The sequence below is a fragment of the Staurois parvus genome, unplaced genomic scaffold, assembly GCF_062004578.1.
Source record: "Staurois parvus isolate SC_StPar_1 unplaced genomic scaffold, SC_StPar_1.0 ptg000086l, whole genome shotgun sequence".
NCBI classification, from domain to species: Eukaryota; Metazoa; Chordata; class Amphibia; order Anura; family Ranidae; genus Staurois; species Staurois parvus.
Window position 1 is genome coordinate 13,974,958 of NW_028317882.1, and position 72,089 is coordinate 14,047,046.

A 72,089-nucleotide genomic window follows, 5' to 3' on the forward strand; every position below is an offset into this window, starting at 1 on the left:
TTTTAAAATTATTTTTACTACTTGTTAGGAGTATTTACATGTTCTTCTTTAATACAATAACAAAAATTTGAAAGTTAAAGTGTATGTGTGGGCATGGCTTAGGTGTCCTAGAGGGGGACACTTGAACTACACTTGCTAATTGCCTAAGTTCTAGGCAGGAGTTTGATTTCATGTGACAATCAGCATTAAGACATAACTCTAGACTTAGAAGGGAGACACTCTAAACACAGTTAACCCACAGTTAACTCTCAGGGGCCCCTCTGTATCTCTCCCATGACTCCCAGGCTAGGTCCCAAGGTACTCTGTGCCATAGGTCTGGTCCCAGAATGCAGAGAGCCAGCTGCTAGTAAAAGGGACAAGCACAAAACCTTTTCACTACCAGAGTAACCATCATCCTTTGCAAGTCACCCATGCTGTGGCTGGTTGGCTCTCTTAAGCAACGATACATACATTGGTTATCCCTAGCAATGGCACCTACACTAGCCAGCAAATGACATGCTGGAATAAAATATACTGTATCTCCTCTAACCTACACTCCCCATGTAACAAGTTCTGTTCTTTGGATACACCATGCAATACATTACTTAAGATAGGAACTTCTGACCAGAAATTAAATGGTTAACGGTAACGTTACTGAAGAAAGGCAACCTACAGGAAAAGATCTTGTAAAGCAACTTCTCAAATTAATTACTGTACAAAGGTGCTTTAGAACCCATACTCCATGAGAGGAAAGTGTCCATGATTGGCAAATAATGCACAAGAGGTAGCACAGAGTTCATATAGTCCATAATTGGTAAACATCCTTAAAGGCAGGAAGTACAGGATTGGTAGTTGGATTTCCCTGGGGGACTGAGAACCTGAGGACTCCTATCTGCCTCCCCACCCCTTCCCAGCTGAGGGGTGAAGTTCAGCTGCATAATGGCCTTCATATTGACAATGTTTCCAGGAGCTTTCTCTTGGGGCACTAAAGAACCCCTTTTTTATGTGAATCTGTAGAAACCTGGTGGGAAAAACTAGCCAATCAATTCCTTCAATCCATCACACATTAACATTGCAACAATGTCAGTGGGAAGACAGGAGACCTGACCCAGAAAACTGAAGAACATGAGTCAGCACAGAAAAAAAACATCAACCCTTTTGTAGTCACCTGCCTACACATGTATAGCTAAAACATTTTTGGATAATGTAAGTGTGGATTAAAACCTCCATTTGGTTCCCTACTAGGAAAATATTTCTTCACTTCTTGTACTGAAGACACAACAGGAAATGAGAGAAAATTTCTCTAAAGTGAGGGGAATTCCCATCAAAGACAATTATCACCATAACATTTGACCTCATTGGTTGGTTACCCTGACCACTTGTTCTTATGACATCTCAAAAATTTTGGATATACCTTTCTGTTTGGGTGACAATGGCCATCTGGAAAACAGACAAAATGGATAATCTTCCATTTAGGGCCACAGACAGAAATACAAATGTCACAGAGGGTCTAACCCATCCCCACTCTTTCCAAAACTAGAAAAAAAATGTTGCCTTTACAAAACTTCAAAGTCATATAAAAATAATAACTCAACTATGTGAACACTGAAAATACACTATATTTTCTTTAAAAAAATATCTTTCCTGTAGAATATGATGGGGAAATTATAACTAGCTTACAAAATTCTTTTTAACCAGCATAAGGAAGCCTTGATAGCACGTAGTACATTTACAGAAGAAATGAATGGTCTGCTAAGAAAGAAGAGATTTTACAGGTAAGCAAAGGTCATTTTACTGCTATAAAACGGAATTTTCTGCCTTCTGTACCTGATCTGGATTTCCTTAGGTGGCATATGGATGAAATCAAGACATGGAAAAATAAATGTTAGCTAGCAGTTATAAATGTGAACCATTAGTAGACTGCCTACTTTTAGAACAGCTGAGTCTACATATGAGAGACTGTGAAATCCAAGTTTTCTTTATGACCTTATACTTCTTGATTGTCTGGAGAGGTTGCACAAGATTGAGAAAGTAGCATAAAGAGCAGAGCCATCCTTGCAAAATGAATAACTGACATGGAATGGTATGAAATGTCTCACTTTCCATGTGCATGTTTATCTGTGACTATGAGCAGAGAACACTGCTGATCCCATCCTGATCTGAATGCTGAGCCATGTCTGATCCTGGAGACAGGATGAAATATGCAGTGAAGGGGAGAAGACATTCTCACACATCAAGAGAGCCCATGGAGTGTGTTATATTACAGAGCTCCTAATGGGCATGTCCCTTTGTGGCCATTGATTTAGATGAAATAACCCAGCCGGGTGTGTAATTGTGTACAGATATTGTATCTTTTTTACATGCCTTTTTGCAGGTCTTGGGGCACATACAGGAAATGAAAGTTTTCAGACAGATAGCTATTTATTTTTTAGCAGTGCTAAAAGAAGATTACAGAAGAAGTTGGAAAGGGAAAAACTTTCAGTTTCATTACCATCACAAATCTAATGCTTAAATATGTTTTAATAACTTAGATGTTTTATGCTCATTCCAAACTTTAAATAATAATAATAAAAAAAAACAATAAAACTAGGATAAAGGGAAAAATGGGCTAGAGTCCACTGCTAATATATATTTCAGTTCATACATTCTGCAGTTCTTGTGAGAATGCCCTAGACTGATTTTATATAATTAGGTCCAAGTTCCCTTGATGCTCAAAAACATATTTTAAGCCCATGTTATTAATGTTTTAGTAATTGTCTGATTCGTGTTAGCTTATATATTTCCCCTCTGCTTCCTATGTGGTGTGGCAAAGCTTACAAGGTCAGACAGGTTCCTGATTGCTAACTTGGCTCCCAGCAGCGGCCACTAGCCCCATGATAGACAGTCACGCTGGGTATGTTTACACGATGATTTCTATTCATGAGCACACCAATCAAGAACAGCATGAGGCAGTTCAACTGAATAAAATATCCTCAGCTCAGAGATAAATATGCAGGGTTATGTTTTTTTATTATTTCAGGTCCGGCAGTGCTTATAAATACCTAGAAACCCAGGGAGTCTCAAGTTAAAAGCCCTATTTGCACTTTTTCGGTCACTTATGAAATACATAGCCTTTCTGGTGTTGATATTGCGTTAGTAGATCAGAATGATAATGATGTCCTGTACTGCCTCCCCTATTAATTAAAAGCAGACATGAAGGAATCAATTAACTATTTAACATGGCCTATAACCTAGGGGAAAATACTGTCTTAATGGATATGTTTATTGAGTGACAAAGTCTGTTGCATTGCACAAAAATATAGCAATGCAAATGAACTTGGATTTATTTAAAACATGGTCCAGAGCAGTTATCTCTAGACTTACCAAAAAAAATCACCTTTCCATAGTGCATATAGTAAAGGTGAAGCTGCTAAAAGTTGATTTCTAATTATTAGGTGCTATTAAACAAATAATAGATTATTTACGGTCAGAATGTATATTTAAGTCTCAATCACTGATGCTCATTTTCCATACCCCTTTTTAGCATTGACAGTCTCCTTTTAATAAAGCTTATCAAAGATTATTGATTGCATAACCCATAGTAATCACTTTTCACCTTTATCAATTTAAAGCAGTTAAAGCGTGACAGGATGAATGGTTGTTATGGCTTTCTGTACTTTGCACATTGTTCTTTGCTTTCATAAATAAGCCAACAAAATGTTAACCAAATTGTTAACCTGGTACATGGTAAATTAAATATGTATTGAATTTTTCTGATTGCATATTCTTCCAAAGATGAGTCAATGTTTTCATATCCACTCTGTTGGTGATTTGAGTGATACACCTCATTTAACTACTCTGCAGTTGCAAAAATCCTTTGTAAATTAAGAATTTTCCCAATATTGGCTTTTAAAGAGTCAAAATGATTTTGCAAAACAACAGAAACAAATGGCCCTTACTGAATTTCCACGCAAATTATTTTATTAGAAATTTTAATCCAAAAAATATACACAGCTCCTTTAAATAAAAAATGTGAAATCACAGTAAACTGAATACAAGTGTTAGTGAATTCCACTAATAAACAGTTTCTCCCTTATACAAAACATTAATCAATACTAAACTCAAAAACCAAGTAAACACTATAAAACCCTGTGCCAATTCATAAATTCACATACATAAATATTATCATAATATAAAAATCCATACACAGTGGATTGCTATAGTTAATAATTATCATAAATAATGATTGTAATGGTAGAAATGTTAGGTTCAGTATTAGACTAAGTCTAGAAGTCTATCATATCGGTTACTTGAGCGGTGTGATGACAGAGAATTTCTTGTGTGCTGTGCTGCCAAGAAGAATGCACAATTTTTAGTCTATTGGGGTAGAATAGGCAGGGTATTGAAATGAATGAATATCAACATGAGACACAACAAAGCGGACTGGGCTGGTGTGAGAATGCCCCTACATTTCCTCAGCATTACGGATAAAATAACCCAGCTCTGAGTTTGGTCAGTAGTCAGGTTAGCCTTGCTTGTGAGTCCTACAACATTTCAAAAAGCTGACCTTGGCTGGCTTTTGTGACAGGAGGAGAATACAAGTGAATAAAAACACACACACCTATCGCAAGGAACTGAGGCTGCACTATTATACCAATTTAAGGAGAGAAATTCCTAATATTACACATGCCCTTTCCTGATTGTTTCTCCAGAAAATAAACTACTAGGATATTGGTGGGAAATAAGTTCTGTTTTGATTTGATTGAGAAGCACTGCAATACAATTTTTTTCTATGACATGGTCTAGTACAGCCTTTCTTAATCAGGGTGCCAAGGCACCCTGGGGTGCCTTGAGGTTTTTTCAGGGGTGCCTTGGCAAAATGTCTAAAAATTGCCCAAAAATTGTATACAAGCCAGCGGGTGGATCAAGCCTGCCTTTTATTTATGGAAAGCCACAGGTTTTCATTATGCAACTTCTACCTGCCAGCATCTTGACAACCAATGACATCATAAGTTGATAAGGAGGATGTCAGCTGCCTGCACAGCATCCTAGTTTGACCCTCCCCTGCCCCTCTCCGTCAGTGCTGGGGTCACTTTAGCTCAGTGATGGAGAAAAACTGAGGGAGAAGAGAAACCATGGAATACTACTCAGTACCAGTGTGCAAAAGTGTATTTTCTTTGGAAGAATAAATCACCTTTAATGTTGGGTGTCCTACATGTGTGGATGTTGGTGCGTTATATAAAACTATTAGAATAATTTTTCACATTTTAGAATGGGGTGCCCTTTTACAATTATGGACAGTCTTGAGGTATCCCATTTTAGAATGGGGTGCCTCAACGCCGCCTTTAATTTTAAAGGGTGCCTCGGGACTGTCCATAATTTTAAAGGGTGCCTTGACTGAAAAAAGGTTGACAAACAATGGTGCCCATGGACTAATAAGTTTAAGTGGCCAAAATAAAAAATTTTTATGGCCAAAATAAAAAATGATGCGATACAGTCTGTCAATAACAACACAGCAGTCTTTGTTTTTCTGAGTACCCCTGTAACATAATTTATCCCCTGGTTATCTGGTGAGTAAGTCTGTTGTTTTTCAACTTCATTTAACAGGCCAAGCTGTCCAGTGATAGTGGCAGTTAGATGGCTTAGCCAAAACATTTAAGACTGCCAGGGGTGCTTACATGGCTAACTTTTATTCATTTATGTCAAAACTGTTGCTGTAACTGATGAAAAAATGTTAGCTGGAGTAGGTTTTTACATTGTTAGTCATTAATGTAAAGTCCATCTAAATTTACTAGTCCAGGCCAACACTATCCTCTCACTTGATTGACAATGCTGCTGACTAAGAGTGGCTATGTTGCACCTCCATAGATGCCATGGAAGAGTGAACATAGACACCATAAGGCAGGAGGTATGTTACTGATCGATACCAAGCGAAAAGTAGAAAAAAGCCTTAAAATAGAGAATTTGTGCAGCCACCACATCCCGATGATTGGTAAACTACGATATATTTATTTTTTTGTTTTTGAGTTTAGTTCCAGTTGAAGATAAAACATAGTGGTCATTTGTAAACTCTGAGAAACAAGGTGAAAAAATTTGGGTTGTAGTTGGTCAGTAATCACTTTACAAAAAAAATTTAAAAATATTTTATGCTGCAACAATTGACAAATTGACAGCATGGCTACTAGGAAAGCATCTCAGCAAGCAGTCCTGATATTGTGAAGGATGTGGACGAGTAACAATTACTAAGCAATTTGTCCAAGTGCCTTATACAGCATTGACATCTGTTTAACATATTGTGTAGGTTGCCACTTGTACACATGTGCACAAGCAATTTTTTGTATGGCGAGTTGGGTCTTATAAGACATTTCCTTCTGTCTGGCTGGTGAAAAAGGTAATAGGGGAGGTTGGAAAGGCAGAAAAGCACCACAAAGTACCATGCCACTTGCCACCCTATAGTAAAATAAAATGAAAAAAGTTAGCAGCTTTTCAGTGCAAAATTGCACATTTTTGCAAAGGTCCCTTGCAGAAATTGAAGTGGTTGTAAAGGTTCGAGGTTTTTTACCTTTATGCATTCTATGCATGAATATAAAAAACCTTCTGTGTGCAGAAGTGCCCCCTGTCCCCTCAATAATTACCTGAGTAACCCAGTGATGTGCATCACAGCCTGTCCTGGGTCTCTGCCTCTTCATTGGCTGAGGCAGCAAGCTGTGCAGCACAGCCTTGGCTGTCCCAGGTCACTGCCAATCACAGCCAGTCAACCAATGAGGACAGAGAAAGGGGGTGGGATCAAGCCACAGCTCCATGTGTGAATGGACACACAGAGCAGCGGTTACCCCCATAGCAAGCTACTTGCTGTGGGGGCACCCAACTGAAAGGAGGAGCCAGGAGTGCCTTCAGGGGGACCTGAAAGGAGGAGGATCCAGGCTGCTCTGTGCAAAACCACTGCACAGAGCAGGTAAATATAGACATGTTTGTTATTTTACAAAAAGAAAAAAAATTCACGTTTAGTATCGCTTTAAGTGTGATCCAGGCTGAATCTCAGACTTGGTAGATGGATCTACCAAGGCCAGACGCATACTTCTAGGCAAGAGTGGGCTGAGACTCTGGGTCCCACAGGGAATCTTTGGGTCTGGGGGCCCACCCCTGCCAACCTGACGAATTTTTCAAAAGGACACAACCACAATTTTCATCTAGCAACTGAACCGTTATTTCTGATGCCATAAATGAACACAAAAGAATAGTAATTCACAAAGTATTTATAACACAATTATGTATATATGATCATACAAATGATCCCATCTGATTTATACATTTTTGTGCTCAGTGAACAGCACAAAGATGTAAACCAGCAAAGCAATGACACAAAAATTACAATTACAAACACAGTAATGGGTCAAGCAAGTGTCTAAGTATGATAAGTATGCCCAGTAATTGGTCAAAAAAGGGTCACAAAGTATTTTGAGATGATGACCAGTGGTACACAGTAGAAAATATTAGGGGTTATTTAATAAAACTAAAGAGTGCAAAATCCGGTGCAGTTCAGCATAGGAACCAATCAGCTTCCAGGTTTTATTGTCAAAGCTTAACTGAACAAGCTGAAGTTCGAAGCTGATTGGCTACCATGCACTGCTGCACCAGTGCTCCAGTTTTAGTAAAACCATTGTATTTCCCAGTTCTCATAAGGAAGAGATTATGTATGTAGACTTTAGGCATGTCTTTCTAGTGAGAGTGAAGGGGAATGAGAACATTATCAAGGGTGTCAGTATAAACTAATATTTAGCTGATCTCCCCTCAGTGTTCAGTAAAAAAAGGAATTCTAGAAGATCATGTGCAACCAAAGACCTTAAGCAATATTTTTTCAATTTTCCACTATAAAAAAACTCACAAAAAAGTGCATGCAAGAAAAAGCAATAGTTTATGAACTGCCAAAGGTTTGTATATGCAGCAGACTGAAACTTTTGGTCATAAAATATCCTATGCCACAGAATAGATTTTTAAAAACTATTATTAATTCAAATATGGAGATTAGTTTAGGATTCTCTGGTTCACTTACTAATGAACCAAGCCACCATGTCATAGAAATCCAAGCATTGTAATTCTAGAAAAGATTGATTGACCCCCCAGTAAATAAATACTGTGTCGCGGGATATATTGTTTTAATATTATTCAGTCTGTTCTTGAGATTAGCTTTGGGTTTCTGTTTTACTTACTAAAGATGATGGCTGACCATATCCCTCAAATCCCACAAATGCAGTCTAGAACAATGTGATTGACCCCCCAATAAATTGTAGAATTTCTACTGTATCCTACGATACATATTTTTTTTATACAGTCAACTGTTGACATGTGTTTCTAATTTACTTAAAGTGTTACTAAACCCAGGACCCTGCATTCAGTGTATCTGGTCTCCCACAGTACACAGAAAAAAAGCAATTATTTTAGTAAACATAAACTGCTAAATATCTTATCTCATCAGCACTCAAAATAAACGGGCAAAGAGGTGCCACATCCCTATTTTATATAAATTGGCAAAGCATTTGACATGGTGGGATTTTTACGGCACAACACAATTGTTCTGTTAAAACATACAATTTATTTGTACACACACATAAAAAGAATTCTTTACATTAGATTTAGTGTCTAAAACACGTGTTGAAACTTAATTTTACAATACATTACAAATTACATATTCAGACTCTAAAACAGCTTGACGCGTTTCTTGGATTTTATCCACTTCATCAGGAGCTAGAGATGAATATCACTAGATATAAAAACATATATATTGTTAACACTCATTATTGTATTCTGCCCAATGTACATATATGGCTTTTTAGTTTCCATTTACCTGAACATTTTCAAAAAAAGGGGGATACAGAAGAAAAGATAATTGTTGGAGGCTTAGGCATGGAGGCACATCTAGGTGTAGGGGTCCAACTAAGATGATTAGGACAGAAGACACTACAGCAGCATATTGTTGGGTTATCCCCCATGTAAGTTTCAGTGAAGAGGCCATATGTTGTTGGAATTATCTATAATGTATAATAAAATATGTATTTTTTACTTTTGTTATTATTTATTTAGAATTATTCCTTAGAGCATATCTCCAAATATATACATGTGCACATACATGCACACCCCCACACACAATTATCCCTTAAAGCATATAACTAGAGATGTACATGTGTGTACATATACTAACACACACACACATACAAGTCGTTTTATCTAAGCACCAATCAGTTACGTTTGCCTGATATGCTTATAACCTATTCTCAAGATTTGAAAACTTTCCCTGAAAGGGACAATCCACTTAACAACATCAGGGGCTTAAAATGAAGAGCTTATAATTATTTATGTAAAATCTTTATCCAAAAAGTTAAAAAAGGCAGTTTGCTGTAACTGATTATAAAATGTTAGCTGGAGTTTGGCTTCAGTTTATTAGAGTATTTACGTTGTAAATCTGACATCCAACACTCCCCCTCATGTGTCCATTTACACCCGCCAACATCCAATCCGATCCAACCTACAAAAAAGAGACAGATGGGGATCCAATTTCCATTCCGTCCGTCTCCATTTCCATCTGACCGCACATTAAGGACAGTGAGCTGCTCTGTGTCCACTCAGCAGTAGCGGAGCGGACACAGACCTGTCATCTGCTTGCTCAGCGGGCATCAGCGGAGAGATCCCCGCTTAGCAAGCGGATCTACTAAATGGGTCCGCGCTGTGTGAAAGGACCCTTACAAAAATCGTGGCTGTGTGGGGCTCTACCCGCCCCACCACCTCACTCATTTACAGCATTTTGTGAATGAGAGACTACAAGTCCCAGCTGTCATAGCGGCTGTCGGCTTGTAGTCCTCAGTGAACTACCACGGTGCTGTGGAGCGCCATGGTAGGTCATTGATTCTTCCTTGCAGTATATCTGCTTACTCGTACATCCCATACAAGCAAGCAGATATTCTGACAGGTCTGCAGGAGACCTGCATGGCACCAGTGATCCACTGATCACTTATTATTTTTTACTAAAAGGCGAACTTATCCTTTAAAACAAGCAAAGGTTTAGGAAAAAGGCTTCTCATGCAGGGGTTCTCACCATCAATCAAACATAACAGTATTTATCCTCGTGGCTCTTTATGCAGCTTTGCAGCTCAGCTTAGCAGTGTTGGTCCTCCTGACCATCAAATACATGCAGTGCTTGTGCACTGACCGCTATACCTCGGCTCGGTGTCCTCTCCGCAGCATCCCAGCTGCTCTGTCCCTTATGGGCTGTCTCCCATTCTCAGAGGCTCGTACCTCAAACTGTCCAAACCTGGACAAGTCGGTGCGGCATGCACTTCTCTCACTGTTCCTTTGCAGTCACTGACCTCTTTGGGAGGGTGGGGCCTGGTGGGGTCCTGAGCTCCGATCGAACCTTCAATGTGAAGGAAGCACACACCTGGCTCATTAATGTGCTTTCTCCCTCCAAAATATGTTCTACAGTGCTTAATCACACAGTGGCAAGGCCTTGCCCTGCCACAGCTTCAATATATTACATTTTTGGTATTGGCATTAATACTGCTTTAAGTTTGCAAACAAATCAGTGATTTCCAATATCCACCCTGTTTTTCGCAGTCAGATATGCATTTGCTGATTCCTGATGTTGTGCAGATTTCTCATGTTCCCTGAGACATGCTGGCTCAGATTGGTCTGCTAGAGTATTATTATACAGAGTACTGGAGGTTCCTCTATTGGCTCTAGGTGGGTCAAACAAATTAAAAGAAAATAAAATCTAGTCAGTTCTGTCATTTCTGTCAATGTCATGGGCAGACCATTCCACAACCAGGACCCACATCCATGTCACTCCCACCAATTCTCAGTGTGCACAATAACTTCAGCAAGTCACTAACAAAGCATCTTTCTGGCCTACCCACTTTACCGCTTTACTGCACCTGCATTCTTCACATAAAGTCATGTACTTTTTCAGCAGCTTGTTGGAATTGGCTTGCGGACACATTAGTAGCCTTCAGTTGCCATTGTGCTCTGCTAGGCTTCTGGTGTGTCCTCACCTTTACAGAGAAAAGGGCTGCCCCCAGGCATACCTGTCCTTAATTTATCCATTGCTATACAGTACATGGACTTTGGAATGGCATCAGAAATAGGGCAAAGCAGCTGGAGGACATCGCTATGTTACATGTTTCTTGTTGACCATTTAATTTGTTAGCTAATTATTCAGCTTAGCTTAGGCTTTTTTTTTGTTCACTATGTACCGATTCACATATATGCAGACTGGATGTGGTTTGAACCGCATCCAATCCACATGACGTGAAATAACATTGCTTCCTAGGGTGCCTGTTCACATGACACTTCTGCTGCAGCCGCTGCAGTAATCTTGTGACCTAATTTTGGCGCCCCTGTACCTTGGGGAGCTGGTACATATGTACCCCCCTGCCCCCCCCTAGCTATGTCTCTGCACCTTGCCCTCGTGTAAAATCAGATAAGGGGGCATACAGGACACAGTCGCCTCCTCTCACACCCTAAGTGCTGAAGTGATAGCGACTAGGAAGACAACTTTTTGTGAGAGTGTAAGCAAAGGAATGTCCCGAATGCTCTCAATGGTAGGCTTCTGAACAGCCGACCAAGGGCAGACACCAATCCCCCCTATTAGCCCAGTGTAATTGGCATAGGCACCAGGGTGCCACCTTGTTAAGATCTGCACAAATCACTGTATCTGTCTGTCAGGGCTTCAACCTGGGACCTCAACTCTGTCTGACAATACAGTATCTCTTGGTACTTATGGTAATTTATTTCTTTATGGTGGCCGAGGCACAGTTGCCATCAACAAAATGGCTGCACATAATTAATTTATAATATGCTGGTGTTGCACCGAAGGGAAAGAGAGTCTTTTTTTTAGGGGGGGGGTCATAGTACCCTGCCTATGGGTCTTTACTGGGTGTCCCACCCTTGGTCTGCCCCCTATTCTCCCTTACCCTGCTTCCCTTTTTTCCTTCCACCTTTTTTCCCCCCTTCCTTTTTTCCCCCTTGGGTGCTTAAGGCCAATTTTTTAGAACTGTCCAATTGGATGTTGAATATTATTGTTACAATTTAGATTATTTGTATTAATCTTTATTACTGTTATTTCTTAGAATTGTGATGCATAGATTGGCTCCTGAACAAGTGGACTTTGTCCAAGAAACGTGTCCGGCCAGCTTCTGATATTCTACTCCTTGAATTTGGTGTTTCTTATGAGTGATATACACTGACCGGCCACTTTATAAGGAGGTACACCTTGCTAGTTGCAAGAAAATCTCCCCCACACCATTACACCATTACCACCAGCCTAAACCGTTGTTACATTGCAGGATGGATCCATGCTTTGTTTACGACAAATTCTGACCCTATCAGACCCCTACTATCTGAATGTTGCAGCAACCAGTCTGCCCATTCTCCTCTGACACCTGACATCAACAAGTCTTTTTCATCCACACAATTGCCACTCGCTGGATATTTTTTGGACCATTCTCTGTAAACCCTAAAGATGGTTGTGCATGAAAATCCCAGTAGATCAGCAGTTTTTGAAATACTCAGACCAGCCCATCTGGTACCAACAACCATGCCATGCTTAAAGTCACTTAATCCCATTTTTCCCCATTCTGATGCTCGGTTTGAACTTCAGTAAGTCATTTTCACCATGTCTAGATGCCTAGATGCATTGAGTTGCTGCCATGTGATTGGCTGATTAGCAATTTGTGTTACCAAGCAATTGAACAGGTGTACCTAATAAAGTGGATGGTAAGTGTATATATTTTGTTATGCTAAACTGTTGCAACAATTTTAGAGAAATTGATGTTGTAATATGACTTGTTTTTTATATATGGATACAATAAATTTTAATTTTATTGTGTAAAGGTGTGCCTCAAAAGTCCCATTCTATTGTTTTTGCCCTTTTGATTATATGAGGCCACACAAAGATGGCCAACGGCCTTAGCCAATAGTTACAGCAGGGTGGGGGTGCCCGTTAACAGCATCTGTGTCATCAGCTCGTCTAGTATCTGCCCCCCTGCCACCAACACCAGAACACAAGGCAGATGCCTGTAGGCAAAATGGTGGGTGCCTGAGCCCACCTAGTAGGCCAAAAAGCCATGACCTAAATTTGTGGCCAGCCCTGGGCCTAGTGGGAGACCTAGGTCCAGGCTGCAGCCCCATAAAACCCCTGCACATGGCCAGAAGATCCTCCAGGGGCACTGGAGTAGCCCACACCACACGTTCCCCCCAGCAGGGATCACACTGATATCCAGGAGGGGATGCCACAGGGTCATCATTGCCTCACTCGAAGCCGCCACCAGACCTCCAGGAGTGTGCCCAAAGTGGGACCCAGGTAGGACATGCGATCCCCAGAGTCAAACCCTATAGAAACGACCACCCCTGGGAGTACCCGTGCCCCACACCAAGGGGGGTATCTACTTACCAATTCAGCAGGAGCATGCGAGTAAAGCTCCCATGACAGCTCCTCCTCTCCATCGAAGTGGAGGGGCTGTCAGGTAGGGTAACATCATGACACAGACTATAGGCGTTCAGTCATGTGTCCCCTCATTTAACTTGCTGGCTGCTCTAGGTCCAGAATGGAGCATAGTCGCGGCCGACCAAGCGTGAGCTGGCAGTCTATGCTCCTGCGCTGGCCAGACTGGGGTGACCACTGGATCTGGATTATCCAGCCCGTCACCCAGCCCAGCTTTTATTTGAAGATCTCCGCAGGGAAAAAAAAAATCCCAGGAAAAATAAAAAGCTATAGGACCATTAGTACCAGAAGGGACTGTCCATACTCCTGAAGACACTAAGCAGAAATGACTGGAGATCTGTAGCAGAGAGGGGTGTTTTATGCCCAGAGAGGACTGCCCATAGGAGATGGCAAATCTTTTTTCTGCCTAGTGTCATACTCCTGTACGTGGGGCTATAAAACCCTGTTTGGCCATGGATTAAGAAGAAAGGCTGTGTCTATCAATGAACATAAGAGAAAAACAGGTTAGGTGCAATAATCAACAACAATGTTGGGTTACAAATATTTATGTCCCCCCTGGCTAACCACTAGCCAGTTATTGGCAGTCATTCATGCTGGGGAAGGAAATCCCAGAGACTAGCCTGGTCATTGGTATTTTTTCTCCCTGGGTTTTAGCCTGGGGAAGTGTGTGCACAGGGGATGGACTGACTAGGCTGGAAGCCTGGTGCAACAAGTACACAATCCTTTAGCTGTCCATCCAAACTGAGGAGAACACAGCACCCAAGGTGGAGAGCCAGGGGAAGAGGTCCTGCTGGAGAGAGAACAAGTAAAGCCCTTAGAGGATCTGGGTACTCCCTTGGAGGAGAAGCATGGAGGTACCTGCTGCCTGGCTGTGGGGTTCTAAACACATTGCTGCCTGTGTTTGCCTTTTGGTCTATATTGCATTAAACTAAGGGGGTCTAAAGTGACTAAGGGACTGTAGTCCCTTTTTTACGCACTGTGACAGCAGGAGTAGAATCAGAGTCTGGAAAATGCTGCTGACGGTAACCGAAGCCCTAACCATTTCTACCTGTGAACTAAGAGTAATGAAAACGTTTCAAAAAGACAAGAAAGTACCTCGTGCCCAACATTATTTCAGTCCCTTATTTCAGCCATGGATTTACCCTTGTGTAAAGTCAGCCCATTCTGTGTGCTAGGTGTTCTCTTTTCTGCCAGGTTACTACATAAGCCTGCAAGGGTAAAATATTTCCAAGAAGGACAGTAGATCTCATTTACATATTTTACGCTTTCCAACTCACTTCATCCTCCAGAAAAACACAATGTTCTATTTCATTAATTATGGACATTGTATTTATATTTGCCAATTGCCAGGAAGCATAACACCTTTCCACTGATAAACTACGCATCCAGTTTATCTTCATGGCATGGAATCTCCATCATTTCACCTACTAGTGCACCAGTCCCACTGAAATTGCGCAGGAGTATGTGCTGTTAGGAAAGTGAGAGAAATTTCAAAAAACATATCCTGGACTGTTCTTTTCCTTGAAAGCCTTCAGTCTTTGCAGATCAGTAACAACAGCCCTTTATTGGCGAGAAACTAGCAGCCCCTCAAAAAGCAACTTATCTTCTTGTAACTACATGCAGAGATGTTTTCTCTCTCCCCCTGTAGAGCTGATCCCAGCTCCACAGCCTACAGATACTACCAGCCCTCCTGGCTGCTCAGAAGATTTCCTGGAACAAGGATAAAGGATTAAGCCCAGTGCTCTCCTTTGAAAGCTTGCTACATGTGGCAGTCTTTCCCCTTGTGGATCCCAGGGAGTGTTGATGTACCTCTTTGCTTCCACTGCTCCAAGTCTCAATCCCATTCACGCTGCACTGCTGAATGTGTCCTCTTGAGCTAGCCCACCCCCCCAGACCTAGGGGACCCCTTCCAGGCACCGACAGTCTCCTCAGCACTCCATCTTCCACCTGACTCCCCTGTCAGCTTGACTCTCCAATATTTTTGGGCCAGTCCACCACTCTACCAGGGCCTCCAAACCTAGGATTGGCCAGACTCCCATAAACATGCAGATTAGGTCTCCACCCCTTCCTGCTTACCGACTTCTGGAAGGTTCTATGGTCCTCCAGAGTCAGGAGGAGGTAGTAGAGCCAAAACCTGTTAAGCCATCCAGCTGACCTGCAATAACCCAACCTCACAGACTCACACAGTTACCATGAGTCATACACAATGATTTTACCTGCAATACACTACATTATTCTAGCAGAAAACTAGAGGGTGCTACACATCTATAGAAGCTGGAGAGCTTTTAAGAACTACTGTACAGCTGTAGCAGGTATAATATTTCAAACAGTCAATTGATTGCCCCAATCTCACCATACCCCTCTGCAGCTCTTATACAAATATGCATGCTAATGCACTACTGTTAATACTGTACTTTGTAAACTGCAGGACTCACAGCTATCTCTAGTATTGTGTAAGTCTCAGTACATCCTATATGCTAGCATACACCATTCATTGCATTCTTTTAGGTAGTGCGCAGCTTACATTCTACTGTCTTGAGTAATTTGCACCTCTCATAGTACTTTCTCTGGCAACATGGAAAACCCCATAGAACTTCAGAAGTAAAGGCAGCCTTCATACTACTCTCTTAAGTAGTGTGCAGTAATATCCAACTCATATAACACACTCTCTATTAACATACTGCTCTCATAGGACTCGCTTATGTACTAACCAACTCATATAATACTCTCTCTGATGACATGCAGCACTTTCTTCTATCCACCCTCAATAACGTTCTTCTTGTAGCATGCAACTCTTTTTGCTAAAATGCAGCTGTTGCAGGATTGCAAGCATACATTTCATGTACACCAATGCGTCTTCCTTAAAGGCTAAGTTCACCTTTTTTTTTTCTAAAATCCAGCTCCCCTATGCACCAATATACCATTAATGTACCTCAGTTGCAAAAATATACAAGCTCTCTTTGATCTGGAGAGCAAGGCCTTACCTTAGCCTTTGGTAAATTTCTTAGAAAGCTTTTTCAATTCCTGGAATGTAGACAGAGGACAGAGGAGCCAGTGAGACCAGGAAGCAGATTACCAACTGATCGCATTAGCCCACACATACTGCACTGACCTCATTAGTACACACCCTCACCTATCAACTATTTTTTCACAGCATCCACGGCATCTCTCCCTACGTGCATTTACCTGGATACCCCAGCATCCCTTCAGATGGGCTCAGGCCGCATGCAGCCCATGGGACATCCCTGATATAGTTAACCTCCTTGGTGGTATGATTCTTTCCGATTTTTTGTGCTGAAAGCGGTACCATTTTTTTGCATGGAAATATGTAGTTTTTTATTGTAGGCTGTAATTTTTAGGAATAACTCACTGAAATCTGTACGAACAAGAGTCTATTAAACATTCCGGATATGATAAAATTTGAAACACGAAATCATAAATTATAATTTAATAAATAATCATAAAAAGTAATAATATAATAATAATAAATTTAATTCAATAATATAATCAAACCAAAAACACTGAAATTTGAAATACAGAGGCAAATTCGCACATCGCTGAGCAAAGTCGCAAAATCGTTTTCAGTGTCTGATGACGAATTTCCCCACGAATCATTATCACTCAATTCTGCAAGTGGTTCTGATTTACCATCGCTGTTCTAAAACTGCTTTTGACGTAAAGGGACGCTTTTTGGACGCCATGGACTTTTCTAAGTTTCCAGGCAGAAAGAACATTCAAAATGCAGGCAGGGCACAGGACAAAGCAGTAGGGACAAAATATATGTGAAATACATTGAAACAGCAATGACAGCAAAAATGACATTTTTTAAAAATTTAAAATTTCCCGCCCGTACGTACTGACGTCACAGGGACCGGAACACAGAAGCCGGATGGAGATGGCCGGGGACGCTGCAGGGGACACATCGCGGGAGCGAAGGACAAGGTAAGTGCTGCAGGGACCCCCTGAGCAACGCCACATGGTAAGCCCGAGTGTAGCTCGGGGTTACCGCTCTTGGTATAGAAATTTTACCCTGAGCTAAACTCAGGATTACCACTAAGGAGGCTAAAGTACCTGCTTGATTGGCTATAGGGTGATTGGAGAGATACTGTGTCCTCCAATTATATAGTTTTGGTAAATCTAAAGGAGATTGTACAGAGATTGTACAATCAGATTGTATAGTGTATGGCCACATTTATACACCTAAAATGAACTAGTCACGCTTTCAATGTCATTAATTGTTATTGGCACACCAAACACAGAAACAAGCACACATTTTGCCACGTGGAAAAATGAGTGTTGAATGAAGCAAAACGAGCAGTAAAAAATGTGCAACATGCACCATGCCAAAAGGTCCCACGTGTAGCGCAGCTCATTGAAATCAACGGGTTGCACTATGTGTTTCACTGGAAAAACGAGCCAATAAACATGCGCTCCCTCTACTCTTAGTGCGAATGGGGCCTTAAAGTGAAATTGGCTTGTTCACACAGAACGATGAGACTCCATTCACATCTGTGTTTCTGCACACATGGCAAACTGCATTGAAAATGCGCGCTTTGCCATGCGTTTCAGAAACACGTTGCAAACATGCATTGTGTTGTGTTGTCATTACATGTTGAACGCACTCTAAGTGCAGGAAACATACCAAAAACTGCAGTTATGCACTGTGTTGCACTCCAAAAAAAGTTCTGGAGCTTTTCTGGGGCGATTGTTACGTGTATGGCAGCCCGTTCAAGTGAATGGACTGCCCTATGCGTGACGAGTGAAAACGCTCCAAAACACGGAAGAGAATGCTGAGATCATCCACAGGAAATTATGTAATCTGAAAATCAGTTTAAAATCTCACAGAAACTGACAAAAACATGTAATGTCCTGTGGATGAGGTAAGTGAGAGAAAATCACACTGGGATGGCTGAGCCAGAAATGGCATTGGAAAACGCTTCTATTTATTACGAAAAGTGAAAATCTGCCTGAAAAGGTGAACTTATCCTTTAATGTTTTCACATTTTCCAAAACACTTCTCATTTATAACTTAAAGTGTATGTTACCCCAACATTTCATACTCCTGATATGTGTCTATGTTTCCTTTACTTGTATCAAAAAGTATCCTGATCTCTTTACATTGCTTCCTTTGTGTGAAATACCTGATGATCCTGACAGTGCCTTTCTTATTTCAAGCTGACCTCGCTAGACATGGTAGCACATCTACCCTACCTGGGTGCACAGCCTGCCTGTTCTCCAGTAGCAGGGTTGCCAACTATCCATAAATTTACAGTTCATAAACTTTAACCCATTTACAGACATTAAAAAAATAGGGTTGCAGGATGACTTTGGAACTGTGTATGTGCAGTTTCAAAGCCATCTGTGCTCAAGCAAAATCGGGCATTTTAGTCTGTTTTTGTGTGGGTGGGAGCCAGCATGGCTCGGGCAAGCTTCCTGATTTATGAATGGGCTTGCCTCCCGACCCTGAGACCGGCATTTGGACACCTCTGGTGATGATCGCTGTGAGTCTGTGCAGTCTGCGCAGTCTGTTCTCTATGGAATCTCTTCTCTCCTGCACTCTGCACCTCTGCTTTGTGTTGTCCCTTCCTTCTTTCTGTTCAGCACTGCCTTGCTGTGTTTATTCTCTCCTCAATTTACCCTTTAACAAGCACAGCTCTCTATAGATCACAGGCACACACACACGAAAAGAGAACCTCAAAACTGGACCAAGAGTATTTCCTTCCTGATCCTTTCCTCTCCACCTGATACGCCAATATAGAACCACAGAACTGACTCCTGCACCATTCTGGACCCCAGTACTGGCTCCTCACCCTAAAATCCTGCACCCCTCTACTGACTTCCTACTCTGTACCCTAGTACTGGCACCTTACCCTAAAATCCTGCAGCCCTCTACTGGCTTCCTACTCTATACCCTAGTACTGGCTCCTTGCTCTAAAATCCCACACCCCTCTACTGACTTCCTAGTCCTCTCCACAGCCTCTAAACTTCTCCTGTATCCTCACTGCAGCCTCTAACCGTCTCCTGTGTCCTCTCCGCAGCCTCTTACCATCCCATAAATCATGTCCACAGCCTCTAACCATCTCCTGTATCATGTCCACAATCTCTGACCATCTCTTGTGTCATGTCCACAATCTCTGACCATCTCGTGTATCATGTCCACAATCTCTAACCATCTCTTGTATCATATCCAAAATTTCTAACTATCTGCTGTATCATGTCCACAGTCTCTGACCATCTCCTCTTTCATGTCCACTGTGGACTGTCTAACTGTCTCCTGTATTGTGTCCACAATCTCTGACCATCCCTTGTATCATGTCCACAAACTCTGACCATCTCCTGTATCATATCCACAATCTCTGACCATCTCCTGTATCATGTCCACAATCTCTGACCATATCCTGTATCATGTCTACAGTCTCTAATTGTCTCCTGTATCATGCCCACCGTCTCTAACCATCTCCTGTATCATGGTCACTATCTCTGACCATCTTTTGTTTCATGTCCACAATCTCTAACCATCTCCTCTATCATGTCCAATATTTCTAATTATCTGCTGTATCATGTCTACAGTCTCTGACCATCTCCTGTATCATGTCCACAGTCTCTGACTGCCTTCTGTATCATGTCCACAGTTTCTGACCATCTCCTGTATCATGTCCACAGTCTCTGACCATCTCCTGTATCATGTCCACAGTCTCTGACTGCCTTCTGTATCATGTCCACAGTTTCTGACCATCTCCTGCATCATGTCTGCAGTCTCTGACTGGGAGCCTGGAAAGGTGTCAAAAGCAGGAGCACAGCCGGTGCTGGGAGAGGGGTTATGGAAGGAGTCAGATGTGTGTGGACTGTGGAGAGGTGAATATGGGAGGAAACCAGAGCCACCAAGGTGGAGCCCGGAGAGGACTGTCTGACTGAGCCCTGCACAGTGCACCTGAGAGGAGGTCAGTGACAGTGCAGCAAGGTCAGTCTGAGGGGGTCACTGATGTAAGGGAAAGTGAATACAGTAAGGTAAAGGGGAACACTGATATAAAAGTTCCCCTTTATATCAGTAACTCGCCCCTTTCTATGTGTATTTGCTCTGCGGAAGGTGGTCTGTGGTCAACAGAGCACCCCCCCCAACATCAGTATTCCCTGTGTTCCCCCTTTAAATCAGTGTCCTCAGAGTTCCCCTTTATATCAGAGTCTGTGGGATTCCCCCTCACAGTGTAAGGGGGAACTCTGCGGACCCTGATGTAAAGGGCAACGCCGCAGACCCTGATGTAAAGGGGACCACTGTGGACTCTGATGTAAGGTGGGCTCTGGTGACCAGAAACCACCTTATATCAGAATATTAATTTACACCAAAGTCAACAAAGTCTTACAACATGATCTGCAGTGTTCCCCTTTACACCAGATTTCCCCTTACACTGTAAGGGGTATCCTGCAGACTTTGATGTAACGATTCAGTGCTGGCTGAGTTATATTAATTTGACCATCATGGAAATGGAGAAATATGTTTTTTTACTTTTCTTATAACGTAAACACAATGGTAATAGCAATAGTGGCATGTTTATAGTCTAAGTATTGATATTTGCATCTAAAACTGCGATTTTATGTACTTTTTTGAAGTGCCAGTATAAAATGTGGCTGTCAGTAAATAGCTTGATTTGTGTCAGTAAAAAAATGGTGATTTTTGTAAATTGTGGGTGTCCTGGCAGGAAATTCCACTTCAGGGGGTTGGCAACACTGTCCAGTAGTCATACTTGTGCTGCCCCCCACCCTGCACAGCTAATCACTTGGAAGATCAGTGTGCCACTGTTTCTCTACCTCCTGCTGACACGCCACCCCCTGCAGTCTTCACCCCCCCCCCCACCTCTCTAAGCCTTTTAAGCATTTACTTTACTTTTAAAACCTCTTAGTCATTTTAGCAGCATCACTGGGCTAATCATTTGGCTAAGCAGAAGGTTAATAATAAATTAATACTATTGTACAATTTAATCACTCAAGGTGATTGCCAGCAAGAGTTAAATTAGATTAAAATCTCTCACATGGTTTATCTCTTATACAAAGGATGTAGAAGTTAGTGTCAATGAGTTTGATCACCTAATAATAGAATGATCATTAATATTGTTTTAGGGCTTTTAATAGTCCCCTGCATGCCAGCAGTGAGTTGGTTGAGCACAAGCTGTGTTGTGGAAGGTTTTCTTATTACTCCCATATCTCAAACAGAAGGACCCATTTATCAAACTCCTTGCAACGAGTTTTTGTCACAAGAAGAGGAATAGTCAGATGATAGAATTAGTGTGTGGCTAAAAGAAATGGAAGAGCATATGTCACACCTTTTTTAATATCGTCTGTCATGCAAAGAAATGTTGGCAATCTACAGAAGACAGTATCTTCATCCCTGTCATAAACTACATATTTTTTTATTATTTCCAAAACTGGTAAAGTTTCAATAACTGCACTCAATGGGATTTGACAAATTGTTTGTCCTACCATTAAATTCTACAATGAAAGGGGAAAACCTTTAAAATGTCTGGAACAAGGTAAAAGGATTCCCAATTATTTTTCATAGTGATGTCCCATCCCACAGGGAAAAGCCTGACAAATAAAAGTGTGTTTACAGCTTTAGCTCGAGAGTAGGAGTAATAAATCACTAGGGAGCACATGCTTGGAATTAATTGGGAATGAACAAACTAGAATTAAAATGGCAGAAAATTTGGAACACAATGGTGCTTGGCAAATGATATGCCCAGAGGCAATATCGAGGCACCTGCAGAAAGTTGTTTTTTTGTACCCAAGCACAATAATGTTGGCTTACTCTACCTTAATATCTACTTATTAATACCCTAAGTTAAAGAAAGCATTACATTTGAAAAAAATCTAGGTTACAAATATATGTGCACTCATTCATTTCTAAAATACCTGTTTAAAAAGAACAAGGTTTGACACACCAGATGATACTCCTCTGTGTGAAAGAAATGAGACAGGAGATACATTGGGGGTTTATTACTAAAATTTGAGAGTTTAAAATATTGTGCAACTCTGCATAAAACCCAGTAAATTTTTATTGCCAAAGCTTAACTGATCAATTGAAATTAGGAGCTCATTGGCTATCATACAAGGCTGCTTCGGATTCTGAGTACACCGTTTTTAGTAAATCTACCCCATTGTATTTTATCACAGAGGGAAGAAGAAGGTGAAGAGGATATATGACAGAAAAAAAACCCAAAGATACCTGGAAAAAAGGTATGTAGGCACATTTTTTAAACAGTACTCCGGGATGGTGAGAGTAAGGGAGTTTAGGGGGATGAAAATAGAGGAATAATCCTGAACCTTGTTTCAGGCTTTAACCATATCAAGTACGGACACTTTCCCCTCCTTCCAACCCAAGCCAATGTTACACTTTGAATGCAAATTACTCAGGCATGCAACATTGTACCCACATTTCTACCATTTTTTTGAGACAAATAGAGTTTTCTCTTGGTGATATTTAATCATCACTGATTTTTTTATTTATTGCTATATAGATGAAAAAAGACGACAAGTTTGACTAAAAACACGTGTTCCTTTTAAATTTTGCTAATTTATTTATTTTATACAGGTACTTATATAGCGCTGTCAATTTATACAGTGCTTTACATACATATATTGTACATTCACATCAGTCAAGGGGCACATAATCTAAGTTCCCTAACAATTCACAAATGATAACTCACATCCCACAATTATGTAAATTCCGTTAATTCCCATGAAAGCAACATCCTCAAAAGATATTAAAGAAAGAAATATCTAATAAAAACTAGATAAGAGTGAGAGAAATTAAAAATCTGACATCTGAAAAATTTAGACAGGAGCCAATTAACCTATCAGCATGTCTTTGGTGTGTGGGAGGAAACCGGAGTACCCAGAGAAAACCCATGCAGTCACAGGGAAAACATGCAAACTCCAGGCAGGTGGTGTCATGGTTGGGATTTGAACCAGTGACCCAAGTACTGCCAAGCGGAAGTGCTAACCATTTAGCAACTGTGCTGCCCAATTGCAAATAAATAATGTTTCTTCATAAATCTAGGCCAAAGTGTATTCTGCTAACTTTTTCTTATAAAAACAAAACACAAATCAGTATTTAGAAAAAAAAAAAAAGATAAAATTAAACACAAAATTACAATTGTATTTATTTTTTTTTTTTACTTTATTTATGTATTTACTTATTATTTATTTATTTATTTTTTACAGACCATCACCCTAGCAGTACAGTATCACCATAGTGACACAGTAATACTTGTGGGGGGTGACCAGGATTAATTTTTTTTTACACTGTGATTGCTTTTACAGCCATGTTGGCTGTGAAAGCAATCATTTCTCACTCCCTCTGGCTGCATTCTTGCAGCCTTCAAGAAATCTGTGAGAGCTGTGATTGGTCACATCTTATCACATGGTACAAGGCTGCTGTGAATGGCATTGTACCATGTGATTGATCACAGATGTCACAGTAGTAAACAATGATGCCAGGAAATTACATCTTGTTCACTACTGTGCATGTATTTGTTGATCGGCGAGTACTGAGCAGGGGCGGACTGACTATTTGGAAACTCGGGCACTGCCCGAGGGCTGGGGTCAGCAGGATGCCCCTGGTACCTTTTTCATAGGCTTTTTTGAGTTTGGGCAAGGACACAGGGGCCCTATGATTCCCTATTGCCCGGGGGCCCCATGAGTTGTCAGTCCGCCCCTGGTACTGACTTGAGTTTTGTGCAAGGAAAAGCGTTAAAATGTGTATTTTTTTTATACAGTGTTTGTGAGATTTGAAAACGTATTTCAGGTTTTAGTGCTATATTCCAGTAAGGTTTGGAAGTAGGAAACCGGTGTTTGTTCAGTGTTTAGCAGACTTGCTGGGCCTAAACTGGAGCCTTCCTCATTTTTAGAGGATAATAGAAACCGGCACCATATCCAGTACATAGTATAAACGTAACAATTGAAAGATACATTTTTGAGCATATTAGGTAATTTGAATATTAATCTTTCGATACTCTGATTAAATATAGAGCACAGCTAACCCTATGGGCAATCAAATTTCAAACAATGTGATATGGTAAATACAACCAATTCTGGAAATTATATTCCATGAATTATTAACCTCCTTAGTTGCAACTTTTACTGTGCATAGGAAAAGAAATTACATTTAAAGTGATGTACTACATTCACTAAATGGGGCTATATAATCTCCTACTCAGTTTGTACAGACAAAAATAAATTATTGAATCTCTCATGATGCCTTTAGTGTGATTAACTTGTATAAATTCAGATTCATTTTGATTAGATAGGTTGGCTAATCCTTCACAGATTTAATCAGAGATACCTAAGAAGAAGGCATCATGTCTATTTGATATTATCGATAGAATCTCTTCTTCCATTTTTAATGTGCTCACAGATGTAACATTAGAGATTGTAGGGGAGTAAATGACCGAACTTGAGCATCTGGAATGAAAAATAAACAGAAGCGCCCTTGGCAAGCAAGGGCTGATTTTACATGTGTCTGAAGATCCCCCAGCGCTGCTTGCCAATGAGCCTGCCGATGTGGCATTTATTAAGGGATTAGCAACTTGTCTCTCCTCTCAATTGGAGATAAGTGGTGCTTCTGGTATTCTCTTTCCACACTGCATACAGAATGATGACAAAGAGAAAACATGGGTGTCGTGGCCTTTGGAATATCATTAGAGGTAATTTGCTTGAGAGGTCAAAAAATGGAAACTGAATTAAAGTGAAGAAATATATTTACAAATATTCAGTAGTGCATCACAAGTAGATTTACTTTATGTTCAATAAAGGGACCTGAAAAAAAAAAGTGGTGTGATTTATATTGTTATGGAACTGCATTTTTGGGTGCATCAGGTTTTCAATTGACATGTTCGAAAAAAATATAATAAAGTAGAGTGTGGGTAAATCTGTATTAATTTCTTAATTATTATTATCTTAAAAAAAGTGTGCTAAGACCATCATTATCTTAAAGAAAACAGATTTTAATTAGCTAACGATGTAATCATATTCCTGTGATGACATACATATATATATATATATATATATATATATATACACACATGCATACGACAAAACACATTGCTGGCTTTTTTTATGATAGTATATACATATTTGTATTTTACAGCTGCACACCAAAAAAGACTGTAAAAATTTTTTTTGTTTTACAGACACCCAACGTCTGGCTGTATGGGTCTACCAACTACTAAGTCATTTTAAATGGGACATAGTTTGGCTTGGTCAGCAGATTATTTTCCTAAGATGTTGAAATGTATGATACATTATTGTGACACTGCCAGCTGGACCAGTCAGCACTGGAATGTGTACTTAGAAATATAACAGCAAATTCAAACAGGAATCATGATCGGATTGCAGGTTGAAGATTGTTGTTTTGGCTTACTGGCTGACAGATTTAAGCTATGTTCACACAAAGATAAGCCTACCCCCATTCATTTAGCACTACAGGATCTTTTAACAATTGATCTCTAAGTAAATTTTACTATCCACTGCATCTCTTCTTTTTCTCCATCATTTCTTTTTGTGTGACAAAGACATTAAGACACAGATGGTTGTATGAGCAAGCTTTTCCATTGAAAAATGATATTCGTTTGCTTTAGTATTCATAAGTAAATCCTGGTCATATTTGCATTATTGTTCTTCAGGTGCACAAATGAGGTATTAATAAAACTGGACAGAGCTGTTTTGGACAAAGCTGGGAATGTTTATAACTATTAAACAGTTTCTTTTCTTTCTATATCTGTCTGTGTCCTACTGGGGGCATTTTTCTTTATTTCCTGTCTCAGGGAATTCTTTTTTAGACAGTTGTCACTGCAACAAATTTCCCCATTGGAAGATTACCTGTCTATTCCTTTTTTAATGACAACCCTAATTTTTTGATTTTCCCTTAATTTCAGGCCCAGAGACAAAGGCCACTAGGTCTGTCAGAAACTCAGGAACAGCAATTAAAACCTAGAAGAACTTCTAACCTTTGATTACTTTATCCACAACCCAAAAAAAAAGAAAACGAAAATATTTTTGGTGAGTTTAAATTTTTTAATGTTTACAGATTTTAAGTGTATCTTTTATGTTGATTTTTCATGACTTCTTCAATTAGGAAGCAAACTTTTAATGCATTCTTCCATAATATTGTGTTTAGAGAGCACTCTGGTTTTCTAATAAACCAGTTTATTAGTTTTTTCTCATTTGTGTAATATTTTCCTTTAAATGATGACCCTCCTCACAGGGCAGTAAGACAGAAAGTAGGGTGTGTCCTGCATTGAACTGTGTGTGTTCTGAACAGAGTCAAATAGCAGGGGATCAAGTGGAACACTTGTTGTGGTATTAAAGTAAGAAAATAACGAAAACATGCAGTTAGAAATCTCAAAGCACAAGATGCTAGCTACACACAGTCAAACTGAAATATGCATATCCAAAATATCCCCCCCCCAAAAAAAAAGAATGTATATATATATATATATATATATATATATATATATATATATATGTATATATGTATGTATATATAATTTTCAGTGTTCAGTGCTGAACATACAAAACAAAAAATATATACAAACACTATGTTTTCCCTTTAATATAAAATGACTCAAAATTGTGAACATAGTTCAAATAAATACACACAACAAAGTTGAATGGAAGATACTGGTTAAATGGTAAGTCCACCTAAAAGTCATAAGGCATTGTATACTTCTTGGAGACTCAATACAAGAACAACACTTTATTATAATTCCACGACCACTGATCACTGCTCACATTTGGGTTTTCTATTCTGTTACAATCTCCATCGTTATATAAGATGAATTGGAATCAAACATGGATAGCGAGCATCTCATATTGGCTGCATCGGGTATTCCGGTGTGAGACCATTGTGTGGTTTAATTCTCCAACATCTACCCAAGACTAAAAAAGAGGTTTTTTTATTGGGGTTCCATTTTAAAAGAAAAATGTAAGCAACACAAGTCAAAATCTCACAGAATAGTAACTCTATAATAGATAAAACTTAAAAAAAAGAAAACAAAAAAATTTACATTTAGTACAATTATATATATAAATATATATATATTTATCTATATCCCCTTCTCCACGCTCCAGATAGTGAAAAAAATTCAAAGTAAAATAAAATGTGGAAAAATCTCCCAGAAAATATTGCTACTAATGTAACCCCTTCTTTAAATAAATATCATAAAGTAATCGAACAATTTAATGCTAAAATCCCCAGTAGCACTGTGAAAAACATATAAACAAAAAAGGTATATAAAATAAAGTCCACTGCATTCAAAATGAAAAATATGTTCTTAAACAAAGCATAAGAGTCAAGTGCATTCAGTCCCAAGAAACTTTGAAGGAATTTTTTAAGTTCACGCCTATGTTTTCTTTCCAATTTAAACATTTATCACAAATGGTGTCTTCAGTGACTACAACCAATCACCCCAATCCAGTGTAACTCACCAGATCATATTGCCTCTCATATTTTAGATAGGCAAAAGCACTTTAGAACAGCATGCAGACCAGTTTGGCTTCTCCTCAATAAACACCTCTCCTTCTGAACTCTGCTTTCATTGTGATAATAAGCTCATGATATGTAAAGAAAAAATGCTTCCAATAGTGTAATAAAATCCCCAAATAATTCCTTATAAAATGAGGCTCACCAGACAAATTCTTGAAATTCAGCATATCTCATATGACATAATTCACATGGCCGCTGTATGTACATTAAATCAGTAATTTTTTTCACTTTGAGCAAAGTAGACTGAAAATAAATAAATAAATAATAATAAAAAAAAAAACTATATATGTATATATATATATATATATATATATATATGTATATTTTTTTCCACATTTTGTTTTGGTTTATATGTTTTTTCACAGCACTATTAGTGATTTGAGCACTATCTTGTTCGATTATTTTAATACAGTTGTCCTTTAATTTATTCCTCCACCTCTGGAGTACAACCCACCTGGTAAAATACTTACCTTCTAGCAAACTTCACTGTGCAGTGCTAGCTTCTACTGCACATGCATGCCATTGCCTTTTTCATTCCTGTGGGTGAGGCACACTCTACTGAACAGCTAGAGGGCATCAAGAATACAGCTCTTCCATAGGAATCAATGGAGCAACAGCATGCACGTTTAGTAAGAAGAGGACAGGCAGGGCACTTTTTTGTTGCCAAGGCTATGTACCAAGAGAAGATCACTGAAATGGGGAGGAAGGAAAGTAATGTACCAGGCAAGCTGCATTTAGTAGGTGGGGGGATTAATTAATGAACAAGTGTACTAAAGGTATAGTTTTTCTTTAAATATTCATAGACCATCAAAAAAGGAATCACAACTACAATGTACAATGATAGCTGGACGTCTTACAAACACTGCCGTAAGGGTCGTTTAATTAAGTTAGCAATTAAGAACAAAGATATAAAACACAATTACTTTCTTGATGATCTTTCTAAATGTGATCGGTGACTTGGTCATACGTTAATCTTTGGAAAAAACCCACCTCAGCATGCAGCACTTTAACTATTGTCATGTAGGTGTAGTAAAGAAGTAATGAAAACAGCCATCCATAGAGTAATTAAAAAAGCCCACCTGCTGCAAAGTATAAAAGAAAATCAGTCAAGTTTGTGCAAGATGGAATTCATCCTCTGAATCAATCTAATCCTTGTCCGAAAGGATGTACTCTTGTATATGGCATGCTTAGATGCTCATCAAGCACTTTTAAAGACATTCAAACTTATGTTGGTTTTCAACTCTGTAAGAAACAAAGGCGATTAATAAACCTCTTTACCAATAAGATTTTTACATTTTACATTCTCAGCATTATTGCAGGGATATGTTGGATCAAATTCTAACAATATAATTTTGCTGTGCCCCTCACATTTTACTCTATGTACATAAACTATCACAATGGCTGCATCTGTGCGTGTGGTCCACAGCAGCATTTGCAAATATGCACATCATGCATTCATGCGGAAAGCCTAGGGACATAGACACATGCTAGCGCTGACTTCGCCTGGCCGGAAGTGGCATCACGATGTTGCATGAGCGCCAGAAGTGACGTTCACAATGGTACGGAACGTGGACATCTTTAGTGAGGATAGGAGAATCCCTCCCTGTGTCAGGTATGTTTAAATGGAGATTCACCTCTACTAATGGGAAGATAATGAATTAGGGCATTGATATCTGCTGGCACTCTAATATATATAAAGGGAGCTGGCTCAATTGGATTTGTAATGTGGACACTCTGGTCATGGTGAACTGTTACTTTGGCACTCAACATATTATGTAGGTACAGTATATTTAAGGAAAAGGGTTTGCTATTTGCTATTTAGCTATGATTGTTGGTTTTCTATAGTGACCTTTTATATTTTTGTTCAGGATACCAACTTATATATTTCTCCTCCATGACTTTCAATCCATATATGTGATAGTTGCTCTGATTTCAGGTAGCGTTTTTATACCACATTTGATTAGTGAGTGTCAAATTGTACTTATTTTTCCTTGTGTGATAATGTTAATCATCATGTAGTTGGATTGATGATGAGATTATTATTTTCCTTATTATTTTTGGTACCCTTTCTAAAGCTAAATGGGCTGGTATTTTCAGCCTTGTGGCATTGGAGGGTGTTTATTATTGGTGTTTTTTGAAGCTTTTAGTCGTTTTTGTTTTTATTTTTTCCAGTTGATTACATATATTAATTAAAACTCTTTTGCTGAATCCCACAAGCTCAATTATCTACAGTTCACCATTTGTTTGCCACAACCTTTTCAAATGTAGGTGCCTTTTTATTTGTATATCCTCATTGATTATTTGGTTGGCCCATACATTATTAGGAAATGAGTGTTTTTTTTTATAAATTTCTTTGTTAGTTTTCACCTGTTTAGAGGGACCACTCGAGGGTCTTTTTGCTTAAGGGACACCAGAGGATTGCTATCAAGGCTTTGTTTTTAACTGACAAATGGTTATGTCCATTATGGATCTGACAAAAAATGAATTATTCATGTTACGATAAATGTCTTTATATGTCATATATTATCAATACTGTTCTGTTTTGTAGAAGTTTGAAACGCGTTGGAAATACATTTGTCTGAGAGACGTTTCTCCTTAATACAGATGAAGTGTTTTCCTTGGTCAATTCTATTTATGTATATACCATACTGTCATGTCATTCAAAAAAGAACTTTTCTAGATTTTTAAAGATAAAATTTTATAAAAATATGATTTTAAAATAGTAGTTAAACGTTGGTGCTTGTAAAGTCCCTGTTCCTGCAAATGTATCCCTATAAATATATTGATGATTGGGATTTAAGCACCGTATTTATTTAAAAAATGAATGACCAGTAGCTATAATATCTTTAATTATGTGGAAAAGTACACCCAATTGAAAAGGTTGACTTTTTGTAATGTATTTTAACAGCCAACTATTAGATCTGAATTCAGATAGTGCCTACAAAAAGTGATATACAGTGCATTCATAGTATTCAAATCCCTTCACTTTTTACAATTTTGTTATGTTGTAGCTTGATTTTACAGTTGTTTAAATTATTTTTTTTTCTCATTAATCTATGCTCAGTACCCCATAATGACAAAGTGAAAAAAGAATTTTAGAAATGTTTGCAAATGTATGAAAAAGGAAAAACTGAAATATCGCATTGGCATAAGTATGCATACCCTTTGCAACAACATTTGAAATTAAGCTCATGTGCTTTCCATTTCTCTTGATTGTTGCTGAAATGTTTCTAAACCTTGATTGGAGTCCACCTGTGATAAATTAAGTTGTTCGGACATGATTTGGAAAGGCACACACCTTTCTATAAAAGGCATAATGCATACTGTATCAGAGCAAAAGCCATGAAGTCAAAGGAACTGCATGCAGAGCTCAGAGGCAGGAGTATTGCAAGGCACAGATCTGGGGAAGGCTACAAAAAATTTCTGCTGCACTGAAGTTTCCAAAAGCACAGCGGCCTCCCTAATTCTCAAATGGACTCCATAATTCCCAAAATGACTCTTCCAAGAGCTGGTCACCAGACCAAACTGAGCATTCAGGGGAGAAAGGCCTTAGTAAGAGAGGTGATGAATAACTCGATTGTCACTATGACTGAGCTCCAGAGATCCTGTGTGGAGATGGGACAAAGTTCCAGAAAGACAACAATCACTGCAGCCCTCCACCAATCTGGGCTTTGTGGCAGAGTAGCTAAACAAAAGCCTCTCCTCAGTGTGAAACACATGAAAGCCCTCTTGGAGTTTGCAAAAAAGCACCTGAAGTACTCTCAGTCTGTGAGGAAAAAGATTTTCTGCTCTGATAAAACCAAGATTGAACTGTCTGTCCTCAATTCTAAATGCTAAGTTTGGAGTAAACCAGATATCACTCATGACCTGCCCAACACCATCCCAACATTGAAGAATAGTGGTGACAGCATGTTTTTCAGCAGTGGGGACTGGGAGGTTGGTCATGGTTGAGGGAAAGCTGAATGGAGCAAAGTACAGCGATATCCTCAATGAAAACCTGTTCCACAGCACTCAGGACCTCAAACTGGGCCAAAGGTTCACCTTCCAACATGACAACAATCCTAAGCACACAGCCAAGACATCACAGGAGTGGCTTAGAGACAACACTGTAAATGTCCTAGAGTGCCCAAGCTAGAGCCCTGACTTGAACCCCATTGAATATCTCTGGAAAATGGCTGTCCACGTACGATCTCCATCTAACCTAACTGAGCTTGAGAGGATTTGCAAAGAAGAATGGCAGAAAATCCCCCTTTCCAGAAGTGCAAAGCTTGTTTCGTCATACCCAAAAAGATTTGAGGCTGTAATTGCTGCCAAAGGTGCTAGTGATATATTGTATATGTATATCATGTGCTAGGTAACCCTAACCAGCTCAGTAGACATTTCAAATGATTAAATGTGACAGCAGCACTCACTGATATTGCACACAAATATCTAAACCAATCTTAGGCTGCATTCACACTTGAGCATTATGTAGCTTGAAGCTCGAAGCTCCAAAAACTCTCAAACTTAAAAAATCAATTGTTCTCTATGGTGCCTGTTTGCGCAATCAGATGTGAACAAGCACCATAGAGAACAATTTAATTTTTAAGTTTGAAGTTTTTTTTGGAGCTTCAATATTCAAGCTACAAAACACTCAAGTGTGAATGCAGCCTTAAGGAGATAAAATGTTGCACTGTCATAAGCATTCAGCAAATAATTAATCACAAAAATTAACACGAAAATAAATAAATCAATAAAAGTGAGTAAACTCTGAAAAATCTTGATAAATCTAAAGTACACCAGCCACCATGTGAAAAATGAGGTTGCTTACTAGAAGTTTAGACTTCACATAATAAGAGGTTTAAAACCACATGTGGATGGGACAAAACCCCACACGGATGGATGGCTCTGCACTGCTTAGTCACCTCAGTTGTCAACACTTCGGATCACTCTCACACTGATATTATGCCACAGGATGACCTCAAATTCATTCAGTGTATCCAGATTCACCACCATAGGAACATACCAATAAAAGATAAAGGTAATGAAGTACTGTTGATAAATTAATTAAAACTGAATGGAAAGATACTCACAAACATAAAGCAATAAGAGCATATAAAAACCTGCACCATCAGTGCCCTGAGCGGGCGTAATGACGTCAGCACTATGCTCTGCTGCAGGCTGCGACATAACAAAATTGAAAAAAAATTAAGGTGGTCTGAATACTTTATGAATACACTGTGCTTGAACAAATGACATATACAATTGATATGGTATAATCATTCTTAAAATCTAAATTCATGAAAATTTTTCATATGGAAAAAGTAAGTACACCTCTACATGTATCACCACTTCAAATTCATGAAATTAGAATCAGATGTTTCAGATTTGGTTCCAGTGATTAGAACCTCCTTAGGGAGCATTGCTATAAATCTGTCAAGGAATTTGAAAAGATTGCCAAATTATTTGAAATTGTATTATTCTACTGTAATGAAAATAATCTACAAGTGATGTAAATTGCAAACACCTGTTAATTTGTCCAGGACGGGCTGGCCCAGTAAATTTAGCCCAAAATATATCCATTTAAAGCAAATAGAAAAAGCAAAACAAAATTTAATGGCAGGATCTGCAGGTAACTTTCGCAACAGTTGGTGTCAAAGTACATGCACTGACAATCAGAACGTTATTGTACCAATTTAACCTGCACAGGAGGTGTGCTAGGAAAAAGCATTTGTTTTCCAAAAAGAACATTAGAGCAACACCACAGTTTGCTATTAAACATACTGTATGTATAGATCTGGCCTTCTAGAACAATGTCCTGTGGGTTGATTAAACAAAGATAGAGTTGTATGAGCACTGAAACAGTAGGCATGTTTGGTGCAAACCGAAGACAGAATTTCAAGAATAGAAGAATATTATAGTAACTGTGAAGCACTATAGTGCAAATGTTACAGTTTGGGTTTGCTTTGCTTCTTCGGGACTTGGGTAGCTGGCAACCATCATGTCAGCTATTTATTCTGTAAAATTTATAAGTGTGATTGATGAGATTGTGAGTCAGTTCATCTGAAAGTTAAAGTTAAAATGGAAATAGATCATTAAGAATGATAATGATCTGAAACAAACTAGAAAAGCCACCAAGGAATGACTTAATAAGAAGAAAGAGTGTTATAGACTGGCCTAGTCACAGCCCTGATTTGAATCTCATTAAAATGTTGTTGGAGGCATGCAGTTTATGCAAGAAAAGCCTCTTGCAACATCTTGCAACGAAAGGAACTTTTCATGGAGGACTGATCAAAAAGTTTGAGTTAATGTCCAAGTTGAACCACATGGAAGAAAAATATATTTGAAATATATTTTAAAAATATTCTTCCCAAATATATTGACATATATTTTGGGGCAGCGCAGTGGCTAAGTGGTTAGCACTTACGCCTGGCAGTACTAGTGTCATTGGTTCAAATCCCAACCACGGCGCCAACGGTGCCTGGAGTTTGCATGTTCTCCCTGTGCCTGCTTGGGTTTTCTCTGGGTACTCCAGTTTCCTCCCACACTCCAAAAACATGCTGGTAGGTTAATTGTATCCTGTCTAAATTGGACCTAGTATGTGTATGTATGAATGTGAGTTAGAGATCTTAGATAGCACACCCCTTGAGGGTTAGGGACTGATGTGAATGTACAATATATGTATGTAAAGTGCTGCGTAAATTGATGGCACTATATATGTACCTGAAATAAATAAAACAAGTATTTTAAATACTACAATTTTGGCCATATTCAATATATTATACTGTTGAAATGCATTTTTATTATAAAATATATGAAAAATACTTTTAAAATTACATTTTCAAATATACTGTGTGTCTTTAAAAATACAAATCTACAGTTTTGGAATGCATTTACAAATATATGTAAAAATATATGTTAAAATGACATTTTTATATGTTAAAAAAGTCAAAAATATTTTTAACATATAAAAAGTAAAAAATATTTTCATATATTCTGTAATATATAAAAAATGCATTTCAACATGCAGTATATACACATACACACACACACTACAATTTTGGCCATATTCAATATATTTCAATATATATATATACTGCATGTTGAAATGCGTTTCTTATATATTACAAAATATATGAAAAATATTTTTTAAAATACATATTTTTTAAATATATTCTGCAGATTTCTTTTAACATATAAAAAAGTCATTTTAACATATATTTTTACATATATTTGTAAATGCATTCCAAAAACGTAGATTTGTATCTTTAAAGACATACAGTATATTTGAAATGTATTTTTAAAAATATTTTTCATATATTTTGTAATAAAAATGCATTTCAACATACAGTATATATATATATATATATATATTTATTTAAATATATTTTGAAATATATTGAATATGGCCAAAATTGTAGTATTTCCAATATATCTCAATATATTTGGGAAGAATATTTTTTAACCACTTGAGCTCCAGAGGATTTACCCCCCTTAATGACCAGAGCTCTTTTTGCTACTCGGCGCTGCACTAATTCAACTGGTAATTGCGCAGTCATGCAATGCTGCACCCAAACGAAATTTACGTCCTTTTTTTCACACAAATAGAGCTTTCTTTTGGTGGTATTTGATCATCTGTGCGCTTTTTATTTTTCACACTATAAACAAAAAAAGGCCAAAAATTTTGAAGAAAAACAATATTTTTTACTTTCAGCTATAAAAAATATATAGTAAACTCAAAGTTGGTTATAAATTTAAGCCAAAATGTATTCTGCTACGTTTTTGGTGAAAAAAATCCCAATAAGTGTATATTGATTGCTTTTTGTGAACGTTATAGCGTCTACAAACTATGGTATAGATCAGTAATGGGCAAACTACGGCCCGCGGGCCGTATACGGCCCGGCGGACCTTTTAATCCGGCCCGCGGAGCGTGATACATTGGCTGTCAGGATGTGTGTAGGCAGGGCAGCGTGACGAACGCTAGGCTCCTCTCACAGTCCGCCCTGAAGACCGGAACGGCGTGGAGCAAAGGTAAGTAAATAGACACAGGGGAATATGGGGAATGAATTAATATAGGGGGGATGAATTACTATAGGGGGGATGAATTACTATATGGGGGATGAATTACTATGGGGGATTAATTACTATGGGGGATGAATTACTATGGGGGATGAATTACTATATGGGGGATGAATTACTATGGGGGATGAATTACTATATGGGGGATGAATTACTATGGGGATGAATTACTATATGGGGGATGAATTACTATATGGGGGATGAATTACTATGGGGGATGAATTACTATATGGGGGATGAATTACTATGGGGGATGAATTACTATATGGGGGATGAATTACTATGGGGGATGAATTACTATATGGGGGATGAATTACTATATGGGGGATTAATTACTATGCTTACTATGGGGGAATATTACTATACTTACTATGGATGACACATACACATCACTCATCTACTCTTGGTCCGGCCCCCGAGTTCAATATATGAACCCATTGCGGCCCTCAAGTCAAAAAGTTTGCCCACCCCTGGTATAGATACTGCAATTTGTCATTTTTTTGCTATACAGCGCTGTGCTAGTTTAACAGACAATTGCGCGGTCATGCAATACGGTACATAAATGAAATTTACATCCTTTTTTTCCCCACAAATTGAGCTCTCTTTTGGTGGTATTTGATCGCCTGTGCGGTTTTTATTTTTTGCACTATAAAAAAAAAGGCTGACAATTTTGAGGAAAAAAAACAATATTTTGGACTTTTTGCTATAAAACATGTCCAGTAAAAAAAAATTAAAAAATAAAATTTAGTCATAAATTTCTGCCAAAAACCCAATACATGTAAATTAATTGGTTTATGTGAAAGTTATAGCGTTTACAAATGGCAGGAAAGATACTGGGATTTTTAGGTTTTTTTTATACTAATAATGGCGGCGATCAGCGACCTATGCTGGCGATCAGGGACTTATGGAGGCGATCAGCAACTTATGGCGGGACTGCGGGACTGTGGCGGACATTCTGACATTGGGGGGTACTGACTTGGGGTCACTGACATCCCCAGTGACATCAATGCAGTGATCAGTGCAAAAAAAAACACTGACACTGTACTAATGGCACTGGAGAGGAAGGGGTTAACTTTATTTTGCAGGGAAAGGGTTATCTGAGTGAGGGGAGTGTTTTACCAGGGGGCGGGGGTGTGTACTGAAGGGAACACCGCTGATCGGGAGAGGGAAACTCTTCTGTCCCGGTCAGCGTGTTCTTGAGCTGTCAGGGAAGTGACAGATAGCACAGCTACTGCAGCTGTGCTCTCTGTCACTGATTGCCGCCGATCGCCGGGTCATAGCCGGTAAGGACCGGCTGTGACCCGGTGAATGACATCCGCGGCTGTGATCGGCGGGACAAGCAGGGCAGTGGCGCGCCTCGTGTGCGCCCCCTACCTGTTTACAAAACACACGTTTTAAAACGTGGTTTTGCCTGCCTGTGCCGCCCTGCCGCCGTATTTCTATAGTGGCAGGGCGGCAAGTGGTTAAATATATTTTTTTCCATATGGGATGAGGCAAGAGGCAGTTATGTAAAACATCCACAAAAAGTCATTCAGGCTATACCAGTTTCTAAGGCCAAGGGTGCACTTGTTTATTCCACACTACGTCATTACATCATTTGATATTTTCAGTGAATAGATAAATGAAAAGGCCACATTTTCTTGTGTTTTTCAAGTATATCACCTTTATCTGTAGACATTGTTTAACTAAAGATCTGATTTATACCCATTCAAATATGTGCAAATATCCACAGTTTCCATGCAGTGTGCTTGCTTTTTCTTTTGACTGTACTTGTACAGTATGGCAAACGTACCTTTTAGTTCATTCTCCTTTGAGGTGCAAGGTCTGCATGGTCCTTCGTTGACCTGCTAATAAAATTTTTGCCAGTAGAGACATGGTTTTCTTGTGCTATAAAGCTCTACCTGCTAGCAATTTTTTTGCAGGAGAGGGGACTTCAGTTCTATTTTCACCAAATTTACCTCTATTATACTATGGTTTACCTGATTGCATATCATTTGACTGGATTAGTAGGAACACAGAATTCAAATTTGTTGGAATATTTTGTTGTTCTGACAAATCAGAAACGAAAAAGTGACACTATCACCAACCTTGTAGCCATTATTAGAGCCAAATTATTAGAGCATCTGTATGGCACCTGAGTCTAAGGCCGGAATACATATTCGAACGATGGGTACCCATTATATAGAGATGTGGGTGAAGGTGATAATGTCAACTTTATATCAGTCTTTCTCCCACCATTGGTCCATTCCACAAAATCTCTGTGTGACTGGCTCTGCTAGTGTGTGTAATATGCGAGAGCCAAAAGCGCATGGAGCTGTAAGGGAATTCCTGTACGGCGACTGGCACATAGAAATGTGCATGCGTGCAACATCGCACATAGAAATGAGCAAGGGTGCATTGCTAATAAAAATGAGCGTAGGCTCGCGCATGCACACAAGAATGCGTGCACACAGGTGCACCCATGCAGGAGTGTGCCCACAGTTTCTGGTGTCAGACGGACTATTTAAAGGAGGCTCTTACTCTCTGTCAGTGCTGACTGGTCTTCAGCTAATTTCCCGTGCCCTGCTGTCCCCTGTGTTTATCTGTTACCGACACAGCTTGCCATTGACCTGCTCTTGGATTCTGTTCATGCTTTTGTTCATCGGTTTCTGATCCTAACCTTGTTCCTGTCTGATGTTTCGGTACCTCATCGCCTGTTCGCTGCTGACCCTGGCTATTACTCTGACTACTCTTCCAGGTCCAGTTTGGCTCTACAGTCCTGCTGAGTGCTTGTCCTGGCCACCCATTATATCAGCTCCGGTTGTCACGGTGTGTTCTGGCCTCACGCTTATCAGAAGTTCTGGCAAGCCACATACCCAGATCTTGCAGTTCCAGTGGAATGCTTCCTTAACCTCAGCTGGCCGTTCCGGCATCTCCTCTGTTCCTGACTGGATGCCCTGCTTGATTTACCGAGGTTACACCTCCAGCCGCAAGTTCTGCAATCAATATCCACAGGCACTCATGTTTCTCCTGTCCCATCTGTTCCACCTTCAGTGGGGGCTGGGTTGGAGATACAAGAGAGGTGGACCTCGTCAGTTCAGACTTGTATCAGGTACGTGACAGGAGAAGACTGGAGGCAATGGCCTGCCACACCACACACACTAGCATGATCATTCACACAAAGCCTCTGATTGAAACCTGTACAGACTCTGGGGAGGCATTGCCTTGTAATGCCGTTCTGTGATGCTGGCTTTTCTAAATGACTAGAGTCTTTCACCTGTCACCATCACTGTAGTTAACTAGATTTAAAATATACACTGATGAACTTTCACATGGAATTGTACATGTCGATATCACTCCATATAATTGCACATTATAAATAACTAATAAAAATAGGAAAGCACCAGACATATGAGGGCTATACTGAAAGTAATGCAAAAGTGGGCATAAACTTTTTTTTACCTTATATAGGTTCAAATTTCACATGAGTCACTCTTCCTTTATAGTAAATCTTATTATTCTTTTCATCTTTTCCACTGCAGTAACATAATTGATTCCAAGCAGAAGCAATGTGCCATCATTGAGTTATTGATGAAACAGGGGATTTGAAGAAGAAAAGGGATGGAAGTCTGCCCTAACCTTTGTAAGCATTTGAAGACAACGAGGGCACATTTTTTGATGATCTGATGACATAGGATAGGTGTGGACACATCTCTTATGATGTGAAAATAAGGAATCTGTCCATGGAATAGTATAACATCTCTTCCTCAAGGATTAAGAAGTTCAAGATCCAGCGATCAGCTCAGAAAGTCATGGCTGTACCGTGACCAATGAGCAGTTAATTCACACACCTAAGAAGCTTAGAGAAGCCATTAGGAAGAAGACACCAAACAAGAATCTGAAAATGATCCACATTAACCATGATAATACATGACCACATAAATCTTTGGCAACAAATTAGGTAATCAGAAAATTTGACTGGTCAGTGGCCTCCCCTTGGCATCATACAGCCCAGATTTAGCACTTTCCAACTTCCACTTGTTAAGTCTAATGAACGACAGTCTTTGGGGACAACGATTTGAGGACACAGGCAAGGCAAAAGGCTCTGTGAAGAAGTGTATAGAACAGCACACATTATTTTTTTGAGATTTGAGAGTTGGGTTCAACGATGGCGCAAATGTACCACTTGCAATAGAGACTATTATGAGTACCTTTATGATGAGTACTATGATTAAGTACCTTTATACAGAGGAAGAGTTACTCTACCAACATGTGACATTTGAGTGACCTATAAGGTAGTAAAAAATGTATGGCCACTTTTACTTTACTTTTGGTACAGCCCTAGTATTAAGTGAAAAAGCGTTGGTCAAAGCCCTTTGTTGAGGTTTAATACAAACTTTAACTTGAACATTTTTGCTAACTTGTAAAACATAACTATAAACATTGTATAACCAACAATCTTAGCCTTCAACATTCAAACACAATAAATCAAATAAATAATAATTAATCATGTGAACAACTGTCCACCAAGTGGGCAAAATTGCCCAACCATCAGGCTTTTTAAAATACTGTGAATCAAACAGAATTGATCAACATAAATCATGTCAAATAATGTCCACCCACAAAATGGGTGACATTACCCCCCAGTTAGGATAAACTGCAGCAGAGTGGGCAAGCGGGAAGCTCAAAGCTTGATATTGTAGATAAAACTGTTGATTGCTTTGTATAAAGGTAAGAGCACTTCATTATTGGCTGCCAAAATGTCAGTCACCAATATGGTGATTAGCTGGGTCTCACTCTGCACAGCACAACTGCATCCCCTTTTATCTTCTCCCAAGCAACTCCTCTTAGAATTCACCTTGAAAGGAACAAGAAAAAAGCCAGCAAAGCAGCCCAAATTCTTAATTTTCTTATATGCTATAAATTAGCTTATAACAAAGCTGTTAAAGATAGAAATGGGGCGGGATGGGGTGGGGTGGTGATAATCCCATGGGGACATATTTTTTTATTTTGTGTCCTTGACTTCTGCTTTCACTTTTAGCCAACTAATCATGCAATCTTTGCCTTTATACATACAGTCTATCTATTAAAATCATTCATTAAAAGGAAACTATAAAGGTGGTTATTCTACATTTTATTTAAATATTTTATTTTATTAACCAATATTTTATATTTGTCTTTTACTATATGTAAAAGCTCAAACTCTCATTTGAAAGATAAACATTTAATCAAGGGGTTATCGAACTAAAAGGTTTGCAGGGTATTTAAAGCTTTCTAATAACACATTCCAGTGATGTTTCCAGCAATGTGCGATCTCTGTACCTGTAAATTAAAAATCCACAGGGGTACTATCTCCAGTGGGAGTGAAAAAGTAGGTGTCTCCCTTGTAGGATTAGTAAACTGTGTGTGTAATCTGATATCTTGCTATGCAGGACTATTTACAACACAAGCTATTCACAAGTAAATTAACTTACTGGGAGCAAGTAGTAGTGAAATAAAACAAATTAAAAAAAAGAACCTTTTAGTCCTGTACATCATAAAGAAAGAAAATATAAGTAAATAATTAATTCAAAGCAATCTCTTACAGGCATCCTTACCTTAAACACAGGTGGTTTGATTTCCTAAAGGCAAATGGGCAGTTCACTTTTCAATGGCAAGTTGTATTTTTCAAGAGAATTTGCCCCAAAGCTAAGTGTTTTGGGTGAAGTGCAAAGAACATCCAATCATGTGCAAGAAAAATAAAAAATACAGCATTTTTGCTTGTATGTGATTGGATCATAGAAATTAGCAGAGCTTTATCTCATTCACTGAGCTCTGGAGATAATTCCCTTGCAAAGTGAACAGTCTATTTGGCTTTAGCAAATCTACCCCAGAGAGTTTTTAGAAGAGAACATTAGAAAATACAGCAAAGTGTGAGAAAAAACAGAATTATGTATGAGCCGTTAATTTATTGCATTCCCTTTTTCCACCCTTTAACCACCTCCCGTCCGGCCGTTGTATATAAACGGCCAGACGGTGGCACTGCAGGGTCGGGTGGCCGTCTATAAACGGCCTCCCCGCACCTTGCTTGTGCGCGCTTCCTGGGAGCGCGCAGCACCGCGATCCGGTGCCCGCTGTGTCCTCCGGACACAGTGAAACACCGATCGTCGGACGGGACCTCTGTACGAGGTCCCGATCATGTGATCACTGATTGGCCAATCAGTGATCACATGCAAAGTAGTAAGCAAGATGTCACTTCTCACATCATTGCTTACTATGTGTGAAATCTGTGAATGATCACAGAGGTCACATGGTACAAGGCTATTCACAAAAGCCTTGTACCATGTGACAAGCTGTGACCAATCACAGCTCACTCAGTACTTCTCAATGAGTGCAAGAATGCACACAGAGAGAAAGAGAAATGATTGCTTTTACATCCTATATGGGTGTAAAAGCAATCAGTGTAAAAAAAAAAAAAAAAAAACCTTCATCACCCTCCACAAGTAGTACAGTGTCACTATGGTGACACTGTACTGCTAGGGTGACAGTATGTAAAAAAAATAAAAAATAATAATATAAAAAAATAAAATAAAAATGTAAAAAAAAATGTTTAAAAATTATAATTTTTGCTTATAAACTAATTTGGATTTTTTTTTTTACTAAAAAGATAACAGAATAAATTTTGGCTAAGATTTATGATGAAATATTATTTATTTGCAAAATTTTATAAAAAAAACACTTTTCAAAATTTTTGGACATTTCATTTACATAGCAAAAAAAATACAAATCCCAGTGGTGAATAAATGCCACCAAAATAAAGCTTTATCTGTCTAACAAAATGGTAAAAAATTCATTTGGGTACAGTGTTGCATGACCGCGCAATTGTCATTCAAAGTGTGATAGCGCTAAAAACTGAAAATTGCCCTGGTCAGGAAGGGGGTAAAAGTGTCCGGTCTGGAAGTGGTTAAACAGCATTGTTACAAAAATACTCTACATTATTATATTTTTAGCAGTTATTAAATTATCTTATGCAACTACATTATTTATATGACCAATCATCTACCGCAGTAGATTACATAATTTATAATGTGCTTATTACACTGAAAGTACAGATACACTTCCCCTTAATGTTCTGTGGGATAGAGGGTAAACATATTATCATCGCTAGCTATTTTTGGAGGTTTTATCCTTTTTATCCTGCATGTGAGACATACGATGCAATTTAAAAAAGGGCCAGAGTATCTTGCAAATATATTTACATTTATAAAAAATGTTGGACCGCACGGTTCAGATTCCCTAATTAGCCCTATTCCTGAATGAATATATATATATATATATATATATATATATAAATATAAAATGTATTCATGTCCTGTTGTGTATTAAAGGCTCTTAGCAGCTTTCAGTGTATTTTATGTGGTACAGTATATGTATAAAAAGACATGCCATGTGGTATTATGCATCCCTACTTTATCATTAAAAAAAACACTGACGTTTTAACATTCTTTCCATTGAAGGGAAAATTGTACAAAAATGCATAGCCTTGACAATACAATAGCAATACAAATATACTGTATGTTTCTTGGTATTACTGTTAAAGGGTCTCATGCAAGACCTCTAACTCATGTATGGAACATGCATAATCTTGGATTCCTGTTGTTCCTCTTTCCAAACCTGCTCTGCGGACCTTAGAATGCGGACTTGTTGACTTTTTCAGTCTAGAAGCATGTCTTGGAAACTCAGTGGAGTTGATTTGCTAAACGCTTAGAGAACATTCACTCAGCTAAGTGAATGTTTCTTTAGCCTATTAAATAAAGTAAAGCTGTGTTTACTCCAGTTGTATAATATCCATTTTTTAAATGTTCCTGAGCATGATTGGACATTCAAAGTGAAAATAGCTTCATTATATATAGAAAACAAAGTCAAGATTGTTTTCTTCATTTCAATCACATTTTATGATTTATGGTGCAGTGATAGTTAAGCTATTTCTTTATTCAGCACTTATAAACTAGCCTGTTTGCATTTAAACTGTTCAAGCATTTAAAAAAAAAAATCAGAACATTTCTTCTATGCTTTTATCATGCAATTCTTAAGTAATGAAGGATAAATAGTTGTTTAATTTTTCAAAGTGCAGTAAAGTAGTAAGTACTAGTAAATGTTTTATTATTAAATAGTATTCAGCTGTAATAATCTTTTGGTAGTGATGGTGTCCTATTCCTCTATTGCAGTTTGTAACACTAATAAATACATAACTGATCTGTTTTAAAGTCTTTAAAATACAGCTTTTTCTTGTACCAAGTGACATTATTCTTTCATGTTGACTCTTTCCTTGAGAACACAAAAAAAGCCAGGATTTACAAAATGACTTACCCTCAGGTGTGATAGACTTTCTGTCCTGTAATTGTAGCCATCCAGACTTTCTGGATGTAACCTATAATGAGATACAAATCAATACAAATCCTCTCTACTCAATTGTTCTATCCTCTGGACATTAATAAACATGCTGTTTCCATCATGTAAATCATCTGAAAGCATAATAGAGCGTGAACATGTTTACCGGTGCTTTTAATGGAGATACGGTAAATGAACGCTAGCTATATTTATGTATTTCATTACCATTTAATATTCATCATTGCAGTTTTATCTGTATTCATATTTATCTGTATTAAATACTCAATCTGTGATAATTTGTTTTCTTTATGTAATCATTTTCTTTATGATTATTGTCAAATTGCTCATGTAATATATCTAAGTATGTGTAATACAAAATCTTTATAATTCTCTTTTATGCTCTAGTGAGCAGGGTCTTCATTCTATTTCCTCTGATGTAAATGTATTTATTATATTTTGGTTTTATGCACAAGGACGCATACTGGTATTTTTTCTTTAATTATTTATTAAAATTGCACAATAATTTGTTATCCAGACAGTATACATTGATTTAAACAGTTATCACAATTGTAGCTAGTAGTGGAACTACTGCCATGTCAATTATGAAGCATCTGACATAATCTGTATTCTTCTTTACCTGACTGTGCCAGCTGGACTGTTCAATCATTTAGCATTTTATATATGTATTGTCCCTGTGAACTTCCAAGTGCAGGTATTTGTTCTTTAATAAAGGGGAAAAACCAAACATATTCCATTGCTGAAAACGAAACTTGGGCCCACCCACATACTTGCTAGTAATGGGACCTAATAGCTTATAGATTGTGGGGTTGATTTACTAAAGGCAAATAAGACAGTTCACTTTGCAAAGGGATGTTGCACTTTGCAAGGAAATTTGCCCCAGAACTTGGGGTAGTGAATGTGTTGTAGTTTCAATCTGCAAAGAATACCCAATCACATGCAAGGAAAATATATTACACAGCATTTTCCCTTGCACATGCTTGGATGATGGATCACCACATTTGCTAAGCTCTGTGGAAGCTTCCCTTGCAATATCCAACTTTCTTTGTAAAGTGAACAGCCTATTTGACTGTAGTAAATCAACCCCTGTTTCTCAGACCCTTGGGGTTTATTTACTAAAGGCAAATGGGCTGTTCATTTTACAAAGAAAGGGAAGTTTCCCCAGAGCTTAGTAGATGTGGTCTAAATTCACTATGCAAATAATATCCAATCATGTGCAAAGAAAATAAAAAAACAGCACTTTTGCTTGCACATGATTGGATGATAGAAGTCAGCAGAGCTTCATCTCATTCTCTATGCTCTGTGGAAAACTCCCTTGCAAAGTGAACGGTCTATTTGCTTTTAGTAAATCAATTCCTCTGAGTCCAAAGAAAAAGAAGCAACATTTTAAAAAGACAATTTTATATTTCATGATGATACCTTAAAAAATATAATGTTTGCTAAATAAATGGAAATTCCAAAAAATGTTTCACTCTACACTAAGCAGATACCCAAGACTAAACTCTACTTTGAGCTACAGTTAAATGCCAAATCCAGAACTACAACATACAAGAAACTGCCACAATGCACATTCAGAACAAATTTTAAAGTATTATTTTTTGGAATACTTTGTCTAGTTAGACCATCCACATCATTTAGAAGACAATAGAAGAAAAGTGTACATACACAGACATAGATGCTCAGAAATGAGGTGAAAAACCTGTTGCCTGAATATGCTGGTTTGTAGAGACCTCTTCTGCACATTCATTGATGGTTCTTTCAAATTAATCCCTTATCTTACATCTTATGTCGTGTTTATGAGCCCTCTCAAACCGTTCTTTTATGCATATTGTAATGTTTACCTTGAAAAGCAATAAAATCTTTGAAATAGGAATTTCTAGTTAGCTGTAGAAGTAGGAAAAGATAGCCTGGCCTTCACACACCTCACTCAGCTCAAGTGGTGAGCAAGTAAAAGCAGCCTAAGCTCAATTCCTCCAAGCCATGCCCCCAGCATGTTTTGCCCTGTCAGGGGGATTAATCATGGCTCTCCATGATTAAGCCCTGGGGATGGGATAAAACATGTTGGGGACATGGCTTGGATGAATTGAGCAGAGGCTTCTTTTACCTGCTAACCACTCAAGCTGGATGATGTGTGCGGTGACCAGGTTATCTTTTCCTACTTCTATGGCGTGCTTTGGGTCTGGACAGATCTTTTCCCAGCCTGCACCCTCGCTAGTCAGCGGCATCCAATTCATCGGAGCCTGAGTGTGAGCCACTAAGCATTTATCTTGGGTCACAGGAATTTCTATACAATGGATATGCAGGTGGTGATTAGCTTCTTCAAATATAAGCAGTGCTGCATTAACATGGAGATGATCAGTAAATAAGACCTAAACCCCCTTTTATCCAGATATACTGCCTATGTTTTGTCACCTTACAGTATGGTATACCTTTCACATTTAAGTTTTTCATCATATTTTGGATGTTGCAAGAAGGAATATAAGCTTGGAGAGAACAGCTTCCAACTAATTTGGAGGACGATTTTACTTTTTATTGGTAAGAGCCACGTGTATTCTTATTTGGTGTCTTGGTGTCATGTGTATATTTTTCAGTTTCTGTTCCAAAAAAAAACTATGTCTGCACTTTGCTTCTTTCAGGGTTTTCCTGTAATTAAGATGGATCCCTGCTCCAACCTTTCTAAGTGCACAGTGGCTAGTCTTGTAGCCTCCCCCTGCAGTTTTCTGCATGACCTGCTGAGCCCCACCCACAGGTTGTCTGTCTGCACAGTCTATAGAAAATACACTGATGATGTTACTTCTGTTTTACAAGACAATATCCGGGTTTACATAGGTATTTGCAGCATATAAAGTATATTTATATCCTTTGTGGCTATTTGGCAATATACTTTAATGAATGTTTTTGTGCTCAGTTCCCCTTTAAAATTCAGAAATTCAATAATCCTTGATTATTTTTTTTTTTTAGGACAAGAGAAATGTATGGAGTGGATTTAAAGGCTTGAGTCTCTCCCAGTGGTGGGATTTAATCAGTCAGTGATTGTTCAGCAGCATATTTGCCGAAACGTTTAATGGCAAAAACACTGAATAGTAAATTTAATTTAATAAATAAAAGCACATATACTGGTTGATTAAAAACACAGTGCAAAGATCAGTGATAATCTGCAAAGTTCTGTATGCCAATGAAGACCATCAAATACTGTATAATTGATTATACTGTTTATTATATTTCAGAATGTTTGAGTTGAATGAAAATATCCTGTTGTAAATAGGTTGTAAGGCCAACGTTACAATTTAAAAAAGATAAAAGTCAATTCTTGTGCAAAGTGTACCTAAAAAAATAAATTCTGAAAAAAGCAGAACACTAATGCTTTGAATACAAGACCTAAAACATAAATACTATGAAACAGGTGCGCTAATAAAACTTGGTTAGTTTACAACAATCCCAAATGATAATAAAATATAAGTGCTAACAATCATAAACCATATGTACTCAAATCATGTTGAATCAACTTGCAGCAATATTACATTCTACAGTCATAGCCAAAAATATTGGCACCCCTGCATTTCTGTCAGATAATCACCTCATGCAGAAAATTGCAATTACAAATATGTAGGCATTCTCATGTTTATTTCTTTTGTATGCATTGGTATGACACAAAAAAGTGGAGAAACAAAAATCCAAATCCAACTCATTGCACGCAAAACCCCAAAAATGGACTGGACAAAATTATTGGCACCCTCAATTTAATATTTTGTAGCACACACCTTGGAAAAAATAACTGAAATCAAACGCTTCCTGTAACCATCAATGAGTTACTGGAATTTCGGACCACTCCTCTTTGCCAACTGCTCCAGGTCTCTCAGGTTGGAAGGGTTCTTTTTCCCAAGTGCTGTTTTGAGATCTGTCCATAGGTGTTCTATGGGACTGAGATCTGGACTCATTGCTGACCAGTTCAGCTTTTGTCTGAAACCATTTCTGGGTGCTTTTTGATGTGTGCTTTGGGTCATTGTCCTGCTGTAAGACCCATGACCTCTGGTGGAGACCCAACTTTCTGATACTGGGACCTACAATGCAGTTCTACTAAAACTGGAGAGTGCAAAATCTGGTGCAGCTCTTCACAGCTCTTTTTTGTCAAAGCTTAATTGAGCAAGCTGATGTTAGAAGTTCATTGGCTAACATGCACATCTGCACCAGATTTTGCATTCTCCAGTTTTAGCAAATCAACCCCTAGGTGTCTACAAGTGTCCCCAAGTGCAGCAAATGCTCTTATCAGAACCATAGGATCTCTAAATTAAAAGAGATCTAAGAACACCTGGCTGACATGCAGCCTTTGCAGCCAGTAATGTCCAGCAATACCAGCTTGTGCCCACAAACACATTTAATCAAGGGAACATCCTTCAAAATTCTTAATTTATTGCTATATACAGTCTTAACCAAAATTTATATGTGATGTCCATGCATTTTATGTTTCTTTACAATGCTATCTAAACACATATCATCACCACATGCAGTGCCGGGACCAGGTCTTCTGGTAACCAAGCTGAAGATGCCAAAGGGCTCCCCACCCCTGAACTGAAGATAAGAAAATATTTGCATACAAACAATAGAAAAAAAACAGTTAAGGGAAGAAAAAGTTAATTATAATATATTAGAGTTACCTGAAGTTTAAAAAGGGGTTAAATATGGACAATGTTTATCTAAAAACAAGCTTTTCTTTTTTGATAATCTGACATATGCAGAAACAAGGACAAGTCTTTGATTTGCACATAAGCATCAACAAAAAATATTGTAAGATTTTAATGATGCATTATTAAAGCTTGCAACTTCTGTTTGCTGGCTTCATTTAGACTCACTGTAAGCACTTTTTATTGCTTTATACACTTTTTTTTAATAAGCTTGCTTCAATAGGACAGTCGTAATTCTGTCTGAGAAAGTGAAAGGGTTTGTTTTAACTGAATAATATCATCCTTTTCATCATATTGGACAGAACAACCCATCTGTTATGTACCTAGTGATGTCTTTTTCTGCAACACCTGGAAATGATAATGGGAAGTGTGAGAATAAAGAGTGCCAGAAGTATGTTCAGGAGCAGCAGAAAAATCAGGATGTGCAGGGACCCACCATATATAGAGTATATTGAGATGGGAACCAGGTGATGACGCAAGCGAAAACTGGATGCAGCTGGAGCTTGTAGCAGGGATCAAGATACCTGCAGTCAGGATGTGGGAAGATTTGAAAAACTAAAAGAGAGCAAATTGCCACGGGCATATGGCTCATACCTGCTTGTCCTCAGGGAACTTGACTCGGTGGTAGTCAAGTATTTTGTGTGCTATTTTCAATGGCAACTGCGCGGTCATGCAACACTGTATGCAAATTAAATTTATGTAATTTTTTTCACACAAATAGAGCTTTCTTTGGTGGTACTTGATCATACTGGGTTTTTTACTTTTTATTATATGAATGAAAAAAGAAAGAATATTTAGAAAACAAAATAAAAATTTGTTGACTTTCTGTTACAAAATATATCCAATAGAAAAAAAAACAAAATATCAAATTTCTTAATAAATTTGGGCCAAAATGCATTCTGCTACAAATCCCAATAAGTCTATATTAATTCATTTGTGTGAAAGTTATAGCATCTAAAAACTGTGCTATATATATTTGAAAGTTGATCAATCCTGATGTTATGATCTCAATACATGAGGCCATAATAAAATGCCAGTGACCCCTTTTTGGAAAGACAGTCGGGTATTTAGTAAGCGGCATGGCAAGTTTTTTTAAAGTTGTTTTGTCACAGCTTTTTGGAATGAAAGCTTTTTGAAAATAAATTTAATGAAATTTGTTTTTGTTCACAATTTTTTCCATGCTGTCACTAGTGCAGTACGGCATCATCGTATGGCTGGTGTGGCAATAACCAGGGATACTGACTGATGACAAGGAATACTGACTGATGATGTAAAAAAAAAATGTGAACAATTTTTTAATTCAGATTTTTAAATGTTTCATTTTTTAAACATTTACATTTGTGTCATCAGAGTAGCTCAGTATCACCATAGTAAAACAATAGCTTTAGGAGGTTTCCCATGCATGAACAGCTTGCTTTTGATTGTGATCTGTGATTGGCTAAGCTAACCACATTGTACAGGTAGCCAGGTACCATGTGATTGCTGTGGGCCTATCACAGATCACAATAGTAAAGCAAGCTGTTCATGAATGTAAAGCCATTCATGACAGGTTGTTAACATTGTTATAATGTGACCGCTATGATACTCTGTTATTGGTAAGAGTGATCTGCTGTGCCGGTGCAGGGGTCCCCGGGCAATAGGAAATCATGGGGCCCCTGTGTCCTTGCCCACACTCAAACCACACCCAAAAAAGCCTATGAAAGGTACTAGGGGCATCTCATGGGGCCCACTACTGACTCCGGGCCCTTGGGCAGTGCCTGGGTCCCCAAATGGTCAGTCCACCCCTGGTCCGGTGTACATGCAGGGGCATACTGCATGCTCCTAAAAAGGTACAGGCTCAATCACGTATTTATATGTAGCTGAGCCTGCACGTGCCACCCTGCCACAGTAAATCTACTGCGCTGGAGCGTCAAGTGGTTAATGCTATAAAAACATGTGACAACTAGGGTCTGTTGGAGTGGAGGAAATTTTAAGTATGTGGATAGAGGGCTGGCTTCATCAACAGATACAGAGGGTAGTGATGAATGATTCTGCCTTTGATTGGCATAGGATCCTTCTGTCAAGGGGCCAATGCTGTTTAACTTGTTTATAACTGACACTGAGGTTGGAATTAAAACCTTGGTTTCTATATTTGCTGATGATATCAAATTATACAGAGAATTATCTCTGGCAAAGGATGTAACAACATTACAGTGGAACCTTGACACGATAGGGGAATGGGCTGAGACCTGGCAGATGAAGTTCAATACAGAAAAATGCAAAGCTATGCTAGAGGGTGCCAAATATTTTCAGGCAAGTTATTCCTTAGGAGGAGTTACACTAGGAGAATCAGTGATGGGAAACATTGGGGGTCCTCATGCACCATAAACCTGGTAATAGCAAACAATGTCAGGCCACTGTTAGCCAAGCAAGCAGAATATTTCTATGCATTAAAAAGAATATTTGTTCAAGGGGTAAATTGATACTTTTAGAGCTGTTTCAACCTCTTTTTGAGTATCAAGTTCAGCTTTTATCAGAAATACACAGACATCCTAGAACTAGAAAGATGCTAGTGAAAGGCAACAAAATTAATATTGGGGATTGAGGATCTATTGGCAGCTGATTATTTTAATCACTTACTGAATTTGCAACTTCCTCATCTTTAATCCTTGCTTAAGTTCCAATTTAAGCTGGTGTCTTGACAGCTGCCCCAGGTTTCCTGTTTCAGAGTTGCTCCTTTCTCTTGCAGCATCCTATGGAGCCACCCTTGTATGCAGGCGTTAGAACTGTATCTCTGTGCATCAATAGAAACACACAGCCCCGTAGCCTAGGTTGACAAGTCACTCCCCTGCTTCTTCCTTCTCCAAGCAAACAGATTGCTTTGTGACTGCACTATTTAATATTAACTCTTTTCTGTGTTCATCGGAAGTGCAGAGAAGCAGCAGTGAGAGAGCAGAAGTCAGCAGCATTGAGCTGTTGCAAGTTGTAAACTGGGGAATGTTCACTTTATTGTGCTCAGTGTGAGGGTTTAATGCTACTTTAAAAATAGAGGAAAGTAGGTTTAAACTGAAATTACTAAGAGGGCTTCTTACAGTCATTGCAGCAAAAGCTTCCTTTCTCAAGTACTTGAAGCAAAGGAAAATTCAAAAAACTTCTAGGTGTCTTCCAAAATGATCACAGCATACAAGGATATGTATATTCTTAGAAAAACAAACTGACACACAGTGACACATACACATAAGTTGGATTGGATGGATCTGTGTCTTTCTCTAACCTTATCTATTATGTAAGTGCAAGGTATATATATGAAGTCAGCAGACAAGCCAAGGTCAGGATCAGATAGACAGCAGGAGTTACCAAATCAGCAGGCTATAAGCAAGGTCAGGAGAGCAAGCCAGGCTCAGCCAAAAGAAGGTCAGATAACAGGAGATCAAAATCACAGGATTATGTCTCAAGAATTCCTGAAAAACAAATACCACCACTTCTCTAAGCCATGCTAGGTTGTACATGGGCATATATGCTTGTTCCTGCTTATGTATGCTTTGGATTTTCATGCATGGTGACAAAATTAACAGGATGAATAGAGTCCCTTCTCAGCACCATATACTAAAAAGACAGAGAAACATATACAATGCGTAGGTCCACCCACAACTTGTATTCCAGTTATGAGTGGATGCCAGTGGGATGCATCACTTACTGGGTTTTTATATTCCCTGCACTATGGGACTGCAGGCAGTATGCTATATTAATAAATGAGACATAACAACTTTTATTTGAATAAATAACTTGGCCACAGCCATTTATTATTGGTATAAGAATGGAGATTGATGGGAGCTGGAGAGATACTAGGTCTTACCTGTCCTTGTGTGAAGGTTTTACAGGTACCACACCCCTATTAGAACAATGAAGAAAAGCTTTATATATATATATATATATATATATATATATATATATATATATATATATATATATATATATATATATGTGTGTGTGTGTGTGTGTGTGTGTGTTTGTGTGTGTGTATTGTTATGCTTTATCTGTATTTTCATTGTTAATTGGTTGTATATTTTTGATTCCACTGTAGGCATTGTTGCTCAGTTTTTCCACTTTCGATGAAGAAGTGGGTCACATCCCACGAAACACGTCGGATCTTTTGAATGAATATCCAGTTTTGGATTCAATTTCATGGAAAAGCATTTTTGGTTTCTAGTGGAATTGCCACCCTTCTCAAATTACACCCAATGGTCTATCATTTGGGTAGTCTATATGAATTTAGATATTTCCACTAATTACCAACATTTTTCTTACCGTTCATGTATGTAATCATTTTACCAGTTTGATAATGATCAATTCTTTTGATGGTATCAATAGGGTTTTAGGACTCTTGCCAGTGACGTTCTCATGTCCCGAGCCAGAGTCTTTGCTCAGTAATATTTCTTTATATTTTTGTTGACTCATTATGTATCTGCCTACATTGGTGTTTGTCTTGCTTACCACTCTGTGTGTTTTTTTTATAATGTCATAATAAAATATGCTCTATTTTATGCAGTATTGTTTATGATTATGCATTTTTATACCCATAATGGTATGGTACCTTAACCACCTCCCGTCCGGCTGTTGCATATAAACAGCCGGTAGGTGGCAGTGCAGGGTCGGGTGGCCATTTATAAATGGCCTCCCCGCACCCTGCTTGTGTGCGCTCCCTGGGAGAGCGCAGCACCGCGATCCGGTGACCGATGTGTCCTCCGGACACAGTGGAACACCAATCGTCGGACGGGACCTCTGTACGAGGTCCCAATCATGTGATCACTGATTGGCCAATCAGTGATCACTAGCAGAGTAGTAAGCAAGATGTCATTTGTGACATCATTGCTTACTACATTTGAAATCTGTGAATGATCACAGATGTCACATGGTACAAGGCTATTCACAACAGCCTTGTACCATGTGACAAGCTGTGACCAATCCCAGCTCACTCAATAGTTCTCAATGGCTGCAAGAATGCAGCTGGATAAAAGGAGAAATGATTGCTTTTACATCCTTTATGGGTGTAAAAGCAATCAGTGTAAAAAAAAAAAATCTTCATCACCCCCCACAAGTAGTGCAGTGTCACCATGGTATATAAAATATAACGGAATACATTTTGGCCAAGATTTATGATGAAATACTATTTATTTGCAAAACACTTTTTTTCAAAATTTTTGGACATTTTAAGTTAATCCCAGTGGTTTATAAATACCACCAAAATAAAGCTTTTTCTGTCTAAAAAAAATGCTAAAAAATACATATGGGTACAGTGTTGCATGACCGCGCAATTGTCATTCAAAGTGTTATAGCACTGACAGCTGAAAATTGGCCAGGACAGAAAGGGGGTAAAAGTGTCCGGACTGGAAGTGGTTAAAAGCCCCATTATTTTCTCCTACTAGGGTTTATTTTCTTCATTATTATTGGTAGAACTAGCTTATAATAAAATCTTGATTTGTATACAGTAAATTAGCATGAATATAATAACCATTTAATTTAAATTATCACCACTTAACCACAGCTTAGTCACTACGACTCAAGCTGTACATATTATAACAACAACCTATTAACCATTCCTATAGTTTTGACAACCTTGCTCCAGCTGAATTAAACTTACTTGTAAAAAATTGGGGGGAAAAGGGGGAAACAGGGAAGCTGGGGACTCCACATTCAATTACTATGCATATAATTGAGGTGCCACCAGAATATCTGGAAGGGTGCCACCTAACCAACATGACCCACATGGAGGGTGCCCTCATCTCCGGGGGTTGGTGCCCCTTGTGATGTTAGATTAGTATGTAGTATCTCCGATTTATTAGTATGTAGTATCTCATATTTGGTGGTTGTTGTACAATAAACTTTATTTGAGATTAGCCAATTAGGTGTGCAGCCTTTTTCTTCTTTTGGTTGTTTTTTTTACTTACTTACTTGTCCCCCTTTAACTAAAGATAACCTTACCATATAATAACTGGCCACGACAAAAGAGGGGCAGTGGGAGGAGAGAACCACAGAGGTACCTCCCAGGAGACTGAGCCTCCTGAGGATCGGAACCCCCTTTTTGTAGTTCCCCTAAGCTCTTCTGGACACTTCTGATAGGTCAGTTGACCTTCCAGGTGTCACCCCACGCACCCCCCCAGGTGCAGTGGGGGGACATAAAACTCCCATACCTTCCAGAAGCTTCCCCACTAGCCAGGAGCTAGTGGTGGGGAGTTAAAACGTACTAATCTTGTATAAGTCTCCCCCCATGCCTCAGGCATAAAGGGAAAAATTGAAACCTGCCGACTTTCTAGTAGTATCCCCACTTATTATATATACAGTTTGGGGACTTGAGACCTTACTTCTGCCACAGTCCCATAGACAAGGAAAGCTTAATACTGAAATCGGTCTTTTCCCTCTTTATTCTATGGAATGTAAAATACATTAATACATTTTAAAAGAGTCCTAGGAGATTCTGAGCAGAGATCTCCCTGCCGAAGTACCCAGGAGTATGATATACAGGTGAAACTCAAAAAATTAGAATATCATGCAAAAGTTCATTTATTTCAGTAATGCAACTTAACCTCCCTGGCGGTATTCCCGAGTGTAGCTCGGGGTAACATTTCAGTACCAAGAGCGGTAACCCCGAACTACACTCGGGAATACCATGCGGCACTGCTCCGGCATGTGTTCTTCACTTACCTTACCCTGCGCTCCCACGATGCGTCCCCTGCAGCGTCCCCGGCCATCTCCTTCGGCCGATGCCGGCATCCGGCTTCTGTGTCCTGTCCCTGTGACATCGGGACGTACGGGCGCCGCCGCCGCCGGCGGCGGGAAATTTAAAAATTTTAAATAATGTCATTTTTTTTTTTTTTACATTTTACATAGTAAAACATTGCTGTCTCAACCAATTTCACATACATTTTGTTCCTAGTGCTTTGTCCTGCGCCCCGCCTGCATTTTGTCTGTTCTTTCTGCCTGGAAACTGAGAAACGTCCATGGCGTCCAAAAAGTGTCCCTTTAGGTCAAAAGCAGTTTAGATCAGCTAGAGAACAGCGATAGTAAATCAGAACCACTTGCAGAATTGAGTGATAATGATTCGTGGGGGAAATTCGTCATCAGACACTGAAAACGATTTTGCGACTTTGCTCAGCAATGTGCGAACTTATTATGGCGCTATATTTCAAATTTCAGTGTTTTTGGTTTGATTATATTATTGAATTAAATGTATTATTATTATATTATTATTTTTTATGATTATTTATTAAATTATAATTTATGATTTTGTGTTTCAAATTTTATCATACCCGGGATGTTTAATAGACTCTTGTTCGGACAGATTTCAGTGAGTTATTCCTAAATATTACAGCCTACAATAAAAAAACTACATATTTCCATGCAAAATAATGGTACCGCTTTCAGCACCAAAAATCTGAAATAATCTTACCGCCAGGGAGGTTAAAAGGTGAAACTAATATATGAGATAGACTCATTACATGCAAAGCAAGATAGTTCAAGCCGTGATTTATCATAATTGTGATGATTATGGCTTCCAGCTCATGAAAACCCCAAATCCACAATCTCAGAAAATTAGAATATTGTGAAAAGGTGCAATATTCTAGGCTCAAAGTGTCCCACTCTAATCAGCTAATTAAGCCATAACACCTGCAAAGGGTTCCTGAGCCTTTAAATGGTCTCTCAGTCTGGTTCAGTAGGAATCAGGGGCGGACTGACCATGTGGGAATTCGTGCACTGCTCGAGGGCTCGGGGTCAGTAGGGGGCCCCATGAGAAGCCCTTGGTACCTTTCATAGGCTTTTTTGGGTGTGGTTTGAGTGTGGGCAAGGACACAGGGGCCCCATGATCCCTTATTGCCCGAGGGCCCCATGAGTTGTCAGTCCACCCCTGGTAGCAATCACAATCATGGGAAAGACTGCTGATCTGACAGTTGTGCAGAAAACCATCATTGACACCCTCCATAAGGAGGGTGTCAAAAGGTAATTGCAAAAGAAGTTGGATGTTCCCAAAGTGCTGTATCAAAGCATATTAATAGAAAGTTATGTAGAAGGGAAAAGTGTGGAAGAAAAAGGTGCACAAGCAGTACAGATGACCGCAGCCTGGAGAGGATTGTCAAGAAAAGGCCATTCAAAAGTGTTGGGGACTATTAACAAGGAGTGGACTGAGGCTGGAGTCAGTGGATCAAGAGCCACCACATACAGACGGATCTTGGACATGGGCTTCAAATGTCGTATTCCTCTTGTGAAGCCGCTCCTGAACAACAAACTACGTCAGAAGCATCTTACCTGGGCTAAAGAAAAACAGACCTGGTCTGTTGCTCAGTGGTCCAAAGTCCTCTTTTCTGATGAGAGCAACTTTTGCATCTCATTTGGAAACCAAGGACCCAAAGCCCAGTGTGAAGTATCCACAGTCTGTGTTGATTTGGGGAGCCATGTCATCTGCTGGTGTTGGTCCACTGTGCTTCATTAACTCCAGGGTCAATGCAGCGTTCTACCAGGAGATTTTGGAGTACTTCATGCTTCCTTCCACAGAAAAGCTTTATGGGAATGCTGACTTCATTTTCCAGCAGGACTTGGCACCTGCCCACACTGCCAAAAGCAGCAAAACCTGGTTCAATGACCGTGGGATTAGTGTGCTTGATTGGCCAGTAAACTCGCCTGACCTGAACCCCATAGAGAATCTATGGTGCCTTGCCATGAGAAAGATGAGAGACATGAGATCGAACAATGCATAAGAGCTGAAGGCCGCTATTGAAGCATCCCTGAGTACATATGCATGCTTATACTTTTCAGAGGTCCGATATTGTACAATCCTTGTTTTATTGATTGCATGTAATATTCTAATTTTCTGAGATTGTGGATTTGGGGTTTTCATGAGCTTGTAAGCCATAATCATCAAAATTATGACAAATCACGGCTTGAACTATCTTGCTTTGCATGTAATGAGTCTATCTCATATATTAGTTTCACCTTTTAAGTTGCATTACTGAAATAAATTAACTTTTGCATGATATTCTAATTTTTTGAGTTTCACCTGTAAGTTGGCATATGGTACCTACTCTATCCTTGTGCACAAGCCCATTGGGGCAAAATGCATTTGAGGAGTGTGTTTTCTCAGGTGGAGACTACATGTATGCTGCCAATTATCGTTAACAGAATCAAGTATCAAAAGGAGATAACTACAGAGTGCAACTCTCATCTTCTTACAAAATATTCTCATGTTGGAGCTAAGAAGGTCTACAGGAGTCGGCACTCGAATAGTCCGTGAACACTGAAGTACAGGTTTGGAAGGGTGCTTGGATTAGATAGAAACTAAAATATCACTTATAGCTAGGCTGAGCCTTTACTAGGATCCTGAAGTTAGTTTGAAGATATAGAACAACTGAGAGCACACTTTTATCAGGTACTTAACATGAAATCTAGGATCAGATATATTTTTCATTCTAGGCACATGCTTACAATGTAATACATAAGTGTAACACTTACTGGTAATCGCTACCTCTCAAAAAGACTACTGTATCTTCTTCGAAAAATGCCTTCATCTTCATTTCTCCCTATAAGGTCAGTGGCATTGTTTTGTTTCAAATGCCACTTTATGCATTGACGTACCTCCTTAGACCCAGTCTGTCCTGACAGTATGGTTACCTGTTGACTTGGCACCATCCACAGGCAGCTTAAATCTTCAATAAGATACAGAAGTGAAATGCAGTACACTCTCACTTCAGCTGATCACACAACAGAGGATGTATTTCCAGTCTTTTAAAGTGTAACAATTTTTAATCATTAATTATTAAAGACCTCCACCTCTTTGCGAGGAAATTAATACTAAAAATTCTACATTCTAAAAAACAAACCCCTAGCCAAACTGAAATAGATGATCAAGATCTCAAAGCTCTTGATGACCTTATCTCACTTCTTTACTATCAGGAATCAGAAGACTTTATTAAATTTCTAGACACTAAGCAGTTACTTGAACAAAGAGATTTTTCCCAAAATACAATTTTTGGTCCTGGATCTCATACATCCGGGCCAAAGAGGAAGAGACTGGAATAAACTCATCACCAACATGAACAAAGATGGATTTACAAGCTTAATGCCACTGTATTTCCAGGTATGAACAAAACCATATCCTTCAGACCATTTCATGTTTTTTCATCAGGGGGATGGGAAGAATAAAAAACCACATAATGGCTCCTGTTCAATACTTTCTCTCCTTTTTTTTTTTTTTGAATCATACCCCTCCTGCCTTAGCTTCATATTCATACTTTAACATATTTTGTTTATTTAGTGATTTTCTATAAATATGTTTTCTATATCTATTTATTATGTTATTTGTCTTCGTGAAATACTGTATGTTTCTTTTTCAAATTTGTTGTTCATTAGATTGAGTATATAACAAAATATGCTTCTTCTATTCAGTGCTGATATCTGCCACACAGCAAGCTGGTACATGACCCTTGGCCATCTGCTGTTTATGCCTGCTCGGCGAACTAGGTGGCCTCTCAGACATCACTTTGTTTGGGCCTGGAACTGGCCCCTATTGCGGGTTCCATGCTGCCTTAACTTTCCATCTGAAGGCTAGGCTTGAACCCCACCAAGCCTAACTTCTATTCAGCATGCCAAGCTGACCTTTGCAGCAGCGCTATGCATGAAGTCATCACGCCACACTTGATGTGGTCACGCCGCATGTGGCGAAGCCAGGGGATGTGCCTGGAGTGGATCAAGCACCCATTGGTTGGGCGTCATGCTGCTTACACCACATTGGCTGGTTTTCAAACTGGATGGCTGTATACAATCTCCCCTACCTCACGGCATGATTGCAGTGTCTGCCAGCGTACACACGTGTACCATGCAAATTCCTGCATGGTATGTTACCATTCCTTCTTATATTATAGCATGCTCCCATTAACTTTGCCTTTCTGCCATTTGCTCCTAAACATTATAACCACTACTCTACTCTTTTTGACTCTGGATTATATCAATTATGTCAAAGAAAACTTCTTAAGACTGACATCATCCAAATATTGCCGACCTTGAGTTTCCACTGTTCAACTGGGCATAATTTATTTTGTAAGTCTTTTTCTTTTTCTTGTAGTTAAGAATCGTATACATTAATTTATATGTTTTGTGTGCTTCTTCTTATATATACACACACATTTTCCCATAGCAAATCATTCCATTTAGTTTGTCTAAAGACATTCAACTTTTCCGTGCAGTATGCTCTTTCCTGAGAATTTGGTGGTGCCCTTCTCTCCATATGGGTAACCTCAGTGTGACTGAATGCCTGGGACCTTGGGTCAACCTTTTGCAGTAACGCTTGTGGGTGGCAGCATATCTCAGCGCTATGGTTTTTTATCTGTGGTGACCTCTTTTATTTTATAAACAGCCTAAGCCAGGGCTTAAAATTTCAAGTCCTGAGCTACTAGCCAGGCCTTAAGAGTTACTCGTCACCAGTTGCCCCACCCAACCCCTACCCTGCTACACCCCTAATTCCGTCCCTAAACACACCCTCGTAAATTATTTCATGAAATTACACTGTTAAATGTTACCCACATTAGATCAGGGTCCCCAGAGTCCCCCCACATTACATCAGGGCCTCCAATGTCCCCCTAAACACTCCATCATACTTAGACCATGCACCGCATACAACCATAACCCCCCTTAATCTTTAACTCACAAAACCATAACTCTACCAAGCATATCCTACCTACTATCCAACCAACAGTAGCTCAAATGTCCCATACTCTACCACCCATAATAACCACATAATCCCGAACTTGACCAAACCACCCATACATGTAGGTTTACATACAGACACATGTACAAACACACACACAAACAGAGACACCTGTACACACACACAAACATGTACATACACGCATACGGGTACATACACACAGACACATGTACATACACAGAAATACACACGCGCAGACACATGTACGTACATACACATTAACACATGTACATGCACGCGCACACACACACAAACACATGTGCACACACACATACATGTACATACACGCAGATACATGTACAGATACACATACACACAGACACATGTACATGCATACACATACAAATACACACACACGACCCTATAAAAAGTTGCAGTACTTCGTTGTTCACTCACAGAGCCGGGTACTGCACAGCACACACTCCTTCCTTTGTTTTCACTGCACTCAGCTATTGAGCAGTCTGATGGCTCCAAGTGCGAGTGACAGTTCCGGCCCTGAGTTCTGAGCCTGCTCAGCAAGACGGCCCTGGAGACACACTCGCCCCACCATAATTTCCACTCGCCATTGACGAGCAGGTGAGTGGAAATTTCAAAGCCTGGCCTAAGCTAGATTAGTAGGTTTCATGATTAATGAAATGTATTTTGCTGTATTATATGACCATGTATGTAACATTATAGCTGATAAATGTACATTCTCTCACACATCTACAGAAGAGAACTGTGAACCTTAAAGAGCATATCCCTGAAGAAGAGATATTGAAACGCATCGGGTGCTGCTCACAGAGCTCTACTTTATAGGTTCCTCTGAGATTTACAAATACTGATCATTGTTTTCTATTGTATGGTCGCCTTTATATGTTTATCTGGGTTTTCAGTTTTAAAAGAGACTTTTTATCTTACCGTAATAAATATACATTTTTAATAATACATACTGAATTAACTTTTTTGTGGACATCTTACTACACAAAAACTCACTTTATGAGGGCTAGCTCTTTGGTGTTTAAAGTGTAACAAGACAATAGGGTTGATTTACGAAAACTGGTGCAGACAGAATCTGGTGCAGCGGTGCATTATAACCAGTTTCTAACTTCAGCTTGTTAACTAAGCGTTGACAATAAAGCCTGGAAGCCGGTTGCTTACTATGCAAAGATGCACCAGATTCTGTGTGTACCAGTTTTAGTAAACCTCCCCAATGACTTTTATGAGTCCTGTCTCTGCGAATAGCTAACAATGACTGAGGAAACATGGAAGAAGTGAGGAGGGTCTACCTAGGACTAAACTAACTAGCAATAAACAGGAGGTGAGGACAGAGGAAGATACCAAAATTACATTAGTCAACAAGTTGTAGTGGCAAGAATTTGTCACTAGATGTCAGCATACTACAGAAAAATTATAATCTAATGCATTTCAATACAATACATTAAAAAAAAACATGACAATGGGACAACTCTTCAGGCATTACTCAGGATCAGCATATATTTTCTTAAATTAAAAAAAAAGGGGCCCATGATTGGCACAATCTTGTAGACCTCTCTATGTGAAATAACCTGTATGTTTATAATGACTGTATGCACACATGTGGTATATATATTGAACAATAAATGTGAAAATTGCCAAACATTCACTGCTGGTGAATCCATCTCTGTAAATGAAAACACATGCACAAGCAAGATATACCTGCAGTGAATGTTTGTCAAATTCACTGTTTTATAAAAATAAAAATGACATATCCCAGAGCCAATCAGAACACTGCACTGATCATCAAATAAGACTAAAATTGAAGTTACACTCTGCAGAGCTCAGTGAGGAGAGCTTGAGAGCTGATTGGTGGGAAAGGACCCCCCCTCCCATTCACACAGGACTCAAGAAAAGAGCTGAGTCTGTCAATCACATGTGTGCTGGAGATCCCTCCACTGTCACCTTTTTACCTCTTGGTGTCAGGACAGAGCTGACACCAGCCTGTCAGAAGTGAACCAAGCAGATTGCAGAGGATTGCAGAGGAATGAGGCATTTGACAGAAATTATTATTATTATACAGGATTTATATAGCGCCAACAGTTTGTTCAGCGCTTTACAATATGATGGGAGACAATACAGCAACTATACAGTTCAATACAAGAGGGTTAGGAGGGCCCTGCTCCTACATTTAGTGCTTTGGATTGAGAGAAGTACACACTATAGAGGGATATGCTTTGTTCATATTTCATGTCTGAGGCTTACAACCACTTTAAAAAAGTTATAGGGATACACTTTACCATTGCCAGGAATTTTTACATGCAGTCTTTAGTCCTGTACACACAGGCCAGCTATTGGCTGAAATCAGCTGATAAAGTAGATACCGGCTGACATTTGGGCTATGTGTATGGGTCCTTGTCTGACAGAAACTGATCTCTCAGCTGGTCTCTGTAGAACGAGCTTGCTGGAAAACCAGCAGCCTTTCAGATGTGATCAATACTTTCAGCCAATATCTGCGAGCACTGAGAGGTGTGTTCTGGTGAGGGCGGTCCCTCTTGTCAGAAAACAATAGGGGAGATCACTGTACTAAAATCGCATCATTAGTACAGAAACCGCCTAGCGAGCTCCTCAGTTTTTTCGTTCAGCCCACTGGGCAGAACAAAAAACAAAAACCATGTGTACCAGGCTTTAGTCTCATTGGGGAGATTTTCCTTCATTGTTTTGAGGACGCAGCAGAACAGAACTATCCATAAAATAAACGAAATCTTCATTTTCACATTTGTCACCCAAACAAGAATTCCAGTTGGAAGATTTTCCAACTATTTATGTTCCATGGACAACTCAAAATGTTGGTTCTCTTTCATTTTTAGTCCTCATTGACACTGGTCATCTAGACAAAGAGAGAGAGGGAATCTCCCCAGCAGGGATACAGGCAACAATAAAACCAAACAAAGGCTCTAACCCCTCCATATTAGAAAATAATCCAAAATAAAAAAAAATAGCCCAGATTAATATATAGATAAATATAATAGATCACACAAAATATTATAAATATTTTCAATAAATAGATATTGTGTAAAATACAATGGTTGATGCTCTCTAGTATAATTTTTGTTTTGGGTTTTCAAAGCTCTACAACTAATCATATATACCGATTTAAAAAAAAAACCTTAAACAGGCATTAAAAAAGTTATTTTAGTCCTGGTTTTCCAGCTGAATTCCCTAAAATTGTAACACTAGTTCCAAACACTGTGACTTGATAAGCTGTAATCAAATATAATTGTATAACAGAAAATATAAGATACAGAAATCCTATTATCAGAAAGAAGTATCACCTAATCTTCTTATCACCTGATATAGAATCTCATCAAGTTAATGTCTCCAGGTTGCCGATGCTGCAGAGGTTCACTCCATGGGGAGCAGGCACAAATAATCTTCCCGAGTACCAGGTACTAATACAATGTTCTAAACATTTAGAAGTAGGAGCAGTGTGTAATTATATGTGTTTACCGCTAAACTGGTAAAGGAAAAGCATGGAAGTAAGCGTACCCTCCCATTCTGTCAGAACAGCTTTTTAGCTATGTGAAAACAAATAAAATGAAATATTGATCACTTACTTTGAAGATTCCAAGCCAGAACACAGTTGGATCAATACATTGTTCCCAATCTTTTCTATCCCAGCAAACGCCCATAGAGCAGTGGAATAATTAAAACCAAGAAAATGAGAATGTTTCTGTACTCTGACAGGATGTCATAACAATGTTCTATATGCTTACAGAGAGCATTATCCAGCCTTGCCTGGTTTCTTTCATTCAAAATGTTATGGCAATAGCTTCTCCTCTGTTGAGTGAAAATTAGAAACATACTTTTGGTTTCTTGCCTTTAACATATATGTGCAGTCCATCAACACTGTTTAAAGGATAACTGAAAAATAAACTGATTTATGTCTTTCTTTGTAAAATATTCCAACAATCACTGTACTTCACAGTTTCATAGCTGTATTCTATGTTGTAAATAGCCAAAGCCAGCTAAGAAATAGATGGTTACAGCCAGCAGGTGGCCCCAAGTGAGCATGAAAGAAATACATTCACGGGCCACTCTTTTAGGCTCACGATGCTAGCACCAGGTTGGATCCCCTTTTGCCTTCAGAACTGCCTTAATTCTTCATGGCACAGATTCAGCTGTTGGAAACATAGTAACATAGTTAGTCTGGCCTAGCTGAAAAAAGACAAAGTCCATCCAGTTCATCCAAAAAGTTATAATCCTATACCCACAGTTGATCCAGAGGAAGGCAAAAAACATTCCTCAGAGATTTTGGTACATATTGACATGAGTTACTGTTGTCATTTTCATCCACACTGCCACTCACTGGATATTTTCTCTTTTTCAGAACTTTCTCTGTAAACCCTAGAGATGGTTGTGTGTGAAAATCCCAACAGATCAATTTTTGAAATACTTAGACTAGCCCGCCTGGCACCAACAACCATGCCATGCTCAAAGTTACCTAAATCCCCTTTCTTCCCCATTCTAATGCTTGGTTTAAACGTCAGAAGGTCGTCTTCACCACTTCTAGATGCCTAGATGCATTGGGTTGCTGTCATGTGATTGGCCGATTAGCAATTTGTGTTACCAAGCAATTGCACAGGCGTACTGTACCTAAAAAAGTGGCTGGTGAGTGTAGTTTAGACTGTTACATGGCTATCTTACTTAGTTCATATACAAAATTTAACAAAATTTAAATTATACAGTAAGTCATCTTGGTCATGTAGTGAAACAACTTGCACATACATTACAGTAGATTGATTTGGTGAAATATTGCTAGACAGACCATCAGTGGGGCAGAACATTTAAGGAAGACTTTTCCAAGTGGTTGCTTGAGGTTTGAGGTGCGTGTACTGATGACAGCTGTTTGATGGGGTACAAGAGCACTGCATAAGTCTAGCTCCTGACTTAATTAAAATGAAGAAATAGTTGGAGATGAAACTATGGAAAAGAAAGAAAGGCAAACATATATGGAAAAAAGATGAAAACAAAAGACTAGAACTCTAAAACACAGAATTGGGGTGCTTTAAATTGATAAGATTATGGGGAAGTTTAGAAAATATACCGTTTTGCTAGCTAGATATGTGGACTTTGGAAATTTTAGTTTAATTTCAAATTAATTTGTTAATTGAAGAATTCTGTTTTGTCATATTCGTTATGTTGACCCTGTTCTTTTCGGAATTTGTTTTGCATCTTTGGTATTCGTTTTGTATATTCGTTGGTCTGGATGGATTCAATAAATTTAGCAGGATTTTTAGAAGATTGATATATGTTTCAAGTGGATTCAACATTCATACATTGAAACTATTTGGAAGTATTCAATGTTTTCAGACGCAACAGAATAAATAATGCAAAGTGTCAGCAGCCTCAAATTTTTCAAACCTAAAAATTGCATTAGACTGTGGAACTGAATTGACTGACTGTGACAATTACAAATTCAATTGAAATCACAAATTTACTTGAATCCTAATTATCGATCAAATTTTAAAATTTTATTAAATTCTCCATGGGCCCGAACTACTGTTGTGTCATGTGATATCATCTGAATGCAACAAATGAAAAAATGCATTTGTTAATTTCATTATAACTCTTGGTGGACTCATTGACATTTGTTAATATGTCCATTTGAAGATCCATATACATCCAAATCCATGAAAATCAAATTTTTACCTGAAAATCAATTAGTTACGAATGAAATGCACATATCTAGTGCTAGCCATGCGAGAAAAGATCAGTTGAAGTGGCTGTAAACCCTTACATATACCTAGTGAAGTGACTAGCCTCAGGTGATACAGAGATGAAACAAATTCTCCTACATAAGTTGTACCTGTTTATCTAAAGCCGTCTTTCCCCCTACATCTTTTCAAAGTGCAGAATTTACATAGGATCTCTCAGCTCTGAAAAACAGGGGAGTGGGGAGCTGAGCTCTGAGAGCTGATAGGGGGAAAGGACACATCCCTCTTCATACAGAACACAGGAACAGAGATGAAGCTGTCAATCAGCTGGAGGTCCCTCCTCTGTCACCATTTTTTTGGTGTCAGAAAAACATGTCAGAAGTGACTCATACTTATAGCAGAGGGACAAGGCAGCAGTGAACAGAAATGACACATAGTACACTTTTGGAAATGACCACTCTTACAGTGCCAGGTCCTTTGGTATCCAAGATGAAGGTGCCAAAGTCTCCCCTCCACCCCTGCCAGACCTTAAATGGATGGAGTTAGCGATTGCACGTGTACAGTGACAAAGCCAGCACAGGTCACAGAAATAACAGCAGCTGTCCTTCAGCCTTAGGGTTACCACCTTTTGAATCAGAAAAGGTTTTATTGAAAACAGTCAAAGACAGGCATTGGGGACAAATTATACAACAATAAGACATACTAAATAGAAGAAGAAAACAGATGTGGGTATACATGTAGCTCCTAGGCCTCAACGAAGCCATAGATTCAAAAACAGCAATAACATCAGTACAAAGGTCATCACACATTGGATATTAAGCAATAGATTCACTATACAAAAGAGTAACTAGTAGTCAGGTATATATCAGCCTAGGGGACCTTGCAGCATTCGCATCTGGACCAACTCCAATAGGCCAAGTTCAGGGGTATCCAGCCATGGGGCCCAAAGCTTGTCAAATTTACTTGGGCATCCTCCATGTTGGTAAATGTGTTTCTCCCATCTTAAGGAGTCACCTATGGCCAGTATCCACGCCTTTACAGAAGAGGTGCAGCTGACTTCCAGTGGATTAAAATTAACTTGCGGGCCATAAACAAAGCTCTGGAAACAGCTTCCCAGGTGAAAGCGCATGTAATACCATCACCCAAGATATTAAGCAGGCAACATTTGGGATTTAAAAGGCACAGAAGACTGAAAAACTGATTTAATAATGTCAGTGACCCCTTTCCAATACAGGTGAAGCTTAGGACATCTCCAAAGTAAATGACTAAGATCACCATGGTCACGCTGGCATTTAGCACAGCAGGGGTCTGGCTGAATAACCCATTTTATACAATCACTGCGGCATGTAATATACCCGATGCAGAGGTTACCACCTTTTGGACCAATGAAAAAGATGGGGAGATGTTGCAATTTGGCAAGTGTGATTTAGTCAAAACAGAGCCAGGATCACATTACTGTAACCAAATTTGTTTTTCCATACTGAAACTAAATTAGCTTATAACTGATAAAAAGTACAAATGTTATTCTGAGATTTGTCACAAATACCCCATCGGATCTAAAGAGAGAGGTAAATGGTATGTGTTGCAATAGCAGGGCTCAATTGAAGCCCCTGCTCAGAGTCTATGTATAACGTGCTCTAGGATTCTGCAATTACAGTATATGGTCAGTGTAAATTACATTTATGTCTATTCTGTATGCATTTTATTTAATACGTTGCCACCCAGCGATCATTGTGCTGACTGCACTGATTTTCTAGGCTTTGTATCTATCCACATATGTAAGATTACAGAACATGTCCAGCTGAATGTGACTAACTGCTACCCTGCTATACCATGATCTGGTAACAGAAATACTGTGTGGTGCTTTTGTGATAATTACTTATAAATAAATTAGTGTCCGACTCCCGTATACAATAATAACGCAGTGCCTCCAGCCGTTACAGCAAATAACTTAATAATATTCAATAATATAGACACCTTAACAAATGTATCACCACACTGTAATTTTCCTTCAGTTCTTTTCACCAATGTGATTTCTTTACCATATACACAAACATCGCCAATTTGAAAATAAATAAGTAATTTATTTACGTACAAAAAATATTTATATATTTATTAATACAAACGAATATACTGGCGATGAGTATTTCCTACACACAATCAAGGAATAACCCACAATCAATTTCAATGAGGTCAAACACAAAAATATGTATATATCACAGCAGCGTAAATAACAAAAACAATCTTTCAGTGGTTAATAAATCTCAATTGTTAGTGTTCAGGATATAATTTCCAAAGAGAAATTAGGAAAATATTCCTGATATAATATACACAAAAACACTTCAGTATTTTCTAAGAAAACAATGCAATTTCAGTACCCACTATAGAGAAAAAAAGAATAAAACTCTATTCCACAATCAAAACAACCCAATTAAGCAACCAATTTCTCCATACACTATACAGTCTCAATAGTTCAATCAAATCACTACAATTTTCAAAGTAAGTTGCAATATGTATATGTATATATATATATATATATATATATACAGGTGAAACTCGAAAAATTAGAATATCGTGCAAAAGTTCATTTATTTCAGTAATGCAACTTAACCTCCCTGGCGGTATTCCCGAGTGTAACTAGGTGAAGGTGAAACTAATATATGAGATAGACTCATTACATGCAAATCAAGATAGTTCAAGACGTGATTTGTCATAATTGTGATAATTATGGCCTAGAGCTCATGACAACCCCAAATCCACAATCTCAGAAAATTAGAATATTACATGCAATCAATAAAACAAGGATTGTACATAGAACAATATCGGACCTCTGAAAAGTATAAGCATGCATATGTACTCAGTACTTGGTTTGGGCCCCTTTTGCAACAATTACTGCCTCAATGCGGAATGGCATGGAAGCTATCAACCTGTGGCACTGCTGAGGTGTTATGGAAGACCGAGATGCTTCAATAGCGGCCTTCAGCTCTTCTGTATTGTTTGGTCTCATGTCTCTCATCTTTCTCTTGGCAATGCCCCATAGATTCTCTATGGGGTTCAGGTCAGGCGAGTTTGCTGACCAATCAAGCACAGTAATCCCACGGTCATTCAACCAGGTTTTGGTGCTTTTGGCAGTGTGGGCAGATGCCAAGTCCTGCTGGAAAATGAAGTCAGCATCCCCATAAAGCTTGTCTGCGGAAGGAAGCATGAAGTGCTCCAAAATCTCCTGGTAGACGGCTGCGTTGACCCTGGAGTTAATGAAGCACAGTGGACCTCCACCAGCAGATGACATGGCTCCCCAAATCAACACAGACTGTGGAAACTTCACACTGGACTTCAAGCATCTTGCAGTGTGTGCCTCTCCATTCTTCTTCCATACTCTGGGTCCTTGGTTTCCACATGAGATGCAAAAGTTGCTCTCATCAGAAAAGAGGACTTTGGACCACTGAGCAACAGACCAGGTCTGTTTTTCTTTAGCCCAGGTAAGACGCTTCTGACATTGTTTGTTGTTCAGGAGCGGCTTGACAAGAGGAATACGACATTTGAAGCCCATGTCCAAGATCCGTCTGTGTGTGGTGGCTCTTGATGCACTGACTCCAGCCTCAGTCCACTCCTTGTGAAAGTCCCCAACACTTTTGAATGGCCTTTTCCTGACAATCCTCTCCAGGCTGCAGTCATCCGTGGTGCTTGTGCACCTTTTTCTTCCACACTTTTCCCTTTCACATAACTTTCTATTAATGTGCTTTGATACAGCACTTTGGGAACATCCAACTTCTTTTGCAATTACCTTTTGAGGCTTTCCCTCCTTATGGAGGGTGTCATTGATGGTTTTCTGCACAGGTCAGCAGTCTTTCCCATGATTGTGATTCCTACTGAACCAGACTGAGAGACCATTTAAAGGCTCAGGAACCCTTTGCAGGTGTTATGTCTTAATTAGCTGATTAGAGTGGGACACTTTGAGCCTAGAATATTGCACCTTTTCACAATATTCTAATTTTCTGAGATTGTGGATTTGGGGTTTTCATGAACTGTAAGCCATAATCATCACAATTATGACAAATCACAGCTTGAACTATCTTGCTTTGCATGTAATGAGTCTATCTCATATATTAGTTTCACCTTTTAAGTTGCATTACTGAAATAAATGAACTTTTGCACGATATTCTAATTTTTCGAGTTTCACCTGTGTATATATATATATATATATATCTATATATATATCTATATATATATATATATATATATATATATATATGCACAATATCAGTACTACTGCACATTAGCAATATTAGTACGGTTCTATTAACTTCTGAATGAATAAAGAAAGTTTTGATACTTTGCCACAATATCTCACCGCTCCCAGATATAGCGTTCTCTGAGCTCTTTCGGTGGAACAGCAGGTTGGTGAAAAAATGTTGTCTCTCGTCAGCAGTCTTCTTCTCGTCAGGAAATAAACAAAAGTTGTCTTTGCAGGCAAAAATTCTTCTCTGGTCAAAAATAAGTTCTTCTAACTGGCAAAAAGGTTTTTCAAGCGCAGTTTTTCAAGGCAGATCTTTCTCCAAGCAGTTTTTTAAAAAGTAGAGAATTATATTTGTATGGTTGTCCAGTGTTCTGAAGATGGTAGATATTAAGATAATATTCCCATAATTTGCTATGGCATTTTATCAGATGATGTTTGCGGGTTACTTCAGTCCATCACATCAGATATCTCATATCTTTCCACATTCTGATGTAGGTACATACTGTTGGTAATCATTTGCTTTAATATCTCTGAAATAGTCTGCCCAAATCACAATCCATCTCATATGTCATTATGACTTGTTGATATTCAGTTAGTTCTTTTTAGGCTTTTGTAGTTGCTAACTTTCTTAAATTGATTCCGGTGTCATAGTATATGTATATTATGAATATGTCAGCTGAATATTGCTCTGAGTATAAGCCCCTGTTTTGCAAGTGGGTTGCAAAGTTCATGGATTATGTACACTTGAGGAGTGTGTGATTAGCTGTCTATTGTCTGCTTGATTATTGTAAACATTCAGTTGACTTTCCAGCAGAGATACAACTCTGTACATAATAGGTGTCACTATTCCCGACATAGACTGATATACTTTTTATGAATGAACCTCCATTTAAGGCTTTACTTTAGTAAATATAGTCATTTGGGAAAAATTACAACCAATGCCTTCCTATTGTCTTGAGTTATATTCTCGCAATTCAAATCTTAAGAGGTTGTGTATCCACAATGACCATGTATGACTTTTGGTAAATATCAGCCAGGTTCTAAGGCCAGGTGTTGGGTGACTTCATTGTATTCTTAAACAGGTCATCTGTATTCAGTCAATCATTTGTGAATGTCTTTTGTTTGAAATGGTATCTTGTACAGGGCAGACAACTAGATTCTCGCAAAGCTGCTGATATTTCATAAATCATTTGGTTGAGGAGTATTTCTTTAATAATTTATGAATAAAAATCATGACAACTGGCAAACATTCTGGTGTGTATACCCTAAAACTGGAGCTGGAATATGAGAAAACAGCAAGAAAGCATGCAGATTACAGGAACCACCTACACTTTAACCTCAAGATGTCAACATCAT